Here is a 71,821-nt window from a genome sequence, read left to right on the forward strand (position 1 = left end):
ATGATAAATGTTATATATGAAACCTATTGTGGGGAAAGGGGACAATCCTATGCCATTTGCCTATCTTCTGTTTATGATAAAAGTGGTTATCTACTGTTCTTTTTAGCTGCCATTCCCTCAAATCATGATAGAGTCAGTACATGTTCATTTAGAGCTAAACATGCCTTGGCACAATCAAGGATATACTCTTTTATAAAGTTACTTTTTTTACTTCAATGCTTACCTTTTAAATAATCCAACAAAATACTCGCAGTAGCAAAACAACCAATTATTGGATGTATCCTAGCCAGACATCTGCATGGCTGGAATAAACCATGCTCTACAAAGTTTACCCCTGAGGGCAGGCTGCCCATGGTCTACAAAGGGTTGCTCACTGCTGCTCTAGGGTTCTGTGGAAGAACAGCACTAATGGTCTTCCAAAATAAATTGAAAATCATTTTTTAAGCAGGCTTAAATATGACAGTTGTTATTGATGTGTGCAATTTCTCTGTGTGTTGGGCAGTGGTCACAATTCTTCTTGAGATTTGAAACAAATGGGAACCTCTTAACATTTTTTATTTGAATGGAGTTGACCATGTTTTGATTTGTTTCCTGCAGAGCCAAACTCCAAATACCTGCATATTAGATTTGAATTCTTTCTCTGGTGTTAAGCTTGATTAGATTTCCATGGCTGCACTGCAGAGGCCTTTATGGTTGGATTTTCCCCTCTGCCCACTTCAAGTCAAAATTTGAATGCACTGAAGTCTTCCAGTCTAATAGGTAGTAAGGCAAAATGGAAGAGCCATGGTTTCCAAGGAAATGAAGCTGATAAACAATTAGTGCTTCACGACAGAAAATGTCAGTGTATTTGTGTTTTAATAATTGGATGGGGAATAAAAATCCCCAAGTGCCACAGGATCTAAATCTTGTGCTTTTTATAAAGTTAGCATCTCTTTGGCAATGACGGCTTTGAAGGTGTGTTGCTTGTTACATTTTTACTGTGTAGCATAAAAATGCACTGAGCTTAGTAGACTGTCAGTTATGTGTACCATTATTATAGTGGATTCCCCCCACATCAATTGATCTTAATTTCTCAAGGGCACTTTCTCAAAGTATCTGCCCTCCAAACATTTCTATATTTTCTTATCTCAAAGGCTGATGCTGAATTGCTTATTAATATTGATTTAATTGGTTGTATTATATTTTGTAATAATTGCAACTTGGTCTACAAGAGGTTATTGATCCTGCAATATTTGACTTGATAGAATTATATATTTCCATAATACTTTGGAAAAATCCTTGTAAATATGATCCTTAATTAAAACACTTGTTTCTGATTGCTTTCATTTTGATTGGTTTCTCTTGCTCCATTGTGGAGATTGTATGCAGGGCCTGAGATTTCCAAAGTAAAAAAACCAATGGTGATTGTCAATTTCCTGTTTGATGGGCCATTTCCCCACACTTTCCACACTGAGTCTCCTCTGTATTGCACCCTCCTGTTGTGCTCAGGTAAATTGGTCATAGTTACAGTCTTCACAGAGTCAAGGGTGAAGCAAATCTCTGTTGAAGAGATTCATTCAAGGGACACAGGAGTTCATGATAAGTGCTTGCAGAATTTCTGTTTCTATCTATTGAGGGTGTGGAGTGACCCAGCAGAGTGAAGAGAGAGGGTGCTATGAAGAGGGTGGTGCTCATGACACACTCAAAATTCCACTTGCCTAAACAGGACCAAAATGTGTGTTGACAAAGGAGTGGAGTAGATGCTCATTGTACTGTATCTGCAAATGACTCAATGCAAATTGGGCAGAGTAGCAAATGCCTTAGAAGACAGAGAGTTTGCCTTAGAGTAGCAAATGCCTTGTTCACTTTCTTCCACCATGTGAATCCAACCATAAAAATGTATTGGCTGATTGCTGCAAGCCCAAACCACGTGTTTTTAGCAAGTCATCTTCATATTTCTATACAAACAATTTAGAAACATTTACCAATTTTTGAAACTAAGTTAAACTTTGTTTTCTTGCTGTTGTATGGAAAAGCCCATGAATCTGACCTTTGAAGTTTGTAAGCAAACCATTTTTAACTTACCAAACATGTCTTTTTTAAAATGCTGTGGGAAGAAAGAAGTATGGATAGAAACTTAGAAGAGGATATTTAAAAGGTCTAAAAACCTCTTTTCCCATGCTTTTATTATATCTCTGCTGGGGATCTCTCACCAAGACAGTATTTGCCCCAAGCCTGGATTTAGGCATCTAGAGAATTCTCTTTTTACTCTTTTAAACCAATTGCAAATATTAAAAACGACATATTTCCCACTCATATTTGCCTTTTTTGTAAACTGTTCTCTAATCCTCCAGAGCAGATTTTGAGGGTGTGGCTTGGCTTCTGAAAAAAAGGGGGTCCTCAGTAATTAGCTGATTGGGAACCACTGCCCTAAGGCTTACCTAAAGTAGTACAATACTCTGGATCCTAGCCACAGAATACAATGCAAAGTCTGACAAATCACTTCCAAGAAACTGAAAGCTTTCACTTTCTGCTTAGGAGAAACGAAACTCAAAGTAGTAGCAAAGGAAAGAGGAAATGAATGCCAGACTTTTATGAGGAGTATAAATTTTGTTCAAATCCACAGAGTGTTTAGAAAATGTTCAAAAACCAAAGCAGCTACTTCCGGATTTTTGGCTTTCGAAAACTGAAACGTTCCGATTTCTGAAATGTTCAGAAACCGTGGTACCACTGTGTAAAGAATATATGCACATTTGCTTGGGAGCGGACAAGCCATCTCCTTGCTACGATGTCTGTCCTTGGTCTGGCAAAGTTTGCTGACAGGCTGTAAGTCTATACCGTTTTTAATAAAGCACCAGAACTGATCACACTGGTGTTTTTGGCCACCTTCTTTGGTATCCCTGCATCCAACAACTTCCCAAAGCCCTCCTCTGGAGCTGTGGTTCAGAACAATTCATGAATGTATTTATTTATTCATTTGAAATAAATACGCACAGCCTTTCAGGGTAAAGTTCCACTCGCCCCCAAGGGAGAATTTAGCTTTATGCACTGTGACATGCCACCCCAATCTCCACGAGACATACAAGATTCCAGGGGTTGCAGGCTCGCTGTGGGAGCAGCAGTGCTAGCCGGATGCATCTGGCCGCTGCTGCTGTGAGGTGGCAAGTGAGCTGCGGGTCGTGGGGCTGCCCCGTCCGTAAAGAAGCATGGACGGGGTGCCGGGCGGCGGGGGAGGAGCCAGGGAGTGTCACCCCCTCCCCTGGAACCCGGGGTGGAGTGCCCCTATGCCCCGCCCTTCCTACGCCACTGTCTTCACTCTCTTAATGGCTTCCTTGATGGGTCAATGTCTGGCCATCATCAGCTACCGTATTTTTCTTCCAATGGCCCCCATCCAGCTAGCTCTGCTGAGCTGGCCTGGCTCCTAAACCAAATCCAGCATTTTTTGTGTTTGGCACAGTTTAATCAAATCTAGATTTTTCTCATTTTTACTAATTCCAGGATTTAAGGGTGACTTCCACCCACAGACTCTGGCCCCCAAAACATATAGCAGTATATTTCATTCTGAATTATTTACATTACAATCTACTTGAAGTGTCTCTTAACAAGGCTCCTGAATATATTAATTTTACCCATCCACCTGTATGGCTATACCAGTCAATCCACCAAAATTGTTCCCAACCTTTAAACCCCCACCCTGGCGCCACCTCTTGCCTTGGATCCATTGCCTCAGTCTGTTTTGTAGTTACGTTGGTTCTGGTTCACCAGAAGTGGCTTAGTCATACTGGCCACATGACCCGGAACATGTATGCCGCTCCCTCAGCCAATAAAGCGATATAAGCGCCGCAACCCCAGAGTCGTCTGCGACTGGACCTAATGGTCAGGGGTCACTTTACCCTTTTGGAAATATTTTGGAATTTCAGCAGCACTTCTTTCAGGCATGGTTCTGTTTTTTGGAGCCCATAAAATCTGTAAGACAGGCACTAATCAAGTATGGTAAATCACGGGGCTGGGTGGAGTGAATTTATCCCTCTCAACTTTTATGACTAAACATTGAATGAAAGTTTAATTCTTCAAGTAATTCTGGCATTTATCATCTCTTTCCCAGACTAGTACTTTGAGTTTCGTTTCTCCTGGACAATTGTTTTTCCTACATTTCAGTTTCCTGAAAATCTGGGCAAAATTGTCCGGTGTGCATGTCCATACATACTCAGCTATGTTGTGGCTAGAACCCAAGAATTTAGGTGTACCCAGTCTTTATCACTGTTCCTACCCTTCTGTAAACAACTGACAGGAAACTGCTTTTGAACCCTGCCCATACTATGAGAATAGGATGCTGGACTAGAGCCACCTTTGTACTGATCCAGCAGTGCTCTTTTTATGTTCTTTAACAGCCAGTTTAACTTGTTCCATTAGACAGATTTGTAAAAAGGTTTCCAAAGTTGAAGATCTCCAAATGTATTTTTGCATCAATGGAAATCAGTATTTTTAAATATATAGGATTCAAAAGGAAACATTGGGTGTTCTGAAGCTGAACAAGAGTGCAATGCTAGTAATATTTATATGACCCAGTTGTGAACTACTGTAGGGTACAATGAAGAGAAAGAGAAGTCGTAGTTTAGGATTGTCATCATTCCTTTCTCCATCCATCCCTTCCACCTTTGTTTATCTCCCCTTATCTCTCCCCATTGTTGTTTAGTCGTTTAGTTGTGTCCGACCCTTCATGACCCCATGGACCAGAGCACACCAGGCACTCCTGTCTTCCACTACCTCCCACAGTTTGGTTAAACTCATTTTAGTAGCTTCGAAAACACTGTCCAACCATCTTGTCTTCTGTCGTCCCCTTCTCCTTGTGCCCTCAATCTTTCCCAACATCAAGGTCTTTTCCAGGGAGTCTTCTCTTCTCGTGAGGTGGCCAAAGTATTGCAGCCTCAGCTTCAGGATCTGTCCTTCCAGTGAGTACTCAGGGCTGATATCCTTCAAAATGGATAGGTTTGATCTTCTTGCAGTCCATGGGACTCTCAAGAGTCTCCTCTAGCACCATAATTCAAAAGCATTAATTATTCGGTGATCAGCCTTCTTTATGGTCCAGTTCTCACTTCCATACATCACTACTGAGAAAACCATAGCTTTAACCAAATGGTCTTTTGTCGGCAAGGTGATGTATCTGCTTTTTAAGATGCTTTCTAGGTTTGTCATCGCTTTTCTCCCAAGAAGCAGGTGTCTTTTAATTTCGTGACTGCTGTCACCATCTGCAGTCATCATGGAGCCCATGAAAGTAAAATCTCTCACTGTCTCTATTTCTTACCCTTTTATTTGCCATCTGAAAAGCGTGATAAGAGGAGATAATGGAGAGATGGAGAAAAAGCTGCCTATTCCAGCTTCCTCTGACTGTCTGCTGGGTAGGGTTGTCACCTCTCCTCAGGCCTGAAACCCTAATGAAATGCCTAATTTTTGGGGGTGGGGGAAGGAGAGAGGGGGGAAATTGCTGCTGGGAGGGAGCTCCAAAATAAAGTCTCTAACCATAGCTGTCAACTTTCCCCCTTTTTAAAGGGAAATTCCCTTATTCCGAATAGGATTCCTCGCAAGAAAAGGGAAAAGTTGACAGCTATGCTCCTAACATTTAGAACATTATGTAATACATACAACAGAACTTTTAGCAATACTTTTATTAGAACAGATAAGAGAGAGTGGGGCCCTAAGATATAGCTTGTTTAGCTTATATGTAAATCCGGCACTGGTTATGGGCAGGTATGGTGTGGATTATTGCGCAAATGGCAGGAGATCAAGCCAGGGATGGGGAACAAGATGCCCTCCAATGGTCTGCAGCTCTCGTCGCTTCTGGCCACTGAACATGCTGGATGGGGACCAACCACAGGTTTCCCCATCCCTGAGCTTTAAACCTCATGCTTTGCCCCCTCCCGCCTCTTCCTAAAACTCCAGCTCTGCTGAGGGGTCTGGCTTATCAGCCTCACGTCCAACCCGCCCCAACTCTCCAACTCTCTCTATGCCTCCCTCCAAAAACAACAACACCACCAGCCTAGATACAGAAGCCTCAAGCCACGCAAGCATCCCTTACTGGAGGACTGCCGTCACGTGACTCCCGGCCCTGGCGGGAGGAGGAGAGCTGTATGTTAAGGCAAGGCCGGGTGGTTGCTCAGTCTCTCATCTCTCCCGAGCAGGCTGCTGCGCGGTGTCCCTGCCTCGAAGCCGAGGGCGATGTCGAGCAGTAACGGGGAAGGAGCCTTCAAGCGGCCACGGCCCGCCAGCCCGGGCGAAGGCTTCCACACGCCGGAGAAGCGCGTCTCCGTCTGCGGCGCCCCGGATCCCTGCGGGAGCCACCCGCGGGACTGGGACATCGAGGAAGTGTGCTATTTTCTGCGAAAGAGCGGCTTCGAAGACCCGGAGCTGCTGCGCTGCTTCCGAGGTAAGCGGGACGGGGCGGGACGAACGGGACCGGAGAGCCGCTTCGCATGCGCAGCCTCGTTGCGCCGGGAATTTCAACCTCGGCGGAAATTAAAGGGGGCGCCCGGCCGAAGCGACGCTGCTGCCGCCGTTTCCTCCCTCGAGCGGTTCCCGCTTCCTGACCCCGTGAGGAGAGGAGGTTATGAAGTGGATTGCCAGAGCAGGGCATAACGGGCTCCGTCGCCTGAGGGCGGGGTCGTTCAGGAAAACCTCTGGGAATATAGGAATGATTTCTGAATCCTCGCATATATATGCCCTGGCGAGACTGGCTCTCCCGGTGCCCCAGAGGTTCGTGTTGCCGTAAGTTCCCAGAGGGGAAAGGCCATTCGTTCTGAGGAGTAAGATCCAGGATAGCTTGTTCCGAAGTCAATGGTCATAGTGTTATTGTTATCGTTATTATTATTATTATTAATTGAATTTATATACCGCCTTATACCCAGGGGTCTCAGGGCGGTTCACAGAATAAAATCAAGATTTAAAGCTACAAAATACGTAATAAAAATAAAAACGACAACCCAATAACTCCCCCCCAACCCCCAATTTAAAAGAGCTGTCTTAAGAGTCATTTGCAGCTCAGTCTACTGGGACTTACTGGGAGTAAGGTCTGTTGAGCTCAGTGGGATTCACTCCAAGATAAGTGTGTTTAGGGTTGCTGCCTTAAATCCCCTTTTCCTTTTAACTTGGGTTGTATTTATTTATTTGATTTATATGTCACCCTTCCTCCCAAAGCTTGAGAAAGAAGTGCTCCTCCTTTTGCCCAAAGGAGGAGTGCTTCTTTCTCAAACAAGCCTTTTAGTTAAAACCCTTGCAAGCCACCACAGTCTGACTACTCTGGCCTTTTGTCTTTCCAACAGGGAGGTAGACCCACCTGTTTGCCCTCTGGCACAGAGCCTCTGCTCTGCTTTGTTCCCTTAATGACCCATCTTTAGCTGCCCATTGGCAGTACAGGATCATTTGTGCATTAACCAGCATTGATATGTTCTGTCTCTACTTGTAATGTTCTCAAAGAATAAGGAAATTGTTGGAAAAACACTCTGGGGAGACTTACTCCCCAAGACTCCTGACTGGCGTGTAATCTGCGACCTTTTCCTCATGAAAAGAGCACGCAGGTCTTCTAGCATCATGTAGCAAGAAGAAAGACTCATCTGTAGTTCAAAACTACTTTATTTACAGTCTATACACAGAGACTCCATAATCACATCCAACATACAATAACAACACTTAGGCAGAAGAAGGCCGTTCCCACACTCTCTCAGACACTCATGTGATTTACACAATAGTCCTTGCTGTAGCAGCTAAGGATAGATAAAAATCCTAACAGAAATAACATTGGAGGCACATATTCTTGTAGGAAAAACATATATGCACAAAGTATGTATCAGAGGATCGCCAAAACGTGCCATCAGGACACAACATCATCAAAGCTAGAAGTCAGGTCATTCGTTTATTCAGATCTAAAAATCCCCCACATTACTTTTCATGCATGCACTTTTGGGTTGGGGCAACTGGCTTAAATGTTTTTAAATGTTTTTAACAGTTCTAATTTTGGTTCCTTTGTTTTCTTTTTGTCGGGTTGTTGTTGGTTAAATGTTTAGTTGGGGTTAGCAGTTATTTTAATTTGGGTATAACTGTAAACTGTTTATTATTGTTATTATGTTATTAGGAGGCTAATTAGGTTAGTTAGCTTATGCCCAGTGCAAAATATTTCTGGTTGCACCAAAGCATACTTGCAGATAAGAAATACGGGTGACTCTTCATGTTAAAGTATCAGTGAATACTGGCTTATTCCTGCATTGCAGGCAATTGGACTAGATGACCCTCAAGAGTTCCTTCCAACTCTACAATTATATGATTTGATGATGATGATGATTTATTTATTAGATTTATACCCTGCACCAAATGAGTACTAATTGGAACTCATGGGTGTCTTGTAAAGCAGAAATCAGAAATAAAGAAGAGTGTTATAGTTCTTAAATAAAAAACTAAAATAAATTTAGATTATATTAGTTACAGCATCAAAGCAGCCACTTTACCTACTGTTACCTAGTGGTGGTTACAGACCCCCCCCCCACCATTTGTCTAAGGAGGGAAGCATGTCCTCCAACGAGTAATACCAAATATGGCTTCTATTGATTATATGATTCTATAACATATTAGATATAACTGTAGGGTCATCTAGTCCAACCCCCTGCAAGGCAGGAATCTTAACTAAAGCACCCATGACAGATGGCCATCCAACCTCTGCTTAAAAACCTCCCATGAAGGGAGTAATTTCCTGGTATAGTGTGTTGCACAGTGGGCTGCAGCTGGATAGGGAAAACAGGAAAATTCAATGGTGCTACATTCTAAGCTGTTAAGAGTAACGAAATAAGCTAACTGTTGTCTCCTTAATTCCTCAGAAAAAAAAATTGCTGGTTCATCTTTCCTTTACCTCACTGAATCAGAACTTGAAGAAATGGGAATTGGGTAAGCAAAACTTAAATCTATTGAAGTTTGAATTTGGCTGCAATCCTATATGTACTTCCCTGGGAGTAAGTCCCATTGAATTTGGTGGGACATACTTCTGAACAGCCACACATAGGATTGGACTGCTTGTGTTTCTAATACCTAAATTGATCATTGCTATATTTAGTGCCAACCTTGAGCTTTGTACATTTGCTAAAGAAATATAGATTAGTGACCCTGATCTTTTATCAGCAGAGGAGTGAAATGGTCTCAAGTTCAACAGTGGTTCACATTAAACTGCAGTTCTGTTGTAACGAAGATTTAATGTGACATGCAAACCAAGCCAGTGTGTAAAGCATTTTCATGAAATCAGGAAAGTGAAACAGGACTTGAACTTGCCATATTGTGTTAAATAATTATTGCAACATTAATCAACATAACAATGGATGTTACTTTTCTTCTCTGCAATCTCACAGCTGGCAGATTTAGCACTAAAATATATTGCTGTTTAAAAAGTGAGATAAGTAATTATTTTTGAATGTTGGATAGAATAGAGAACTTGACAGATGTCACAAAAACTGTATTAAAAGAATACCTTTAATATTACCATAACACTTCTATTCATACACAATTTATGAAAAACACCTTTTTACACAGAGGGCTACTGGAATATTATGCAGTTTTTGGTAATCAAACATATTTGTTGTTTATGATGCAGAAATGCACCCCTTCCAGACAGATTTATGGCACTGCATAATATGCTAAGGCAAACCTTGGTTTAGTGAGATGGCACAGGCTTCCAGAGAGCTGCCTAAAGGCACTTTTCACCTCCAAAATTCTTTTTGCTGCCATGCTGTAGTAAGTCAAAATTTTTCTTAGCATGTAATCCAGACCAGGGTGCATGGTTAGCCTCTCTGCTTCCTAACTATTTCTTATTGCTGGTGGTTAGTTAGGGGAGAGGTTAACCATGAGCCCTGGTTTGGATTACATGCTAAGCCAAATCTTTGCTTAGGTCATTGTGGTACAACAGCAAAAAGGACTGGGAAGGAGTAAAGCAACTGTGAGATCCTCTGCAGGAGCCTGCATGTTTGCACAGTCTCATTAAGCAAGTTTTGCCTTTGCATGTTGTTTAAATGAGCTTTCCTAGACAAAACCGCCATCATATTAATGAAGCAAATATAAGTTGGTGACTGTGTATGCAGAAACAGATGCACAAATGATCGGGCCTGTACATGAAAATGATGTATAGTCATCTTCTTTTGTACCACATTGGCAAATATTGGGTACAGCTTACAGCTTGGAGAAAGTACATTTAAAAACTGCTACAGTTTGACATCTGAATAAATCTTCACGGAATTGGTAGAGTTTAAGAATATTAGGTTCCAGATATTTTGAAGATCTTTTACAGAAAACTTTAAAAAATGCTTGCACTGAACAGTAGCAATTAACTTAATGTTAGCGTCCACTACATTATTTAATAAAATATGGAACAGTCAACTTAACTTATACTTGATAACTTTCAGGACCGGAGTGAGACAGAACCTTCTGAATTGTCTGAGCAAACTGGGACAAAAGCATGTTGACATAATGAAGGTGAGAGAAGCATTTGCATTAATCCGAAAGCAATGTTAGTCTATTTTTGAAGGTGGTATTGAACCATCTGTTTTTTCTTGAGCCATGATGGCAGCTGAAAGACCATGAAAATTGCTAGAGTAAAGGTAGCTTAAAATAGAAGTTTGTAATATAAAAGTCAGTACATTTCAAATATAAAACTCTGAAGTTAAATTTATCTGAAATATTTGTATTCCTTGCTTTTCTTCCTCCCAAACTGGTCACTATAAGGTGTGGCAGCAAGAAAATGATAGCTAATAGAGGATTAAAAAGACACGTGGATGAACGCTTTGTGAACCATTCTTTAAAGATGGCCTTAGCTGCAGCATCTTACATTGTACAAAAAAGTATGCATGAGTTCAAATGTTTCTCAAATAAGAAATAAGTATTGGATAGATATTATAGAAAGGGTGCTGGAGATAATCCTGGAGGATGCTTTGTAAGCAAATTAGGGTATTTCTTGTTTTGTGGTCACCAGTGAAAACTGAAATTAATTTTACTAGAATATTAGAATGCTATCCAGTAAAGTAGTGCTCAGTTAAGTATTTTATTTATTCATTTCATAAAAATTTACGCACTGCTTAATTGTAAAAAAATACTTAAAAGGGGTTTACAAAAAGAAAACAATAAAAGCATTAAAATTTACAACAGTACTTTAAAACATACAAAAAATTAAATTACTGAAACAGATTAAAATTACATCAACTTTCTAAGCATCTGGGTAGGCTTGTCTAAAAAAGAATGTGCCTGCTTGATATCAGTAGGGAAGAGTTCCAAAGTGTGGGTGTTACCACACTAAACAATCAAGTGCTTAAAATGCAAAATGGGTATTATGTGGCCTATTCTGCCGATTGAAGTGATAGAGTGGGCACATTTGGGTTAAGGCGATCTCATAGTCACTAGTCACTGAGTCTACTCTAACAAGTCCATTGATTTCACTTGATCTAGTCTGTGCATGAGTTACTTAGATACAACGCTTAAAATTTAGAAGCAGTATGCAACTTACCAATGAATGGGCAGCTAAATGACAACTGAGACAAGCATATGATAATATTAGTAATATAAGTTCAACAATTCCTTGAATAATGGCAAGCTCGGCTGCCAAACAATATTTGCTGGTGATCATTCATGCCTCAGGTTTAGATCAGGCTGCAACTCAAGTCTGATGCATTTATCCAATATATATCTATAACTTCCATGTTGAATTTGAACAAAATATGCTACAAATAAAATATGTGACAAACAGCATGAATTAGAGCAGGGATGTCCAACAGGTCGATCTCGATCTACTGGTCGATCCCTGCGAGGTTTTGGTCGATTGCTGGCCCCCTTCTGGCCCTGGCCCCTCGCCCTGCCCTCCATTGTTTTTCGTTTATACCGGTAGCTTAGCTCAAAGAACAAATGTATGATTTTTTTCTGAAACAAATTATCTGAATCTGGACAAACTTCTCATCACATTTCATGTTCTCAACATCTATTTTATTTGGGTGTGCTACTTGTCAGTCAGTTAAGGAATTAAAACCTTTTGTTCTATGGCAGCCTTTTGTTCTCAAGAGACAGTGGAGGGTGCCTCCAGGGATGAAGTCAAATGGCTGTGTTAGCAGCATTGAAGTGACCTCTCCAGGATGCAAGCTTGGACAGTGTATATGGAGGTCCTTGGCTGCCCAAATGACAAGATCCCACTCTCGGCCTCACTAATGTGGTCCAAAGGAAAGCAGAGCAATATGTTTGGCACCAGCTTGGCTGCAGGAGTTGCCAGAAGGATGCATACAAGGCGCCATCCAACCGTCTTAGGGGCTCCACTCTGGATTTGAGTAGAGTTTACTCCTTAGTCTTTTCTTCTCCCAAAGATATACCTCAAGGCAGCGGAGGATTGGAATTGGTTTTCCTTCTCCTAGATCGACTACCTTCCCAGGTTGATGAGGTCCATTTGCCCCTCACTTCCCTCTACAGCATGTGCAGAATCCACCTTCTTGACTGTTGGACCTATTGGTCTTGTCTGCTAAATCTGCTGCAGCTCATCTTGGCATACAGGGGCAGCCATGTATGCTTTTCGTTATCCAGTGATTGTCCTAACTTTTGAGTATAGCGAAAGCAAGTGAAAGCTAAAGTGTTTTCTTCTGCTGTTTTTCATATATCATCTGCAATAGTTTTACATTTTGTTTTACATCTTCCAGGTATTTAATGACCCGATTCATGGTCACATTGAAATGCATCCTCTTCTTGTTCGGATCATTGACACACCTCAATTTCAGCGTCTAAGATACATCAAACAATTGGGTGGCACTTATTATGTTTTCCCAGGAGCATCGCACAACCGTTTTGAGCATTCCCTTGGGTAAGGCACAAGTTCTTTTTGCAGGTGCTCTGTTTTTCTTGAACTGGTATACACAACCACTCAGGTACTGCAGACTGGCTGTGCCTCTGAACACTGCATTTTCATTGAATTCTATAGTAACCTATCATAAAACAAAAGCACTTCTACTTGTAACAGGAAGTCATTGGAGCACCCCACAGTCGCATAACCTTTAATCTCTTTGGTTCAGGTCAGGGTCACAAGCAAGAGACTTCAAAGCAGGACATAGAAGCAAAATAGCAGCCATTAAACTTGATGTTTATTGTTGCAATAAATTACTACAAAGATGAAGCAGCCAGAAGCCCCGATTAGTGGGTTACATCAGTTTTTCAAAGGTTCTGCATCACCAAGCCATCATAGATATGTCACAGAAAAGGTGTGATCTCAGAACCTGAGATTCAGGCATGCCCTGTAACTCAAATATAGTCTTTCACACTTACTCCATCACAGTACAAAGGAAAGTATTTACAGTTTCCAGGTCCCTGAGTCAATTCAAATACACACCTTTGTCTTGACCAGGCTTCATTCCACTATGGGGTGGTTAGGCATTGTGATTGAGATGATTATCTGTCTGACACTTGGGGCAGAATATCACCTTCATGACTGCTTGGGAAGGCCCTGCAGACTCTTATGGTGGGCTCTCTCACTCTTCCCCTTATGCCTCACTTTCCTGGGTCCTAAAAGCCATTGGAACTGAAGATTGATACAAGTGATTTCTTATGAATTTCTAAAGTTTTCCCATTGAGCTAGTACATAGATACATTTATCAGTGAATTCCTACATTTGGTATTGACACTTTCCCTGTTTTCCTTTGTTGGAGACCTGTTGCTCAGCGGTGAATCACAGGCTCCTGAGCTGAGCTTCCCTTGCAGATGCAATACCTTTGCAGATACGTTGCTGTTTTCTCTTGACACTAGGGCATTTGGTTTGACAGGTGAAAGGCAGGGAAATGTGTATGAGTGAATGGTTTGTTAATGTGCAGCGGAGACTCATGGTGTGTGTGTGTGGGAGGTCTCTCACCCCCCTTCAAATTTCCCGGTAACAAAGTTAACTTCCATTAAAGGAGATTTACATCTAACATATCTTTAAAAGTTAGAAGTACCCGTCATCTCATATGCTGGTGTGTTCAATATTTGGTTTCATGAGGATGTAGGATCACCAAACCCAAACTCAACTAAGTAAGCAGATTTTCTGACACTGAGTTTTCCTACTAAAACTGTGTTCTTTCTTCCTTCCTTCCTTCCTTCCAAGAATGCACATTGTTGGTGGATAGAGAGGCCTGTTGATATGGAATGCTTCCTTCCTGTCCCAAGTGACTGTAACCTTTAAAAAAAACATTTTAAGGCAACATTGTATGAAATTCGCAGGCATAGTAAGAGAGGAAGTTTAGTTGCATTTCCTCCCCTAGTTTATTTTAAGCAATTTCAGCCAAAGAGATGTTTTTTCTCCAGTCTTAGCACTAAGCACCACAGCACTGAAGTCAGAGATACTGTAGACCACAGCCTGCCTTTTAAGTGTACAAAGCAGCTTCCCCCCCTCACTCCATTGCTGGTGGGGGTGGGGAAAGGCTGCCTTTTAACTTCTACAGATCCTTCTCTGCAGAGTATAAAAGCAGCATTTATAGTCATTCTACCCTAGTGCTGGGAATGCTGATTTTGTATGTGTGCGCATTTATACATGCATGTTTGTGTGTGAGTGCATGCTTGAGTTTTGGACTGCATGTGTGAGAGAATAAAAATGTGTGCTATGTCTTGTATGTATGTCAATTGAATGTGGGTGTTTGTGTGTAGTATGTGTGCATACATTGGGCAAAGCCATCCCTGGCATGTGGGCATTGGAGATGTGGCTGACCAGCAATGTGGTCCTTGGACCAACCTTGCTCTATAGGTTTGCAGTTCACGAGCTAAGTAAGTGTAATAGTATTTCACAATATATAATGTGGGGCAAGTTTTTATTTTATTTATAACCCTAAAATTCAAGAACTGGAGAACTGAACCTTTTGCCTTCTTGCAACAGGGTCAGCTATCTAGCAGGCCGTTTGATCCGGGCACTGCAGAAGCGACAACCAGAGTTGGAAATCAACCAAAGGGATATTTTGTGCGTCCAGATCGCTGGTCTTTGTCATGATTTGGGTAAGCCACTTCCCAAATTTATTAATGAAGTGATTGATGCACGTTAGGTAAATAAAAGTACGATTCCATTCTAAAATATTTAGATGGGAACTGGATTTGGGGCAAGTGATTTTTGCTGTAAAGTATTGGTTTAAACTTTTAAATTTCTAAACTGAGGGCAAGACTAACCTAACCAGCCCTGTCAGTGGAAGGCCTGCTCAATGTCTTCCTTTTGTGCAACAGACCTGCCCCTCCTTTCTTTCCCCACGTATCTCCCCACCACAAAAAAGCATTGGCTCTGGAGGAGTTGGAAGAACCCCCAGAACAGTGCATGAGGGAGGAGACATCATTTTGTCTGGCTAGCTGTGTGTGCACCTGTACACACACACACACACACACACACACACAAACGTTTGCCACACAGATGAACTGCATAATTCTTACTTTCAGGTCATGGACCATTTTCACACATGTATGATGGAAGATTCATCCCTCGTGTTTGTTCAGGAACTGCATGGAAGGTGGGTATGCAACCAGTTATTACTGCTTTCTTTTTTAAAGGGAATGCTGTCTTGTCTAAAAATATGTTAACCACATTTAACAATTATAGTGTTTTTATAATCAAAGTACCCAGACATTTCCTGAAGTTTTTTTTTTTAAGGTGAAATATAGTCACTAAAATTCCTACTGTTTACCACTCTCTTCTGCCTTAGTCAGACCCCACCTGGAGCACTATGTCCAGTTCTGGGGGTTGAGGAAATTGGGTATGTTTAGCCTGGAGAAGAGGAGACTGAGAGACAGTATGATAGGCATCTTCAATTAACTGAATGGCTGTCACATGGGAGATGGAGCAAGCTTGATTTCTGTTGCTTTAGCCTTAGCTGGTAGGACCTGAACCATTTGATTCAAATTACAAGAAAGAAGATTCTGACTAAACATGGAATGGACTCACTCAGAAAGTGGTGAAGTTCATTGGAGGTTTCTAAACAGGTTGGATGACCATCTGTCAGGGATTGTTTACCAGCTTTGCAAGGGGTTGGACTAGATGGCCCTTGGGATCCCTTCAACCTTACAATTCTATGAATTTTCTCAGTCCATTCTTCACACAGAGATTATGTTCCATTAACCTTTCTAGGGTCTTCTTTCAGTGGCTACTCTGCTTCATTTGCTGTTCTAAGTACCTTTCTATTTTCAGCCATCTCAGGTTATTGAACATTCCATTGCTTATCAGGAATTAGTGATTTCAGCAGCTGAGTTGGAGAATGAATGTGAAACTAGAAAACTACTCTTCTCCCACCCCTGCTGGTATTTCTTTGCTATTGCAGCAGTGGGTGATCCAGCATTATGCTTGAATGAGGGAACCTGGTTTAAAGAAACACTGGCTAGTTTAACAAGCTAGTTAAATTTGCTTTTTGTGGCACTTTAAATATTTTGTTTTAAACAGCATCCCTGGATAAAATCTGAACTGTGTTCAAGCCACCCTCCTGTGAGGGGAGCAGGAGCACACACACACAATGCTTGGCTTCAGGCTCCTGCATCTGCCATTAAACCATGGCGTAGCATTACATGCAAATTGTCTTAATGTTTTTGCATTCAGTTATGATGGCTTGTTTTGACAGCATATACTTTGATTAATAATAATTAAAACTTCCTTTTTTGTAGCATGAAGATGCTTCTGTTAAGATGTTTGAACACTTGATTACTTCCAATAAGCTAAGACCAGTCCTGGAGTATTATGGTCTCAAGCTGGATGAAGATATAGACTTTATCAAAGAGCAGATAGCAGGACCCATTAAGACTGAAAACAACAGTAGTTCAGTAAGTCTTGTTCTCTGTCTTATTTCTGCTTTGTAAATGCTGTGCAATTTAATGGAATATAATGCTTAATAGCGTTACCTTTTCTGAAGGAAAATTTACATGCATTGCATGTGGGAGGCTTTTTGTGGACCATTGGTTGTTGAGCTTTTTATAGATCTTGAAGAGGGGCCATATTTCAGCAGCAAAGCGTATGCTTTGTGTTCGGAAGGTTCCACTCTGTTCTAGCATTTCCAGTTAAAAAAATGCACGGCAGTCCAGAGCTGGTTAATGCTTCTGCATGAAGCTTTGGAGAATCGTTATGAGTTAGGGTAGATCTGGGCTAGATCAAATAATGATCAGAGCTGCTTCATACTTCATGAAATTCTATGCATGTCTATGCAGATATAAGTATTGCTGAGTAAGCTTGCAAAAGACAGATGTGCATCTAATGGTTCCCTTCCTTTCGGATACAAGTGACACAGTAATAGGTCGCCCTGCAGTTTATCCTGGAGAGCAGCAAAAGAGTTTACTTCACAAAGCGATGTACAAGTATAAAAATGGCAGCCACCGAAACAATGCAGAATATGTTAAAAACAGCCAAACTTTATAATAATCTTTAAAAGCCACCTCAAAAGCAAGCACACTATAAATGAAATACTACTACTGTTTTTTGCAGCCCAGTTCAAATTAACTGTTAAAAGTGACTGAGGGGAAAATGGGTTTCCAGGGTCAGCTTCAAACTATAAAGCTAGAGCTTGCCTAATACCACATGGAATTGAATTTCCTAAATGTGCTGCTGTGGCCAACAATGTCCTGTTCCATGTGCTTGCCAATATGATTCAAACCAGTTGTCCAGGAAGGAGTAGTACTACTTAGGCCCAAACCAGACAATTGACCGATAAGAATACCATGGTCAACAGTTCAGAAGAACCAAGAGGGCTGTGCTCCTTGCATCCATATTCCAGCGTAAGCCATTTACCTGGCTAGCCAAGGTTGTTTCCATCACAAAACTAGGCTGTGATTATTAGCTCCACCACTTTTTATCCCTAATTATTAAAATATTGGCAGTTATCAATTAATCTGTTCCAGCATGTACAAAGAGTTCTTCGAACCCTACTTCCATGCCAGTTTGGTGCTCAGAGTAGATTGCTTTATTGTAATGTATTCTTTACTTTTGGGTATTTCCACCCTTTTCTCCAGTGGCCTTACCGTGGGCGACCTGAAGAAAAAGGCTTTCTTTATGAGATAGTGGCCAACAAAACAAGTGGCATTGATGTTGATAAATGGGATTACTTTGCCAGGTATGGACTTTGCTCATTTTAAAGCATTTGAAAGATTTCTGTTATGGAGAAACAATACTGGGAACATTTTACCTATAAAGTGACAAACCAATTAATGGAAGATCTTAGTGGTCCAACTTAAATGGGATATCTATCTATTATTAAAAACTCTTTATCTTTAAATACTATATGATATCATACTATATAAACCATATGCTTATTGGTTAACCCTGTATTTTGTTATGTTGAAAACTAATACTGTAAATGTATTTGGAACAATATATCTTAGGTGAGAGAGCCATGTATACAGTATGAGCAGGATATAGACTATGAATGAGGAATCTGTGGCACTCCAGATGTTGTACTCCAACTCCCATCAACCTCAGCCAGGATGGCCAATGGTTGGGGTTGGTTCAGCAACATCTGGAGGGCCCAGGTAGCCCACCTCTCATAGAGAGAGATACCTAGCCCAGGTATTTCTCCATGTACATGTACTTCATGTACTTTCTATGATTTTATTCTATGGTCTTATGTTGTTGTAAACCGATGTGATATATATTTATGATGCAGGGCATATGAATACTTTTAATAAATAAATTCAGTATCTATATGCAGCTGCTGGGGGTGACCTCTACGAGATTTGGGGCAAGGTAGCACCATATGCTGTTTCTCTGTAACATATGAACCAAGAGAAGTCATGCATGATTTAAACCGGTGCCTGGGCTAGATGAGGGCTGGATGGAAACTGAAGTGTTTTTGATTGTTGGAAACACTTCAAACCAACCTTAGTACACCTTGGAGCCCGGCACGCTTCCTTCAGCGCACGTACCTCTCCTGTACGTTCTCCTTGCTGCCGTCTCCTGTACTATTCAGCAGAGTTATCTTCTCTTATCTTCTCTCACGCAGCGGGGTTGTGTATGCCAGCATATTACAGACAACAGAGTCCGGCTTCTTTCTAATCTAGAAGCTTTATTTTACAAGGCATAAATCTACATTCCTGGAGAGACGCAAGCCATGTTGGTGGCTTCTCCCTTCTCTCCGTTCTCCGGACACAGAAACAGAAAGTATCACATTACAAAGTACAACAGTACACAGAGCATCCGGTGACGCTCTTCCTCCTGTGGGTGGGACAACCTGGTTGAGCTTGTTAACTCTAAAAGCTCCAAACCTCTACACCCCCTCTTGTCCCGCACACAGGGGCGTTGTAAGCTTGCAGCTTACCTCACACAAACCCTCACAGAACTCCCCATGACGTTGGAAGTTCCTGGGCTTCGTGAACCCAACCCTCTGGTTCACCTGACCAGGACAGTACTTCAGCTTCTTCAAGCCGGTCTGAACGTACACGTCTCGAAAGAGAACGTCTAGGTGTTTGGGTCTGGCCTTGACTTGTCCAGACTCTGCCACCAACAAACAGAGTTGGTTGTCCTCCCAAACTATCATGGGCAGGCAACTCTGAACGCAGATCTCTTGGACCAAACACCTATAGAACTCCAGTTCCCTGCAAAGCACTGACAACGCACTGTACCTGGCTTCTGCACGAGAACGAGCAATGAGGCTCTGGCATCGGGACTTCAGCCCGCCTAGAGCTCCTCCACACTGTACAACCATTTCGGACACAGATTTCCTGTCCTCGGAATTTGCCCAACTGCCGTCGTACCAGCGCGTGAGCTGGGGCTCACCGGTAGCTGACAACTCCGGGCAAAACTCTTTAGTCTCCTGCAAACTCTGGAGCACTCTCACCATGCCATTCCAGGCATGCACGCTGGGATTTGCAGCCACCTTGCTGAACAGATCCACAGCAACTGCTATGTCAGGTTTGCTCAACCATGAAGGAAACAACAGCCTCCCAGGAGCTGACCTAAACACCTCGGGGCTCTCGAACTCAGAGCGTTCCCCGGTCTGACTGTCCTCACCTAGACACGTCTCCATGGGTGTTCTGACACTAGCACATTCAGACACTCTGAACTTCTTCAACGACTGCACTACCTTGCTAGTCTGATTGAGCAAGACACTACCGTCTTCGGCTCTGTCTACCTGCACACCTAGGTAAACACCAACAGGGCTTAGGTTCCTGAGCTGGAAAGACTGACCAAGCTCCTCTGCGAACCGTTGCACCTGTCCCCTGGTCTCCACCAGGTAAAGCATGTCCGCACTGGACTGCAGAACTAGACCCTGTTCTGGGCTTACTCCTGCCAGAAACAGGCAGCTATCAGCACAACTCTGGCTGACACTTAGCTTTCTCAAAGCTTCTTGCACGCCTGAGGACCAATCTCTGGCTGACTCCTTCAAGCCAGTGATTGCCTCGTGCAAACTCCACACTTGATTCGGCCTGTTGCCTTCGAACCCTGGCGGAGGTACCTCGTACCTCTCCCCGTCCAGGTCGGAATCCAAACAGGCATCCAAACCAAAGTGGCTTGCCTCAAAGCTGCTTTGAGTCGCGACCGCTAACAGCATGCGCGTGGTTTCGCTTCTGAGAGAGGGCGCGTCCAGTAGCTCGGAACAATGGACCCCCTCCTCCTGAGCGAAACCTCTGGCTACTGACCTAGCCTCGCACTGCAACTTGCCAGTTGCTGCCGTCTTGAGTCTGCACACCCAACGACCTTCTAACAGCGTCGTGGTTGTGCACACACCCAAAGACCTCATTGAGCTTACCTGCTCTACCATGGCATCCTGCCATTTCTGGGCCTCACCTTGAGATACCCATTGAACCTTCACAAGGCTTTCCGGTTCACACGGAACCAAACAAGCACTCACGCTAGTGGCCGTGAACCTTTCGGACAGAATCCCTTCAGTGGATCGTGCAGACTGCTGTGATACCACTTCAGATTCTCCCTCTGCTCCAGTTGCACTGGACTCCACCTGCACGTCCTTGACGTCAGGCACCTCACCTACAGACTTGCTGCGCCTGTGCATCCTAACTGAACCACCCAAAGATGACGTTGGCGCGCCTTTGGGCTCCTGCTCCACTGCCAAAGAACCCCCCTCTTGCACCAGGACGAGACCTGCGCCAGGCTCTCCTGGAGAAGAGTTGCCACACAAAGAGTCACCAAGCGTGGCCTGCCTCCTAGTCCGTGACATAGGAGATGCGGGTGCACTCCCAGGCTGCTGCCTTGGAGTTGCCCCTAGCTGCGCTGCACCCTGGTGATGGCCGGGAACTCGGCCCGAGCCACCAGCAGGTGCTAAAGCCACAGCAATACCCCCTCTTGGGGCTGATCCACCTGGACCATCACCGCCACCAGCAGGTGGCGTATCTGCCTGTCCATCACTGACAGGACCATCCAGAACATCAGGGCTTCTAGGGATGTGTTCCAATCCATTCTGCTCAAAGAATTCAGCACTCCTGCTGACTAGAACCTGGGTCTGGTCACTATCTGGGCTAACTAACCTCCAGCTATGCAAGCTGGGTTCGTACCCACAGAAAAACACTTTCGGAACCTTGGTACCACCCAGTTCCACCCAGAACCCTTGTGGAAGCTCTGCATCCAAGAGCATGTCTTCAGTGGCAGCATGCAGCATCCTTTGCTGCCTCTCTGCAAGACCACATACCTGTGAAGAAAACAGGTTAGTCACACTGTGCTTACTCCCCCTCTCACTGAGGACCTGGGAACAGCCTACTCCAGTAGAAACCTGCTGTTCCACTGCAACCAGTGGTGCTGCCTCAGTTGCCTCCTTGAGCAACGCAGACCACATGTGGTGAGAGAAAGCATCAGCCAAACACTCAGAACAACACGCTCCCCCCAGGTTAGCTTCTGGCATCCCTTCAGAAACAGCCACATGAACCAGGGAAAAGGGACGCGTGGTTTCCCTTTCAGACGCGGGGTAGCAGGATGTCGACTCCTCGACCTTGCAAACCCTGCAATCAAGAAAGCTGTTACATGCCCTTAACTTGCACCCTTCAGAGAACTCAGGCTGCTTCAGCACACTGTCCCAGTGGCGACTTGCCAGCCTTTGGTACCACTGACACAAACATAAGTGGTGCACGGGCACACTGGTGCACTGAGCAAGCATTCCATCAGTGCCACCTCCCCCTGTTCTGGATTGAGACTTCTTAACAGCAAACAGCCCGTCCTGGCTGCCTTTCATGCGTAGAAGCATCTTCTGACCCCTGCAATCAGAACAGGTGATAAGCACAAAACAAACAGCAAAAACATTGGACAGAAGGTTTGACATAAACAAATACACAGTTATGTCAACAGCCACAGAAAACGCCAGTTCTGTCCCTTTAAATCCTGCAGAGACTGTCTCAAGCACGACAAACTGTCTCTTGCTTCCAACAGTCACAAACTGCCTCTCGACTGCAGCAGTCAGTACGTTGAACTGCTCTGTAGAAGGAGACTCGCAGTTCCTCACAAGTCCACCAGGAGGAACGATGACGACGACGACGGCAACCATCACATGCAGCCCACCAGGGTTGGCCTTCGTTGCCACGGCAACTGCACGACAACAGTAGGCATCCTCTTCCGCCTGGGCTGTGGTAGAGCTGTTGCGATTCTCATGGCCAGTACCACACGTCATGTCCTTGGTCTTATCTTCAGCCATGCACGTCAACAAAAGACCAGGTGCAGGCTACGTGCCAAAACACAGATCCACAGTCAAGGCCTTTACGCTGGCTTCAGACTTGGAAACAGCCCCTCCCTTTCTGGGAGCAAAGCCCACGGCGATCTGGCCCCCCTCCTGCTTTCCATGGCACTGTTGCTGCACAACAGCCATAAGCCGAGCTGGGGGCAAGCCTTCCAAAGCCACTTCAGCCAGTCCCTCAGCCCCAGGAAACTGGGCTAGGGTCTTCTTCCAGGCTTCACAAGCACTGGCCAGACCTTCCTCCTCACAGGCGTTGGCCAAAACATCAACGCTCTCAGGGAACAGCCCTCTGCATTGAAGCTGTGAGGCTGGAGGTGCTTGCAAACAAAAGCTTCCCTCCTCCTTGCTGGGAATGCTATGGCTCCCTCCATCTTGCCCAGGGGTAGCGTACTTACGAATCTGTAGCTTCTCACCCGGCTCCACAGATGGGGGTTTCACCAGAGAGGGTACACTGCTTGGGCACACCTCAATCTGGGCTTTCCTGCTGCCCTCCAACCTCTGGCAGCAGGTTTTAGGCTCCTGAGCCATTCAGCAGACTGCTGAATGCTCCTGCTGGCAAAGCAAACTTCCCTGGATGCTCCATCACAGTCCAAACCAGGGAGGCACTTCTCAGCTTGGCACACACGTTCTGGATCCTTGGAACTGCTCCAGAATCAGTCGAGAATCGGTAAAAGCTTGGATCCATAACCTGAAGTGTTTTTGATTGTTGGAAACACTTCAAACCAACCTTAGTACACCTTGGAGCCCGGCACGCTTCCTTCAGCGCACGTACCTCTCCTGTACGTTCTCCTTGCTGCCGTCTCCTGTACTATTCAGCAGAGTTATCTTCTCTTATCTTCTCTCACGCAGCGGGGTTGTGTATGCCAGCATATTACAGACAACAGAGTCCGGCTTCTTTCTAATCTAGAAGCTTTATTTTACAAGGCATAAATCTACATTCCTGGAGAGACGCAAGCCATGTTGGTGGCTTCTCCCTTCTCTCCGTTCTCCGGACACAGAAACAGAAAGTATCACATTACAAAGTACAACAGTACACAGAGCATCCGGTGACGCTCTTCCTCCTGTGGGTGGGACAACCTGGTTGAGCTTGTTAACTCTAAAAGCTCCAAACCTCTACAGAAACCTATGGATGGGCTGTTCACCAGTTCTGATGGGTTTGCATTCCCTCTCAAGGTTGTAGTTTGGAGATGCTCCTAGATCCATTGCTGTCACTAGAGGCTCAAGTGACCTCAATGGCTCGTAGTGCCCACTACCAACTTCGGTAGGTGTACAAACTACAACTCTTTCTGGAGGGGATAGCTTCTTCCGAGGAGAGGCAATTGCAACATGGAATCAATCCTTGTTGGAGATAGCCACCACTCTGCAATACTCTGCTTTGGGTAATTCATGAAGTGGAGATGATAATGGCCCTTGAACAGCTTTTCAAAACATATTGCCTAAGTTTTCCTGGACTCTGGCTCTTAGTTTTTAATTTTTTTGCTTTGTAAACTTGCTCAGTTTTTTGTGTGAAATACAGTTGTGTTGTGTTTTTATCACATGTTTGTATTTTTGTTGTTTTTATGAAAACCACTCGGAAATTTTCAGTACTGTATATTAAGCAGTTTAAATAACATTTAGCAATATTTTTTCAAATTAAACAGTGTCCAGTTTCATACATCACATTAAACCAAACCATGGCCGAGTGTTCAGGTTCCAAGGAGGAGATGGCAGCCACTTCGCTCTTCTCTAGTTCTGCTGCTGTGCTGAGCTAAGCCATGGCTTGTCTTAGTGTGGCATGCAGGCATGTGATTTAGCTCTCTCCAGTGAGCTGTGACTTTGTTCTCTGGTTTAAGGCTCTTGGTTTTTCTAGGAGAGTTCTAAGCCAAACTATGGCTTAGTGCAGCAAAACAGCAGAACAGCCAGGGAGGAGCAAAGCAGCCACAGGTTCATGCTAAACCATAATTTGTCTGAAGAAAATTGCAGTTGCTATTATGGAAGCATGTCTGGAGATTATATATCTATATTTTGGGAATGTGAAAAAAATAGAATCCTTTGGCAATTGATTTTTAAATTATTATTACATTGAGCAAATTGCTGGATATAGAGTCTCAAAAAATCCCCTGAGAGTCCTTTTACATTATTTAAAGGTAAGGTCCCCAGTGGAAGCATCTTCCTGATCCCTCCCCGTAATTTTAAAATGTGCCCCCCCCCATTTTCCTTGGGCAGTGCAACCACCAAATTTTTAATTGAATGACCTTACCTCCTGTCTGTTTCTGGAATATATTTAGGGATTGTCACCATCTTGGAATCCAGAACAACTTTGATTACGTACGCTTCATTAAATTTGCTCGTGTCTGCGTATTTGAGGAAAAGAAGCATATTTGTACCCGTGACAAGGTAAGCTTTCTTGAGGAAAGTAGAGAATGCCAACTAAAATAGTGTTGGCAGCTTGAAAAATTCACCGTCAATTTTTTGTCTATTTCGTTCTTCTATCCCCCCCCTTTTTTCAGGGAGCTCAGGGAAACACTGTCTCACTTTGGTGTCACTCCGTGTTGAGAGGCAAATTAACCTGAAAGCCAATGTTTACACAAAGCCACCCAGTGAGCTTTAAGACTGTGGATCTTATGAGTCCAGATGGAGATAAACTTGCAGTCTGCTAGTGCTGTATAAATTGAGAAGTAAATCTCCAAGTGAATAGGAGGCAATGCAGTATAAGTTTTCTCTGTTATTTGAGAACAGAATGTTTGAGAGAAAACTGAATTTTGGGAGCACGAGGTATTGGGCAAGCCATTACCTTTCATCTCAACCAGCCTCACTACATGTAGGAAGTATACTGTATAGCCTTATACTGTATAGCCTTATTATAGCATATGGGTGACCATGTGGTGATGGTTTGGAGCCGGTGTTTAAGGGCCATAAATAAGAACACAAAAAGAACCCTGCTGGATCAGACTAAAAGTATGTTTAATTCAACCTTACGTTCTTGCCATAGCCAGCCAGATGCCTGTGGGAAGCCCACAAGGAGGACATCAGCAGAACAGCATTCTCCTGCTTGTCATACCCAGAGACTGGTTTTTAGAGGCATACTGCCTCTGATACTGGAGTTAATATAGCCATCATGACTATAAGTTTAGAGACAGTGGGTAGGGAAGGTATGGGTTATCATGGAAGGCAGGTACAAATCTTCTATCTTTGGTAATTCTTCTGTCTTCCAGTTCTTTGCTATCAAAACTCCAGCTGCTTTTGTGGCATACAAAAACAAATTTCTATCATTCTTAACCATGTCCTGGCCTAGGATGCCCAGTAAAAAGGCCTCTGGTTTCTTCTTAAATGTGTTTTTCAACACTCTTTTAATTTCATTATATATCTCATCCCAGAAGTCTTTCACCTTAGGGCACAACCACCACATATGGAAGAAGGTTCCTTCTGCTTGTTTGCATTTCCAGCATTTGTTACTTTGACCATGGTATATTTTGGCCAGTTTCACAGGGGTTAAATACCACCTGTACATCATTTTCATAATATTTTCTCTTAATGAACTGCATGCTGAAAAATTTATGTTTGTATTCCATAGCTTTTCCCAATCTTCCAACATGATGTTGTGTCCCACATCCTTTACCCATTCTGAATGTTTCATAAGTCTTGGAACTGTGGTTTTAATATAAAAGATTAATAAAATACTGTTTTTATCTTGGACTTTAGGAGGTTGGAAATTTGTATGACATGTTCCACACACGGAATTGTCTGCACCGCAGAGCCTACCAACATAAAATTAGCAACATCATTGAAACTATGTAAGTAAGTGCATGTTGATATGCCCTAGACAGGGCAGTAACTAAAGAAATCCTAGCCAATCTTACGTTAGTTGATTGATTACATTTGTATGAGCTTGCATATTAATTCATTTTAATAATATATGACTGAAAGAGGAATGCTTCTTCTACAATGGTGCTTGCCAGCTACAAATATTTTTAAAGAAGTGTTGCCTGATTTATTTGGGGGTGTGTTTTAATTCAACCAATTTGAATTTAATTAATTTTTAAAAATTAATTAATATTAACCAATTGATCAATTAAATTTTGTAGCCCTAGTTCTGGAGTGTTTCATTGAGAAACTGTTCAATGTCCCTGCCCTTCTCCTTAATCGTTTTTCATAGTGGATTTTGATGACTAGAAAACCAGTTACGGTATATGGTTTGATTTTTACCACCTTTGGTGTTTTTGTATTGCTCTTTTCTAGCAGTCTTAATTTGGAAAATTATTTCCAAATATCCAAAGCCATTGCGAAATCCTTGATCTGGAGTTAATATTGAAGTTATGGATTTTTCCTCATTTGTGTTGCATGTTTCATATCAGGATTACAGATGCCTTTTTGAAAGCTAACCAATATATCAGCATAAAGGGCTCTGGAGGGAAAACGTACAATATCGCTACAGCACGAGAAGACATGGAAGCCTACACTAAGCTAACAGGTATGGGCTTATTAAACTGACACCTAAATTCTAATTGCATCAATTTAGGAAGTATTTCTGTCAGAGTACCATTTTGTTATGGCACTTAAATGAAACATTGTGCATTGCATTATGTAAAGGAGTTATATATTCTGCTGTATGCATATGAAGGAAGTGAAGTGTTTCTATCACTAGGTTTGAAGAAGTACAGTGGTACCCGGCAAGATGAATGCCTCGCACAACGAAAAACTCGCAAAACGAAAGGGTTTTGCGAGTTTTTAGTTGACTCGCGAGACGAATTCGTCTATGGCTGTTTTTCGCAAGACGAATTCGTCTGGTGAGGTACCAGACATGCGCAGTCGATCCAAGATGGCGGACGCGATCTGACGACACCCCTCCCGACCGGAGCCAAAAGGTAAGCCTTTACAGCTATGGCGCAGAGCCGCGTTTTAAAGCTGCAGCGGGCGAACAGCAGCGCTGCTGTTCGCTCACTGCAGCCTTAAAACGTGGCGGCGCGGCTCCGGTGCCGGTCGGGAGGGGGGCTGTGGGATCGCGCCCGCCAGCTTGGGTGGGTGGGCGTGATCCGACGGCCCCCCTCCCGACCGGCACTGGAGCCGCGTGCCGCCACGTTTTAAGGCTGCAGCGAGCAAACAGCAGCGCTGCTGTTCGCTCACTGCAGCCTTAAAACGTGGCGCGGCTCCGGTGCCGGTCGGAAGGGGCCCCCGGACTTTTCCCCCTATAGGAACGCATTAATGAAATTTAAATGCGTTCCTATGGGAAACGGTGCCTCGCAAGACGAAATTTCCGCAAGACGAAAAGTCTTGCGGAACGAATTAATTTCGTCTTGCGAGGCACCACTGTAATTATTTATCTATAGTATAAGAAACAGATTTGTTCCCCTTCTTAACATATCTCCAGAAAACTAGGATCCTGTATTGCAAACTTGCAGCATTTCTCTACCTATTTATAAACTGCACATCCTATTTATAAACTGCAGATAGTACAGGCCTCTGATGCATGCAAAAAAACCCTCTATGTATGTTTATAAGATTACAGTCCTGCCCCCATGTCTCTCCCCAAAACTGATGGGGATCAAGGACTGAGCTTGTGCACAAGAGAAAGCAGCACATAGAAGTGAGCCCTTACTTTCCAGAGTTGGGAATTATGCTGAAGGAAAGTATGTGGCAGAACTATCAAGGGTGAGACCTATGGCCACACATTTTCCAAACTTCCCCATCTCCCAGTTTTATGAAAGAGAAAAATAAAAATTGCCTCCTCTTTTTCCCTGCCTCTCTTTTTACCCCTCTGAAAGCCCTTAAGGAGCTTATCAGCTCCGTTTAATTTGAATAGGTTTGATATATAACCACTTGTGCAAATTCTCTTTTTGATCTATTGCTCCTGTAAAAATCTTGGTAGGATGGGTGTGTATTGGATGGTGTTGATTCAAAACTGAAACCAAAATGGCTTGTTCAGTACTCCTGTTGTCTCGAGCTAGAGGGTCCAGAGCTTAGCCAGGAGCAGTGAGAATCTTGGAACCAATGTGACTGAGTAGAAGAGAAAGATTTGTTACACAAATTGGCAGAGGAGGAGGAGGAGGAGGAAGGCAGGACAAAACAGAAAGTAATGGGGGAAGGGAAAGGAAGCTATGAGGGATGTATAGATTTCTGGTTACTAGTGCTGAGCCCAGGTTTTTGGTGGTTCTTGGACAAGATGCCCTCAATGTACCCCTCTCTCTCAGTGGGTATGCTCCTTCACTGCCATTGATGACAGCTGCTCCTCTGCCTCATCATTGCTAGATGCCTGCTTGCTGGCCAGAGGAACCCAATGAGCAAGCAGGCCATGGCAGTTACTACTACTCTTTCTCCCCACTGTTGTTGTTGTTGTTGTTGTTGTTGTTGTTGTTGTTGTTGTTGTTAAACCCAGCCCATCTGTCTGGGTTTCCCCAGCCACTCTGGGCGGCTACCAACAGAGGACTAAAAACAGAATAAAACGTCAAACATTAAAAACTTCCCTAAACAGGGCTGCCTTCAGAAGTTATATAGTTGTTTATTTCCTTGACATCTGATGGGAGGGCATTCCACAGGGTGGGCACCACTACTGAAAAGGCCCTCTGCCTGGTTCCCTGTAACCTCACTTCTCGCAAGGAGGGAACCTCCAGAAGGCCCTTGGCACTGGACCTCAGTGTCTGGGCTGAACGATGGGGATGGAGATACTCCTTGTTCATCTCCTCCATTTTGGAGCAAGAGGCAGATGAACAAGCAGGAGATTATTGTCAGTGGACGTGTGTGTGTCCTTGAGAGGTGCCCAATCTTGCCACCCCTTACAATGGACCTGCCAGTTTTCACAGAGCCTTAAGAAATGCTTTTTTGAAAGTCAAGCCTTTGCCCTTGACCCCTTCTCACCATCCTAATCCCAGTTGTGTGGTAATTGAAGTGTTATTTACTAGTAGAGTCAGGTGCTTCTAGTTGTGCTCTTATTTACTGCTGTGTATAGGCATTGTATTAGAAGGTCTTCAGCTCAAAAAACAGACTCTTCTTGTTATGACTATGTTAGGGCTGCTTTCCTTTCTCTGTGCTCTTTTGGTTTATGAGTGGATGTTTTTGATGTGTTTTTTTAAATGATGTTTCCTGATTTGGTTTCATTTTATGCACATTTTACCATAAGCTACTTTGAGGTTGTTAAGCTTTGATTTGTTTGAGGATATAATTATTTTTCAAAAATGTTACCTTCTGGTGCCTTTTGTTTACTGCCAAAGCAGTTAAAGAAGAAACCCACAGAACTGTATCTTAACCCTGTTGAGACACAGCAGAATCTTGTTTTTTTCCATCTGACTGTTGAATTGAATATGGTCTTGTGAGTTTCGTTTTGCAGATACGCAAAAGATAATTTCCAGCTGACTACGATTATAATAGCATAAAAAACATTTCTTAAATTCTGACACATAATACATGTTTCAATTATGCAAAAGAAAAGCTGACTTTAATGACTTGATCTGTTTAATACTGGCAGATGAGATCTTCTTAAGGATTCTTCATTCTGATCAGCCAGAGCTGAAAGAAGCACGGGAAATTTTATGTAAAATAGAGCGGCGTGACCTGTATAAGTACCTGGGACAGACTCAGCCCCCAGAGGGCATGGAAATTACGAAGGTGGGCACAGTTTTTCAAGTTACATTGGTTAGTTCACTCTGCTAACTTGTTAAGTGTGAACAAAATAAAATAAAAAATTCTTTCCAGTAGCACCTTAGAGACCAACTAAGTTTGTTCTTGGTATAAGTGTGTTAAGTGTGATCATAGAGTAATGTAATGGTTGGTTTTTTTCAGTACCAATTTGCTTACCTCTGGCTTCTATCTCTCTCTTTACATAAAAAATTGTCCAGTAGCACCTTAGAGACCAACTAAGTTTGTTCTGGGTATAAACCATAGCTGTCAACCTTTCCCTTTTTTTGCGGGAAATTCCCTTATTATAGCATTGGGAAACAGCAGGGAGGGTTGACAGCTATGGATAAACTTCTTCAGATACACTGAAACAGAAGTCACCAGACCCGTATATATAGTGGGAGGGTGGGGTGGGATTTTTCTCAGAATGGTAGTAGATGATGAGATGGGTATGGTAAACCTGTTAACTACAGGAAAAAGCAAGGGATAGTATGCAGATGACAAGAAATAGCTTTAGCATATGTAATGAGACAAGAATCCAATATCTCTATTCAGACCAGGTCTCTCCATAGTGTCTATTTACATTCTCTCTCTCTCTATCCCTCACAGATCACTAATATTTCCCCTGTTCTCTATCTTGCCACAAATGCCTTGCAAAAGCCTGCCTGAGCAGGTGCATGGTGCATGAAGTGACTGGGAAGGCCATCTCTGTCACTTCTCTCTCCAACCACGCCACAATGCAGAAACAACTACCACCACTTTCTGGGCTGAAAAGAACCTTTGGAAAAGCCTGCAGCTTCTTTGCCAGCACAAGCTGACTAGTCATGATGCAACTGAGGGTAACATCCTTGTTGCATTTCTCTCCTGCCCCCATGTCCAAGCTGCTGAAAATGTCCACTGGAGCTGGGAAAAGCCTGTCCTTGCCTGTACTTCTCTATCACATGGGCATCCTGCATGAAGTGAGTGAGGAAGGCATCCCCATTGCTCCTTCCCCTCCCCTGAATCCTGAAACAAATTGCCTTTCTGGGCAATAAAAGGAGTGGTAGCCACCCCTCTTCCTCTCCTCTCCAGGCCACCTTTGTCTCAAAATGCACAGGCTAGCAACTTTTTATCTTCCTCCATATATCCTCAACATTCCCTCCAAAGAGTAGACATAGGATTGTATTTGCAGAGTAGAAACAGGCATGCTCTTTTAACTTCAGAAACAGCACTGCACAGCAGAGGAACCAATATAAAGGCCACAGATAGGCCCCTTCTTCAGTAAAGCTCATATAGGTGTGTTGAGGTGTCTTCATGGGTGCTAGGTTGGTAACGCCTGGATTAAGCATTAAGTACAAGAGCTTCAGTAGAGTTACTAGGATTTTACAATAGTTTGCATCAACTTGTTGGATAATACTTACCTGTACCCCACTCATCTGACTCTGTTGCCCCAGCTACTTTGGCTTTCAACATAATAAAAGCACAGCAAAACATGGAACATTTCTCAACAATAATAAAATGTTACAACCTTCTTTCCTTTCTCTCTAATGGATAACTAATTTTGTCTTAGTCTGCTTGAAGAGAAGCTGTGACAGCATTAAAAGTCATCACTACTGATTGTCATGGTATGGTGATATCAAATACCTTATTTGTCACATTGTAACAGTGCATGAGAGAGAAAATTATTTTGAAAATTAATCATGGGTCTGGTTCATCAGTTTCTGAGAGTATGATTCAAATACAGTGATTCAAATACACAAAAAGTAAAAGGTTTTATACCCTGCAGGAACGGTGTAGTAAGATGGCTCAAGAAATTGCCAAGTCCAAGCCCAATACATTATCTTACAAAGCTGGATTAAAGCCTGAAGACTTTATTGTTGATGTAAGAATGATCTCTTTAAATGTTCATTTTAAATGTTTTTGATTTCTTAACATATGTGCCTACAATGCACTTTAGTACATTTTTATTTTTGACTTGCCTCTGTGAAGGTTATCAACATGGATTATGGAATGAAAAAGAAGAACCCTGTCAATAACGTGCGTTTCTACTGCAAGTCTGACCTCAATAAGGCATTCAAAATTTCTAAAGAACAAGTAAGGAAAGTTGGGGGGGGGGGAGTTTCTGCCTGTTTTATTACGATAGCTTTTTAAAGAGTATCTGAATACATGTGAAAAAGACAACAAAATTGCATGGAAATAGTAGCAACACACTTTTCTAATATCACCTGCTATGTAAGTGCTCACTGAATACAAGTGGTTTTAAGGTAAAATTCCCCTGTGCAAACATTCTTGTAACTGAATGGTGCTGCTGAGAAATTTGTAGAAGCTTTTTCTGACAAGGTGATAAAATTAAGTGTATGTGAATTCTTTTCCCTTCTATCTTAAGGTTTCAAAGCTTCTACCAGAAAAATTTGAAGAGCAGCAAATCAGGGTTTATTGTAAGACAGCAGATGAAGATACTATCTGTGATGCTAGAAAATATTTCGTTCAGTGGTGTATAGACAACAATTTCACTAAACCACAGGTAAGAAAGGTTTAAGAAGGTGCATCTCAAATAGAATCGTAGAGTTGTAAGGGACCCTGAAGACCAACTAGTCCAGTGCAGTAATATGCAGCTATTCCATAGGGGGTTTGAACCTGCAACTTTGGCGTTTTCAGCACCACACTCTAACCAACTGAGCTATGAGATTCAGATCTACCTCATTCTTAGTATTCCTTTTGTTCATCACCACCTGTCCATTATTCCATAGTTTCCTCTATCACCAACCTATTATTATTTCTGCACATTATGAACACAAGGGACTTGAGAATTCTAAAAATCTCAGAAATCTCATTGGAGGACAACCTAGCCTTTATGGTTACGTTCTAAAACAACTGTAATACTACCACTAACTAGAAGTTTTGTATCTGTTACGTTTATTAACTTCCTTGCAAATGATGAGTACAAAAATTTTGTTGACTACCACAAATAAATGGGGTACAGCATGAGTCACCCATTACTCTTTCCTGACAGTGGGAAAGAAGGGCAGTGCAAGAATGTTTTTTCTTGTAATATGATGTGCAAAAAGGCTTCAATGAGTGTCTTGCTCCACTTGCCAAGAAGATGAGAGAATGTATTGACAGTTAACATCCAGTGCACAACTGAACTTCTTTTCTTCATTTTGATACTTTGATAGGATGGTGATATTGTTGCCCCTGAACTTACACCAATGAAACCAGACTGGAATGTAGTCAAAGATGAAGAAAAGCATGATTCAAAGAAAAACAGTTCTCCAAAGCCCAAAAAGTCACTTTTTAAAGACTAGGAAAACTTTAATTTCTGTTGATTGATTCCGGGTTGTACAACAAGGTTGTGTTATAAAAACATGGAAATGTGGAAAGAAAAGCAGTAGTGGAAAATGTCAGTCTTAGCTCAGACGAGTTAAAATTCCATTTGTTGTAGATTTCACATGGACATTTTGATGACCTGCAATGCTCTTATTTTGTTAATTTAAATGTGTGCAGGTGAAGAAAGGTTTCCTTTCAAAAGCAGGTTGTATCCAAAGTTAGTCCTACTCAGAATAGAACTGCTGAAATTAATGGACATGGCTAACATAGCTCCATTAATTTCAGTGTGTTTGCTCTGAGTACAGCTTAGTTGGCTAAAGCTTAAAGGTTTTTGGGGAAAACCACAAAACCGCCTTTCTATTTCAAAACTTACGTCATTTTCTTAAGATCAGCACAATAGTATAATTTCTCTACTATGAAAAATTTTATATATGAAACCTATTGTGGGGAAAGGGAACAATCCTATGCCATTTGCCTATCTTCTGTTTATGATAGAAGTGGTTATTCTACTGTTCTTTTTAGCTGCCATTCCCTCAAATCATGATAGAGTCAGTATATGTTCATTTAGAGCTAAACATGCCTTGGCACAATCAAGAATATACTCTTTTATAAAGTTACTTTTTTAACTTCAATGCTTACATTTTTAATAATCCAACAAAATACTTGCAGTAGCAAAACTACCAATTATTGAATGTATTCTAGCCATTGAGCACTAGATAGAGAGGAAATGAGCTGGCTTGTATAGAGAGGCAAGCAGCTGTTAAGAATCAGAAGCAAATTTCAGACTAGGGAATTTTGCTTATGTTTCAAACCGACTTGAATGTATTTTTTATCTCTCATATTTTCACAGATAGGTTGTCTTTGTATGGAATAGTATATATTGTTCCTTAAAACATTTTTTTTGGGAAGCACAGTTCTATGATGTGGCACATTATGCTGACAGAAAATGGGTTTGTGTGTGAGAAGTGTGCTGTTAAATGTGAGAACAGAGAGTTTCTGAAGTTTCACTTAACAAACCTAAGGCTCAGAAGAAATGTATACACCATTTAAGAACTATGGATTGGGATAGAGAGATGTCCTTCTGCAAAGAGAATGGCTCCTCATTGCAGAAGGGACTGCAGCAAAGGTACCTACTGTAGGAAGCTGGATCGCCACTTTCACCATCAACACTTTCACTTTCTGTACTGAGCAGATTTACAGGGCCATTGCAGGAGGGAGTTGAAACCCACTCCCTTCACCAGCAGGATAGTTCTGCTCAAAGGAACGTTGGATCCATGCCAGTGTTTAAAATGAAGCTGTGTTGTGGAGTGCTCTTAAAACTTAGGGTTGAAAAATATTTAGAGCATTATCAGGTGCTCTGTTGAAGTTACTCCCAGCACACGGCACCTGAATCTAGAATTATTTCACCAGAACACTTTCAAACCTCACATGAGTAGAGAGCTGTTCAGAAATATTCCACATTTCTAGTGCTGCAGTTAGAGTACGGGTGGCTAACCTATGGCTTTCCGGATATTGGTGAACTGAAACTGCTATAATCCCTGACTGTTTGCAGTGTCTGACGCTGATGTGAATTGGGAGTCCCAAATACATCTAGACTAGATTATGCAGTAAGAGATCTCGAACTCAGTGGATCAGTTGTTTGAGCTCTGTAAGATTGGATTAAAAGGGAGCTGCTTGCATCCTGAGCCTTCGTTTTGACATTAAATTACTTCATAAAAACGGGTTAAGGTAACATACATAGAGCTATTTTCTCCAAAGCTATATTGAATTGTCAGGCTGGTTAGGATTATAATTATATATTTTGTGTGCCTGTATATTAATCTTTTTTCCTGTGCCTACAACTGCGTAATAAGAAAAAATACCTAATATGTTCAGAACTTGACTAGACTTTTCAATGTGTTACAAAGAGCCAATTTCAGTAAAGTAAAATTCAAACTTGAGCAAATCTGGAACTCTGTAGTTACAATGCCGACGGGCAATTTATCCCAGTTCATTTATTGGGACTGGCAGTAGGCACAGTTGGTTTCCTTTGCTTGCCACAGTGATGTCCTAGGAATCTGCCCCTCATAGCCCTGCTTCCTGTATTTCAGATTTTGTGCTATATTTTGAATTTTGTTCTGCCAAATAATGCACTTGGAAGGGTTGTGACTTTTTGATGTTAGGAGAGGGGAGTGAGCTTCAAAAACAATTGGATAGCTTCTGCTGAAGAGCCAGGAAATTGAGCCAGAGGCTTCACAGAGATTAAGAGTACATCTGTACCAGAAGTTTAAGCTGCTTTAAAACAAGTTTGTTGTGACTTTTACAGAACTACAGTTTCCAGTGTTCTTTAGTGAAAGAGTAAGATGTATCTAGTTCTCTTTGGATCACGGCTTTCAGTATTTCTTGGCTGAGAGCTAGGAGAGGTACATGTTCAGAATGTCTTTTAAGCACATAATGAAGACATAAGCCTAATATAAGGCCTCGTCTACTTCACCCCTGTCCCTACATACCTAATGCTTCTAAAATATTTCACACCACGTTTCTCACACCCCCGACATTCCCATCTGTTAAAAGTTTTTATTTATGCTACTAGACCTCAGTATAGCACTTTAGCACAAAATAATTTGGACAGATTGTAGTCCTTGACTAGAAAAAGAAACATGACCTCTGAAGTGTACAATGCCCAGTCTCTAATAAGGAAAACTAAGGATTGGTTTGTTTGTTTTATAATTAATTATACATTCAACACTATCAAAAAATCGATCGTTCATATATTGTCTAAAAATCATTAGGCAGATATTTCAAATGCATTATTAAAAGAATTGCTGCATCATATATCTAACCAGAGGAGTATCTAAGGGCATCTGTAGATGACAATACAAATAGATTATTCAAAGTGTGTTACTGATGCTGGATCTGAACAATTTAAATATCCTGTCCCTGTGAAATGGATAAGTAGCATCACTTTAGGGAGGCAGCCATATTTGCTCCCCGCTTCCCCCCACAGCAGGAGATAAGACATTCAACCCTGGAAAGGGAAAAGCACAGTCTCTAGAACCAAGAGGAGAAGCTCTTAAATGATAAAAGTAAAGTGAGCAGATTTATACATGCATGAACATTGCATTGAATTATTCCTAGATAAAATGAGTACAGATTGCATAGGAAAGCAGTACGCCCAAACCGATTAAGCTCCATCTGAGGTGAATTATCTATGGCTGTTTAATACATGCAAGTTGTTGATTGATTCCTCACAGCATGCATGTGTGAATACATCTGGAATAAAGTAGTTGTGTATGGCTTTGCACCAGTGTTTTTAACTGATTAATTGTTAAAAGTTCTGCATGCTTCCATATTGGAATATATGAGTTGGCCTCTTTTTTAAAAAGTTAAGGAAAAAATCTATTTACAAAATGAGGTCAGGGATGTCACATAAAGTGACCAATAGGTGACTAAGCTAGGATGTGAAGTTTATGCCATTTTCCAAAAACAAAATATTGTGTATAAAGTGCTATGAAAACACTGCTTCCCCACCCACCCCCAAACAAGGAAAGACTTAAATCCCCCATGGCCACAATCACTTAGCTAAATTGTGGGTAAGAAGGGAAAAGTAGACTGGTTACTGCTCAACAAACTTGTTTGTATATGAAATACACTATTATGAAGGGAAAATCTCTCATTTGGGGAAACTTATTTTAACCCTGCAAAGTGCCCATTCAGGAGTTGAATGTCATTGGTAGAACGCTACTCAGGAGGCCAAGACTAGCCTTGTGGAAAGCTTTCTATTACCAAATTAGTGGGTGGTTTGAGGAAAATGTACTAACTCCAGAGGATGACAATGTGGGCTGTACCTGTGTGGCTAACTAGGCCATTCAGTGTTCAGCTTCAGTACCTGTGTGGTACTTTGCTGAGCATCAAAGAGATGGGCCTTCTCACAACCACATGATAAAGGTGCACTTGAAAGCACCTCCAGAGTTCTTACATTCTAATGCTTATAACAAAGTAATTCTATCACTAGCAAGAGCTGTGAGAAAGGAGCTTACTGCCTCGTCTGCCATTTTGCAAGTACAGGTTGAGGCTGTGTGGTGTCTCTTGGGGCATCCTTCCATGGCAAGCAGCCACCAATATTCGCATAGCTTACCAGTTCTGAAGATGACTGTTAGCGAGAGCTTCACCTGCCCTGAAGTACAATAATACAAAAGGCAAGCTTAACTGAAAATCCTTAGCTCATCTTTCTACAAGCAGCATGGTGGGGAGCAAAATTGCTAATGTTGGGTGAGAGAGATATGAGGAAATTGCTAGGTTAATCCAGCATCTTTTCCATCCCAATCTACGGAGACAGAGGGAGTCTCTACAGCAAGTTTATGTTCATCGAAGGGGATTTGAAAAGCTGCCACCACAGGACGACTGGCCAAGCCCTGTTCCCATGGCACCTGCAGTGTCGATGCAGAAGGGGGCTTGTCATCCCCCCAGCACACTGGGTTAGGAAAGTGCCCAAACTTCCAGGTCTCGGATGAGGAATTCCTCTTTGGGAGATAACGTCTCATTGTTGAATGTCTCACAGGGCTGACTTCCTCCATGGTTCAGGTCTCCATCTAGCCACAATCCAAATTTGCCACTGCAAATAAGGGGAAAGGCAAAACATGGGATGAACTTTCTGCAGAATGAGGAACACAAACTTCTGAGCCATAATAAATACAATGTGGTTTGGCTCATTTGAGTCAACAGCTCTGTAGGTATCTCACATGCACCTGCTTTCTGCTGCCTGGGCTGATTGAAGAAGGGGTGGTCAATGGTTCTACCTTGTAGTGGGAGCCAGATTAGAGGGCTCGTTGCTTCCTTTCTACTCAAAATTCTTTCCCCTGCTCTGAAGGGGTTTACAATGAGCTCACCATTTTGCCACAGTTTCTATTTATATATTTAGATGCTTTGGAACTATATACAGCCAAACTGGTTTTCCACTGCAATGATTAACCATATTTTTCTTACATGTATACAAAAGAGTCCACAGTAACTTGAAAGATTAGAAGTCCTGACGCAGGGCAAGATGATAATGTGTACTAAATAAAGCTAGACAGCTATGTCCACTCAAAGGACACACACAAAAATACTATTGGGCTTTTTGTAGCCGATATCTCAAATCATAATGACTGAAGAGGTACAGGAGAGAGGAATCTTCAGTTTGATGTCATGAAACCTAGAAATAAGTAAGGGGTGGATAGTGGTAAATTTAAAGGAGATAAAAGTAAAGATACTTTTCACCATGGCTCACATTCTGAGGAATAACTTGTTCTAGATGAACTGTGATGGCATTTGTTTTACTTGTATCACTGATTCAGTAGTGGAGGGACCCTGGCTCCAAAAAGAGCTGACGAGACCATCCTCAAAAGTTAGTAATCTGATTGGGACTGCATTGCAGCACCCCTTCCCTTCACAACAAATCCATTTTTCCACACTACCATCTTTCAGTAACATACCTGCCTCCACCAATTGCTAGGGAGTCTGCATCTCCTTTCATGAAGAAGGTGTTTTTACCTGTCCACTTAAATACCTGGAGAGTAAGGAGAAAAAAACATGGTTGAGAGAAGCATCTTGGGAATAAAAGACACAGCTGTACAACTAGAGAAAACAATCATCATTTTGTTTTCCAATGCTTACTTGAAACCTTTATATTCTGGTTCATTTGGCAGCTTTTTGAACATTGTGCCAGCACCCCACCCCTTAAACTATTGCAAATTTCTTGTGACTCGGAAGTAAAATGAGAAGCCAGAGTTGCAATGTAATACACAAGCTCCCTAACAGGGCAGTTGTCTGCATATTGACTGGTGTACTGTAAGTCTCATTGAGTTCAGTAGAATTTACTGCCAAATATTTATTGGTAGGGGTTGCTTACCACTTCCTACCATGTGTTTTAATAGTGGCTTCTTCCATGCTCACCCTTGATTCTGGAACAGCCACTTTTTCATACACTCATATATATGAGAATCCACATGGTATTGTCAAATGGTTGCTTGCAGTCCAGCATCTTTTGTGTTGACCTTCCATGTTTTATTATAAATGAATTTGTGTGTGTGTGTAAAACAACTGAAGCTGCACCCTGACAGTTGATGCCCCATTTCAGGTCTCAGGTAACTTTAAACAAGCATTTCCCCTTTGCAAGTGAAACCATTTATAGTAAGAATAGGGTTGGTCCTATAAATGTATCTCAGGTATCAAAGGCCAGGATAAAAAGAAGGATGGGGGAAGGCTGATTTATTAGACCAGGCATGTCCAACTCCCAAGAGACTCTGATCTACTCCCAGTATAAAAAAAAACTGGCAGTGATTTTATTGTCATTATTTTATTGTCAGTGACCCATTGTCATTGGAGGGAGGAGGAGCATGTGTGGGGTGGATGGATTGCCCAGGGTTGTTGAGCTTTTTTTTGGGGGGGGGGGGAGGATTGCACAGCGTTATTTAGCTTTCTCCCTGTAACTTTTTGTACACGATAAAGATCCCACGATCTACCAGGATCAGACGGGGATCTACTGGTAGATCACAATCTACTGGTTGGACACCCTTGTACTAGATCAATTGCCAAATGGTGCATACTGGAAACTTTGTAGGTATACCACTTTAAGCCTGTGGCAAGTCAGTGGCAGGCAACATTTGTCTAATTGGTAATAACTCCAGATACTGTTAACACACACCGATAACCTTCATACTTTGGGGATGATATCCCTTCAATCACCTTAAGTTGTGGGGTGAAGGAAAAGAGAAATGTTTCTCCATTGCCATAGAAGCAGCTGCTGACATGGATGGCTGTAGAAGAAAAGGCTCCAAATATCTGAAAAGGATGCAAGAGAGATTTTTTGTAACTAAGTAGCAGGAAAGCCATTTAGAGTAGGCAGTGAACTGAACCCAACCAGTCAGCCCCGCTCTGCTAGATTTGATAAGTCTGGCCTGTTTCAAAGCTAGTTATGCTTACCTGGCCTTCAGTGTCTCTGATAATCAACAACACTGGAGAGGCTAAGTCGCTCATGCTTCGGTACATAGTCTTCAGGCTAAATCCATCCCTTGCTGTACAGTAGGTGAGGTTCCATGGGTGTCCAGTCACTCGTAGAGGGAGGTGTGGTGCAAGCTAAAAGGTATCACATACACAAGATCACTTCTTTCCTTACCTCCATCTACCCTGAGGCCTTTCATGTGTTATGCAATATGCACTGCATGTCTAATCATCCCTTCCCATTGGCCATACTGGCTGGGGTGAATGGGAGTCTGTCAACCTCTGGACATCCACAGAGTTCACATCCTTGCCTTAAACCTATCCAACATAGGAATGTATCTTAAGTTAGGAACCTTTGGCCCTCTAAATGTTGCTGCACTACAACTCCCATCAGACCCACCAAGCAGGGCCAATGGTCAAGGATCATGAGAGTTGTAGTTTAGCAGCATCTGGAGGGCTAAAGGTTTACCACACCCGCACTAGCTCATCAGTATATTTTTTGCTTAGTAGTTCAGGTCACAGGTCATACACCCTAAGTCAGTGGTTTCCAACTGGTGGTCTGCGAATCCCAGGGGGTCCACGTAACCCACCAAGCAGGGCCATGGCACATACCCATCAACTGTCCAGGACATTCCATTTTGGTGGCCCATGCTCTCGCGTGGGTCATGTAACTCACACAGAAGTGCTGCCCAGAAGACGCACATCCCAGTTTTGCACTGGGACATGTTGAAGCATATGGTGGCACCAATCACATAAAGAACATTTTCAAAAGTAGGGGGTCCATGGCTTGGCTTTTGAAAAACGGGCCCCACAGTCCTTGACTAATTGGGACCCACTGGCCTAAATTATTGGCCCCATCTACAATCCAGTACTTTGGCCACCTCATGAGAAGAGAAGACTCCCTGGAAAAGACCCTGATGTTGGGAAAGATGGACTGCACAAGGAGAAGGGGACGACAGAGGATGAGATGGTTGGACAGTGTTCTCGAATCGACTGGCATGAGTTTGGCCAAACTGCGGGAGGCAGTGGAAGATAGGGGTGCCTGGCGTGCTCTGGTCCATGGGTTCACGAAGAGTCGGACACGACTGAACAACTGAACAACAACAATAATCTTTGCATTCACAAAAGTGAATATTAAGCCTGCAAGATGAGCGCCGCAACCCCAGAGTCAGACATGACTGGACCTGATGGTCAGGGGTACCTTTATCTTTAATAACTGGAGAATTTCACTTCTTTGCACTTGTTCCTTGTAAATGGGCCCAAGGGTCTTGTGGCCCTTGTAGAGACATGGCTTCAGCAGACCTTCCTGCTTCCTTCCTGCTAAAAGCTTGCTTTCCTGGTTAACAGAGGTCAGCAATACTCCATAACATGTGCCTTAGCTAAGGACAATGTATGGAAGTGATGTATAAGGGCAAAGGGCTCACCCAGGGGAGTCACTGTGATAGCAGCACTCATTAAAGAAAACTGCTGAGTCACAGTATGAAGGGTGCTCACCTTCTGGATTTCTTCCAAGTGCAGGATGTTGCTTTGCCCATTTAGCACAGGCTCATGAAATTCTGTGCTTGTCCAGACTGGGTTCTCTTGTTCAGTAGACTCCTCAGGTTCTGAAGACAGGGCTTCTTCCAGCAGGTTGGGCTGATAAAAGGACACACACTGTTAAAATGGGAAATGAATACAGCAACAACCAAGTTGCAGAATCTTCCCCAGTATGTAGTCTGTTACGTCACTAGAACGATACTCCTCAGAGAGAACTGAGGATAAAAAGATAAAGCACAGTGAATTGCAGAAGGCAATCAGTCTACCCTTCCCTCTGGTCTCATGGGACTGCTAAAAGTGTAGTCTTATAATTAATAGCACAGCAGTATGTAGGCCACAATAAAGCAATATTTTAATCTTAGGAACATCAGTTTAATGAACCAGCTTGAGCCCACTCCTCCTCTTCATCCTTTGTTCCAGTGGGTGTCTTCAGAGGGTGAGAATAGAAAAAGGTTAGATTGATTGCCTTCTGTGATTCATTTAAAGTCTTAGCTGTCCAGATGTTGTTGGACTCCAGCTCCTTTCAGACAGCATGGCCAGAGATAATGAGAATTACAGTCCAACAACATCTGGAGGGCTGCAAGTTCTCCATTCTTGATTCAAAGCTCTATTAGTGCATCTCTAGGGCAGGTCAGAAAGCAACTCAGAAATGTCTTAGAGCTATCATGCAATTGTCAACTATGTAAATGTGGAGCCTTGACTCTATTAATGAAAATACACCATAGTAAAATGATGGTTTGCTCTTTGCTGTGCAATTCCCTCCCACCTCCGCCATTCAATACTACAATTGCAAGAGGAGATACTAGATTCAGTACACATTTGAAGCTGAAACTATGAAATTTGTACTTTCCAAAACAATATACAGCCTGAAACAAAATCATCCGTTGGAATTTTGCAATGCAGTATGTCAACCAAACAATGTTTACAAAAATGCATATATTAAAGGAAAGTGTGCAAAAACAAATGAAGATAATAGTTAAAATGGCATGTAACAATGCATTTTATTAAGGAAAGTTGCTTACAGAAATGTGTACATTAGTGAAAACTGCATTTAATAAATTGATTATTAGCAGAAATTCACACTAAAATGCTGCTGAATTTCTGTGAGGATAAAAAAACCCAAAAACAACAACAACACCTCAAACTGCTTAAAAATTCAGAGAAATGAATTTAAGATTGGAAAATGAGAGTCAAAATTGACAGATCTTTCTATCCCTGTTCAGGAGGACTGGGCCTTCTTCCCAGCTTTAGTACCAAGTGGTTCGCCTGAGGGCTGCCGCACATTATCAAGGTCCTACATAGACAATACTAATGTCCAGGAAATGAATTATGTGTGTAGATCATAAAAGTATAACAATCCTGCATGACATCTGGGTGCTCAGCTACTGTCCTAGAAACACATGTAGAGAGGCCTCAAAATCCTATTAGCATGTGTATATCATCTGCACAGAAGCAAAAACTCTATGCTTTTGAAATCAATCTGAAGATTATCGGGTAAGTTATCCCTGTTTCCTTCTATTGCCCTCACTCAGACTGAAGATGAAGGTGTAGGAATATGATGGTGGGATATGCTTGTAGATACCCTTTCTGGACCAAATAACAACAACACACCCATCTCAGTATGAAAATGCAATGCCTTGGGCAAAAACCACAAAGCCCTGCTCTTTGTCCTCAGCTTCACTTTTATCAATATAACTTTCCCTTGTGCTTCCTCAATTACACATACCCTGTACTTTCCCTTATCTGCAGCACCAACCTGGTTGCGGAAATATACCACCCACTTCCGTAGAAATCCTACATTCTTGCTACGTTCCTTTCTTTTGGCCTTACCACCCAACTGAACATATATTTGCTTAAGTCACTTCAAGGATATGAATATTAAAAACTGTCTACCAAATAGCCTGAGGAGCTGAGCTTAAAACCAAAACTTGAGGTTGAAGGCAAAATCAAGGTGATGGTAACCTTCACCAAACATGATGCTTTTTTCATCAAATTAATATCCTAATCAATTAAATCCCCTTTGCACAAACGGTATGGAATGATTCTGCCTGGGATTGCCTGATAGCACTATCTTGACCACATAAACAATGGCACTCTCAGCCCAGACATCTGAAATAGAAGAATGATGCTCTGCACCAAAAGAAAGGGAAGGAATTTAAATTCCTCAAAAAACATTGTCTACTAAAACAAACATATTTCTGGGCTGCCTGGTTTTGAGGTTGACAGACCAGTGTTTCCGTTTTCCATTATGATATATGTATACCTTTTTGGACCCAGGAACCCAGTAGCACTAAACTCTAACAGGCTCCCATGATGCCAGGTGGTTTCAGAAAGACAAATGCAGGGAGGGGGACATGGTGCAGTTCTAGTGGGAGTTCTAGACCTGGAAGAGCTCTTGGAGGTCATCTCTTCTAACCTCTTGTTCAATCTGTCTTGCTTCCCTACAATATGACCATCCAGCCTCCATGGTAGGAGACCACCCCCTGAGGCAGTCTGCTCAACTGTTAGCTCTTACCACTAGGAAGCTTCTGCTAACGTTTAGTTGAAATGGACTTTATGCCGTGCAGTTTGCACCCATTCGTTCTTGCCCTGCCCCTTGGGGCAACTCCCTCCTCTGCCCTTCCCTATCCTGACCCAAGAAGCAAGGATTGCAGTACATACCAGACGAGTGTAGCGACAGCGTGGAGTTTTCATGTTTTCTGTGATCATCCAAAGCAGGACCACGGCAGCCGTGCCGTTTCCTGGCAGCGAGTTGGGGAGTGGAGAGCAGGTGTCTGCCAATTGCCTGTGGAGAACACACCCTCATAAATAGCATGTACTTTATTCTCTCTCAGTAAGCAGGTTCATCTATTGCTATACAGCTATTGTCACCTGAGCTCTCACTATGAAACCCTGTGGCACACAGCCTTTTCCAGTTATCTAGTGTTCTGTAGCACTGGCGAGGGAACTTGTGGCCCTCCAGATAATTGCTCTTATTAGTTTATTAATTTATGTCTCAGCATTCATATAAAATTAAAGGAAATTTATAATTATACAATAGAAACAACCAAAATAGGTTTGAAAACAATACCCAAAAAAATCTGAAGATTGGTTTTAAAATGATACATATAAAAGATGCAAGGCCAGACACCTAATCTTTTTCATCCCATCCAGTTGGAAAAACTTTTCAAAAGAAAATTGTTTCCAGAAACTACAAACAGTGTGTGCCTGTCATCTCATTCTCAACAGGGATGGCGTTCCACAAAATAAGGGTAGCCGCATTGAGAATGCTGCTCTGATAAGCTGTGGAACAGGCTTATGATAATGTAGGGGCTTCAAGCAGAAACTCTCCTGCAGAACAACAACAAGCACAACCACAATTATATGCTTGGCCCCGAGGTGTATAGGACTTTATATATTAGTAAGAAATCCTTGAACTTAACCCAATAACAGATTGGCAGATCTTGGAGTAAACTCTCATCATTCCTGACCACTACTCATGCTGGCTGGAGCTGAAGGGAGCTGTAACCCAAAAACACCTGGAGAACTAGATACAAGTCCTAGAATTGCGGAAGAGAGAAATTGGCTCTTCATAAACTAGAGCTCTGAGAAGAACTCGAGTTGGTTAATGACAGGTGTATGTTGAGTGTATCCTGTCCCTTTAAGAAACAGGCCTGGTCTGTAATAGAACTGCCTTTGGGTGTGGTTCCTTCCATAGTTCAGTGAGAACTAGTCAGAACCTTAGTAATGTATGTAGCAAGTCCTAGCTCCTATGCTGAATTATTGACCTGTTGCTCACAAATAAATAGTTATTGACGTTTTCCTGATTTCCTGACATTTTCCTATACATTTTCCTGTACCTTTCTGTAACCTCCAGGCAAACAAGAAGTATTATCACAGGAAGGCAGGACACATTTGAGTCAAGAAAAACCACTCAAGGAAGGTGATGTGTTGGGGTAGCAGGAAAACAAATCAGGAGGGAGCAGGCCGTTCAAACACAACTGTCCTTTATTGCTATATTACAAGTATGGGAAATGAAATTGCACACTGGAGCTCTGCAGCATGCAAATTATGGGGCTCAAGTGGTCCAAAAAGCATTACACTGAATCAGTGTAGTGGCCCAGGGAGAGTCCCAAAGGCCCTGGAGGACTGTGTTTGGCCTCCTGGCATGAAGTTCCCCATGCTTTTTCTATAGTTTACAAGGATACTGAATCTTCTTGGCACTTGTTTTTCATTAGCCACTGTGGTTCTTTGTGAAGAAGTCGAGCAAGGATGCTGTTCAGGAGCATCTGAGAATATGGGAAGATAGGAGAAGTCTTGGACCCTTCAACTTAAGACAGAGTTGCTCTCTAAAGAAAAATGTGTCCCACACAAGCATTTAATCCAGGAATATCTGGCAAGGTGCCATGGGTGTCACTATGGCAGGATTTCTGAGTAGATGTCCAGAGCTCCCACTCAGCAGAATGAACATAAGGTTCTCAAACTCAGCAGGGGCAGTTTATCACATTGAAAGGAAGTGCAGGAAACCACATCACCATCTAAAGGCTGGGGTGGCGGCGGAGTAAGAGTCTAAAATTACCTAACTGCCCCACTGCAGGCTACACTCGGGAATGGTCCTGCTCCCCCAACATCAGGAGATGCGGCTTGACTACTGGAATATTAGCTACTGTAGAAGTGACATGCAAAAGAAACCACGGTAACATGCAAATTAACAGGCTTTATGAGTCATGGGAATCACTGCCTTGTGGGATCAAAGCATGGGAGAGAGTTTGAAAGCCACATCCCCTAAAATTCACTTATCTACACACAGTATCATTCTAAAGTGTGCTACCATTTTACACAGGAGATCATAATAAGAACATCAAATGAGCCCTGCTAGACTCATCAGATCCATCAGCCCCCTCCTTCCAACAGCAGCTAGCCAATTGCTTCCAGTTAGACCACAAGCAGAGCTTGAAGGCAGTAGACTTCCCTCACTATGCCAAACCATGCATCATTCATGCTGCCTGTTCTACAACCACCAAAGAAACTCAGGCTACTAGCCTCTTACGAGGCCAGCATTTATTATTATTGTTTTGCAAGCTAGTAACTTTTGTGGGTTTATCTGCACAACTGATTTTTTGCCAACCTGAGATGCCCCAAGCTAATGTAGGAGCGTGTTTCCTTTTTTTCACAAGATAGCTACTGTTCCCAGCACACCCTCCTTCCTCCTGTATAAACTTTTCTTCCAAATATCTGATTTTTCTTTTCCACCTTACCTACCTGTATACCCCCACCCCACAGATAACACAGCTACACAGCTACATCTTATTGTAAGAAGGTTGGTAAAACTCAAATGCACTCAGCTGAAATGACTTATTTACAAGATACTCACATTTACCTGAAGAGGGCTTTGTGGGGAGACGTCTAGCAAAGCACAGCTGGGTAGGTCCCATATAAAGCAGCTGTTCTGTTGTTGCCTTACTTAAAGCAGAGGTGTTGAGGAATCCCCTACAAATCTCAGGGAAGCATCACTAACAATACAGCTCTGGAAATACAGCTCTGAATAGTCACAAAGTTCATATGGACTGTGAACACATACCTAGTTCTATCCAGTCCACCTTCCTTGTCAACTCTCTCAATCTGTGCCAGCAGACCGGTTGCTCACTTGCCACTCACGGGGTACAAGTTCAACACATCCATCTCGAGCCAATGGGTCCCATTATTTTGGGATCAACAGTCAGGTTGCTGCAAGTGTTGCTATTTGTAACAATGATGTTGCAATGCATGTGTTGCCTGTAAACTTTCTGACAGCTACTTTCCCTCCTCCTAACCCACCTCTAGTGGCTGAAGTAAGCTATCACTCATCTGTAGATCATAACACAGATGTTCATTGAGTAAATCAGGCAGCAAATTGTTAAGCTTGTTGATGTGATGGAGTTAATGCCCACGGCCAGTCTCATTCATGACCAGGAATATACACAAAGAAAAAAACAATAAACCCCTCCTTTCTAAGAAATAAATAAATCAGGCAAGTTTGTCGGTGACACACACACACACACTCTTCCTCTCATTGTTTAAGTTCCCAGGCAGAGATGGTGCCTATATGCCTTTAAATGCTTTGAAACATTAAGCAAAGTTATGGCAGCTGTGCTTCCTGCCCTGTCCACTTTTGCATTCGGTAGCTAGCAGGAATCTTACTTTCTCCATGGAGACAAGTGGAGTGGATGGTAGGAAAAAGTGATGGAAATACAGGGTGCAGGGTGCCTAGGATAGCAAGAAAACACATTTGACAGATGAGCAGAAGATGCAGTTTCTACAGGTGTAGCTTGTGCAAACTATATCTCCCTTGCAAATTACACAACCGTTAAAGGTGCAGGATAACATTAGACAAACCCACTAGACCAGGCCAGGCCCAACCATTCCAACATCTTGTTCTCACAGCGGCCAACCAGATGCCTTGTGGGAAACCAGCAAGCTGAACCTGAGCACAGGAGTGCTCTCCCCATCCTGTGGTTTCTAGCAACAGGCATTCAGAAGCACTATAGGCTCCAGCCACAGTTGCAGAGCATATCCGTCCTGGCTAGTAGCCATCTGATAGGCTTAACTTCAATGAATTTGTCTAATCGTCTTTCAAAGAAATCTAAGTTGGGGGCCATCACTGCCTCCTGTGGGAACGAGTTCCATAGCATAACTATGTGCTGTTTGAAGAAATAATTCCTGTGATCTGTCCTGAATCTTCCAACACCTGCTTTGGAGTGTGTTCCTTCTGTGGTCCTCTTTTGCATCTGCCCACCCAAAGAGTCGCTATAGCTTTGCTGGGTACCCTAAAATGCATGCTTTGATGCTGCTAGAAGGTAAGGATTCAAGGACATAGCTATTAGTTACAACATCTTAGCAGTGACTTCCAATTTGCTAGAAAAAGAACAGGTTCATAATGCATTTTAATTTACAAAATACTGTGCACATCTAGACATAGCAGCAACACATGGAACAACTAATTCATAGAAACTGTAATATAAGAAGCAAAAATGTACACAAACAAAGGATTTTCCACACGGGGTGTGTCTGACAGATACGAAGGATAACACGAGTTTTTACTTGCCTTTTTTTTGGCGTGTGTTTGTTGTGTGTGCTTTTACAGTTTATTATTCTATTTTGGTTTTAAACATGTTGTAATTTTTTGTCAGCCTGTGGAAAGAGATGAGCTAAGAATGTATATATACTTAGGATCTACCTGTTGTGGAGATGAAGATAAGGATGATAAAGCACGTGACAGATCGTAGTTATGACTATGGTCATTTACCATCCCATTTTATAATACACGGTAAGAGATGCACGTGTACCTTTCTGGGGAACTGTCCAAGGCCTTTTTATTGCTTCAAACCTATAAGGCACAAGGCACATAATGGGTGGTTAGATAGAAAAGCTGATAAAGGTCTTTGTCCAGGACTTTGGAGAACAACAGGTTCCCCACCATTGCTTTACTGCATGGGTAGGCAAACTAAGGTCTGGGGGCCAAATCTGGCCCAATCGCCTTCTAGATCCGGCCCGTGGACGGTCCGGGAATCAGTGTGTTTTTACATGAGTAGAATGTGTCCTTTTATTTAAAATGCATCTCTGGGTTATTTGTGAGGCATAGGAAGTCATTCATTCCCCCCCCCAAAAAAATATATAGTCAGGCCCCCCACAAGGTCTGAGGGACAGTGGACTGGCCCCCTGCTGAAAAAGTTTGCTGACCCCTGCTTTACTGGGTCTGACTCTTAGCTTGTTCTCTGGTTCTGCCTCCCAACATTGATCCTTGGTTTGACAGTCTGGCTCCTGCTTGATGGTTGTTTACAGCTGAGCGATGATCCTTTACTTTTGCCCTTATTCAACCTTCTGCTGCTAGTCTCCAAGAAAATGCAGTAACCAGAGCACCAGCTAAACTTTCAGGCTGTAGGGAGTCTGGGCTGTGCACAATTGCCAGGAGGGTCCTTTTGATGTTTCTATTCCAGGGCACAGAGTCTGGGATTCTCTGTGATCCAGCTGCATCCTCTGTTCCTGCTGACTCACTTCCAGGGGCAGGTGTGCAGAGAGCTCACCTGGGAGATTCTCAGTCTACAGAGACAGCAGTTGTTTGCCTGGACAAAAAATTTTTTGTATGCCTTTGGTAGTGGAGTACTTCAAGGTCACTTTCAAAATATACAGTCATCCGGCTTGGATACAAATTCACATACAGTATATGCTTATGCTAAGGGCAGCAAATAACTTGCGCTAAGGTAATCCAAATTTGAAGCCAATAATTTGCATTTGTTTCTTTATCTTATTTGATTAAGGATGCCTACACACCATATATTTAAAGCACTTGATTGATTGATTGATTGATTATCCACCTTTCATCCTAAGGTCCTGGGGTGGGTTACAGCATTAAAAACAACTTAAAATGCTTTAACTTTAATCTTTTTAAAGCACACGGCTTCCCCCCAAAGAATCTTGGGAACTGTAGTTTGTGAAGGGTGCTGGGAATTGTAGCTCCGTGAAGGGTAGCCTACAGTTCTCTGGATAGCAGGGGAAGGCATGTGATTCACATTTATGAGGAGAGATTCAATACAGTATAACACTAAGGATTCAATATAACATTTTGGCTAGCCAGATGTAATGATCCCTCCTCCCCCACTGAGTGCTGTTCTGGGGATTCTTCCAACCCCCAGCAGAGCCAATTTCAGGAGAGAAGATGGAGAGGAGCCATTGTTCAAGTAGAAGGGCAGGGCTTCCACTGATGGGATTCCTTAGTTGAATCTTGTACACTGTATGTGCACAGTCTGTGCACAGCTAACAGTGGCAGGCGCACATGTGGCTACAACCCTCCCCATGTGATATGACAGTGTTCTTCAACCTTGGGTCTCCAGTTGTTGTTGGACTACAACTCCCATCATCCCCAGCTCAAGCAAACATAGCTACATAGGTAGCTGCCTTACACTGAGTTTGTCCATCTGATTCAGTATTGTCTACACTGACTGGCAGTGGCCCTTCAGCATTTCAGACAGGGCTCTCTCCTAGCCCTACCTGGAGATGCCAGAGATTGAATCTGGATCCTTCTGCATGCAAAGTGAATGCTCTACCACTGAGCTAAAGGCCTACAGGTAGGCAATTCTTTATTAGGACCTGCCCTGAAGGGCCAAAGTCACAAAAATGTGCTTAGCTCTTCAGCTCTCCAGAACTCTTCATCAGGTAAGTTGTTACACAAGGCAATGGATGGTGCGATGAGGAAAAATGAGTAGAGAAAATAAGCTAACTGTTGTAGCCGCAAGGCCAGTTTGGAGGAAGCAGACATTGGTTTGCAGCCTGGTATCTCTAGCACCTAAGAAGGGCTTGTGATCTCTTTCTTGGAACTGAGTCCACAAGCTCAGATAATTTAGAATGCTTTTAAATTAAATGGGTATTTAGAAGCTGCAATGTAGGTCCTTGTAATTTATTATGTATTGCTTTAGTGGTTGTTTTGTCCATCATTCTAATTCAAATTGCTTTTGTTCTTTCATTCACATTGCACCATCTTGATTATTATTGTTCTTTTATTCATACTGCGCTGCTTTGTTTATTACACTGCCCTGCCTTGATGGATTTTCTTTTATGTAATCGTTGAAGTTCATGCTATCATTTCTGTAGTTACCACTGTGAATCAATAAAACATTTTGGCTGCATTCTCTACTCATTTATCTAGGAGTAAGCCTCTTTGAACTCAATGGGTCTTACTTCTGAGTAGACATGTGTAGGCTTGTGCTGTCAATTCATTTCAGATACCTGCTTGAATCTGTGTGGACCTCATCACTTGTTAAATTTTACCCACTGGAGTGTAAATTTGTACTGAAATTCAATTATTGGTGACCACAGTGGCAACAGCAAGCTGCCTAAATTATATGTGCTGTGTGTTTTATGAATTGCTATGAAGTCTGTGTTTGTATAATCCAACCTTTCTGGATAGCTGATGCAGTGTGAGATAAAATAATGCTGTGAGTTTTGTGAATTAAAATGCTTATAATTCTTAGCAACACTCCAGAAAAATCATCAACACATAAGTGTATTCCACATTTTAATCAAGATTAATTTTGTTAACAGCATCACCTAAATGTATTATGCATGCAAATTAAATACACAGGGTGATATCCACTGTTAGACATACTCAGAGTAGTAGACCTGTTGAAATTCATGGACTTGGAAGGTTACTTAAGTCAATCAGTTTCTAGGGGTTTGTTGTGCTCTTGAGTAGGACTTAGCTGGATATTACCCATAGGAAATTTATTTATTTATTTATTTGATTGATTGATTGATTTATATACTGCCCTTCATCAAAAGATCTCAGGGCAGTTCACAAGATAAAATCCACAGTGTGTGTTTGTACACGCATGCATATGAATAGACACACTTGCCAGGATTCACGCTATCAAGAATCAAAGGCAAATTTTAATAACATCTCGCACAAGGTTTTAGGGGCAACATCATGTCAGTTTTGTACAGTATGGTATGGCAAAGCCTGATGGGCAGTAACTCTACAATTAGCAAGCTGCCACAGCTAATCCAGATTTCCTGATGAGTGCCTATATGATAAACATATTTGCATTCACACGTCTGTTGCGCCAGCACTCTGCATTTGGGTTGAACACTTGCAGTTTAAAAAATAGCATGTGAAGTAGCAACCCTCAGGCAACAGTAAACTTAGGCCTGATCTATCCCAAAGATTGGCTTTTGCTACATAATCTGACTTGACCTGATTTAACACTTGCAGCAGAATAAGATGGTAGAATCCTGAGGTGGTAGAGTAGGCTATAGCTCAGCTTGAGAGTCAGTGTGGTGTAGTGGTTAGAGTCCTGAACTCTGACTTGGGAGATCAGGGTTCAAATCTCCACTCAACCTTGAAGCCCAGTGGGTGACTTTGGGTCAGTCACTATCTCTCTGGCTAACCTACCTCACAGGGTTGTTGTAGAGGTGTGAACACCACTGTGAACTCCTTTGAGAAAAAGTGGAATCTAAATAATGTTGTAGTAGTAATACTACCCACACCCCCTGCAACCAACTTATTCTCTATCATCTTGAAACTTTACTGCCCCAGCAAGATTTGAATCTTATTTATCTTAATGTGTAGGGCAAGTCTTTATTTCAACCAGTCACTAGATGGCAGCATAAGAAACAATTTAGTTAGGCTGCTGCAGCGAAACAAGAAGTTCCCAGCACCTTAAAGACCAGCACACTTACTATGTCATAATTTTTCATGGACTAGAGTCTTGCATCCAATGAAATGGATTCTAATAAGTGTTAGTGTATAAGGGGCCACAAGACTCTTCATTGTTTTTATAGGAATTTTGTACAGTTTGCATCTGAGTACTTGCTTTGCTTAAAGCCAATGTTTATATTGGCTGTGTTGCTCATTTGCATTACAAATGATTATCTTTGGCTTTCTCTTCTTCACATAAAGAGCATGGAAGAGACTCAATGGCGCACAGCTGAAAATCCTCTGAATCTAGGTGAACTAGGCTTAACCTTGATAGTCACATTCTAGCCTGTAATTGATATCATTGAATGTACTGCTGATTATTTTTGAAGTTCAGGAGCTCATCATGACTACAGTCCCCAGGGCCAAGGCTGATTTCAAAGGATGAGTGTTGTTCCAGTTAGCACATAGTTTTGAAAAGTGCAGATTATGTAAAGGTGAAGGGGACCCCTGACCATTAGGTCCAGTTGCAGATCACTCTGGGGTTGCGGCGCTCATCTTGCTCTATAGGCTGAGGGAGCCGGTGTACAGCTTCCGGGTCACGTGGCCAGCATGACTAAGCTGCTTCTGGCGAACCAGAGCAGCGCATGGAAACACCATTTACCTTCCTGCTGGAGCGATACCTATTTATCTACTTGCACTTTGACGTGCTTTTGAACTGCTAGATTGGCAGGAGCAGGGACCGAACAACGGGAGCTCACCCCGTCACGGGGATTCAAACCGCCGACCTTCTGATCGGCAAACTCACAGCGCCACCCACGTCCCTGCAGATTATGTAGTTCCACGTTTAAATGTGATCTGAATCAAATGTCTCCCCCAGCCCTACCCAGAAGGAAATAGTGAGATGTGCCATACCCAGGCTGATTTTCACTTTATTTGTGTTGTCATTTGGATAGAAACAGTGCAACGATCTGGCGGTCCTTGGTTCTCTGGCTGGTGGCAGAGGCTGATGGGCTTTCCCACTTGCTTCTGCAGTTCCATGGAAACTGGCAGTCGGAGCTGATTTTTTTTTTCTGGCATAGGGGAAGCAAACTCCCTGCAGCTGTTTCTTCTCTGGCCAACAGTAAAGCAATTATTTTTTCATCAAGCTATGTAGTGAACCATTTATTCCAACGTTCTGCATTATGGGTTTGATTCGGGGAAAAGTTAAGTTGAAGTACCACCTGGTTTCAATAGAAGAGAGTTAAAAACATGCTCTCTTTCTGTCTGTCTCTTCTAATGAATTCAGTACAACTTCAAAGTGTTTTAACTGGGGCTGGTGTGTCGCATGGCCAAGTTGTGGAGTGTAGGTACTGCACATATGGCATAACCTCGGTTATGAATGATGGTGCATGGCATTTTCATTTGGATTTTTTTTGTTGTTCTGGAAAAGCATACAGTGCTATAGATACACACTTCCTTAACGAACAACTCATAAGTTAATATAATGGCATATCGTGTATATTCATATATTAAGTCGTCCAGAAGATCAGGGACCAAGAACCAACTTAGGGGGCAATGCTTTTTTCTGGGGACGGGACGGGACACAGGGGTATGCCTACTCCTAAATATGTCGTGAATCTAAGTTTGAGTAGGAAAATGAGAGTACCCCAAAACATTTTTTTAAAGATAAAAAGCACTGGTATGGGGATATGTCCAAGGCTGCCAAATGAAGAGCCACATGGGGTTTAGAGCCCTAGATTTTCCTTGCTCTGTTGTAACTCCAAATAATCGCCTTGCAAAATTGGAGTGAGCCGAGAAGCGTGTCAGCGGGAGAGCTTATTTATGCAGTTTTGTCCCAAGAAAGGTCATTTTGCTGCTATTGCAGAATCTTTGGAAAATTGGGGTTCCTGCAGAGAGAGCACTCACATGCTCCTACCCCACAGTGATGTGCTATTAAAGTACTATTGTAGGATGTGCAATGGGTGTTGTGGCAATGCTACTGTGCTGGGAGGAGAAAAGAACTAGAGCAGCATTTAGGAATTGTGGCTTATTTCAGGGAAGTAGTCCACTGTATTTAAACAACTCCAGTTAAAACAGGGACCAATTTAAAAATGGCTCTTTCTCTAACGGCAAAATGATGGAAACATGAGATTTAAAGCCAAAGAACTGGAAACAATATAAATTAGGCATTGGTCCAGGAATACTTGTATGGGGCCTCCATGATAGATAACCATGTTAACCAGGACCAGCTGCTCACACTAGAACAGGCAGGGAGGATGGTGGCACGTTGCAGTCTAAGCAGTGACTGTCTTGACAAAGGTGAAGCAAAGGTGGGGGCACATTAAATAACGGTTCTGCATTAAAAAAAATCTAACAGAGAATAAGGTTAGATTTAATAAGTTAGAGCTGTTGTAGATGGGGGGGAGATATGGTCAGTGTTTCGTGTGCATGACATGTGGGGTGTGAAGACTGAACCACCATCAATCATTGGCTCTACAGTGCTGTTCTTTAACCAATGGTCCCCAAATGTTGCTGGACTACAACGCCAATCATCCCCAGGCAGTTTAGTTAATGGTCAGGAATGATGAGAGTTACAGTCAAATAGCGTCTGAGAACCCAACACCAGGGGCGGAGCTACCTTCCCCGGCTCCCGGAGCGGGGAGGAGGTAGGGCTAGTCACCTGCCTGGCAAGTTCCCTAGCTGCCTGCTGCCTGTACGGCAAGCCGCCTGCAGCAGCATCGTCCCTAGTGGCCCGCGGCCTATGCAGCAAGTGTCCGGGGGCGCCACCCACATGGCAAGCATCCGGGGGCACATTCACGGCTGACACCCGGTACGCACTGCACACCGCACTCCCCACCCCCGCCTTCCTCCGCCAGTGCCCAACACTTCTATATATATATAAAAGGATGTCATATAGAGGAGGGAGAAAGGTTGTTTTCTGCTGCTCCAGAGAAGCGGACATGGAGCAATGGATTCAAACTACAAGAAAGAAGATTCCACCTAAACATTAGGAAGAACTTCCTGACAGTAAGAGCTGTTCGACAGTGGAATTTGCTGCCAAGGAGTGTGGTGGAGTCTCCTTCTTTGGAGGTCTTTAAGCGGAGGCTTGACAGCCATCTGTCAGGAATGCTTTGATGGTATTTCCTGCTTGGCAGGGGGTTGGACTGGATGGCCCTTGTGGTTTCTTCCAACTCTATGATTCTATGATTCTATGATCCTAAGTCCTGTAGCTTGCATCATACCCTCCTTTCCCTTCTTATCACACTGTTGTAAGAAAAAAAAATTGCTCCCTTTCCCTTATGGGGTATTCCAGAGCCTGTATAGAATCCTTAAGTGTAGGAGTATATCCTATCGGTAGGAGAAAGTAACAGAGGCCAACCAGAGTATATTGAGAAGCAAAGTGGCTAGTAAGCTTGATCTTTATTAAAGGAACTGTTGCAACAGGGTCCCCACTCAACACATACAGGAGAGGGAAGAGAACCCTGAACAATGGTGCGCAAGCCCTCTTATAGACTTTGGAAATTGCCCACCCTGTAGCCCAAGACCCCCCCCCCAAACCCCCATCATACATACATCACAGAAGGAGGCGGTCTACAGCAGTAATCCTGTCTGCCAGGATACCTGATAATGGTCACTGATTGCATTACCTGGGCAGTCTGGCCATTCTTTTGTGATGGTTAATACTGTACTTTAGTTCCTGAGTGCAGGTCACAGGCTCACCCTATTCGTACACAAATACGCCCTTAAGACAGGATTTGCAAGCAAAAAGACAATAAGAAGGCTTTCCCCATTTGCCTCCCTTACTGCAGAGGAATATTTTAGGTCACTGGGAGACTCAAAATGGCTTCAGATTTTGTGTGCATTTATGAATAGTTATTCTATATTTGAGACCTTAAAGTTCTTATAACAACACAATGAGAAATCAAGGGCCTCACCCCCAAGTTATGGAGAATTTTCATAGGTTCTTAAAAATATATGTAGGAAAAACACATCATTGATTAAATATTGTTCAGCATAGGGTCTCCATAAACTTTAATTATGCTTTGGATACAGACATGCCATCACAGACAGATATGAACAGGAAAAGAAACAGGATGTCACAGCCCTTCTGGGCCTGTCCAGCCATTTAAAGAGTGTGCTAGTTCCACTTTACTTTTGGGGAAGCAGAAGGTTTCCTAGCAAAACACTGATTAGCATCTCTGGCCTGGCTTGTCCGAGCAAGTAGCCGGGCTCCAGGCCAGGGGAAGAATGTGTGTGCTGCCCTGTGTAATTTACTGGGAGTGTCCAGCCTGTCCAGACTGCTTGTTATTTGGAGTGTTAGAAGCACAAATGTCCTTAGGGGGGATATTGAAACGAGGGAGACCCTTTGATTGCTATTGCTATGCATGAGCATTAATTCAGCCTCCATTGTTGGAATTGTGACCCAATACAAACTTTAACCCCAGAAACATATGAATAGCAGCATATGTTGCACCCCCAAGCTCTCTGTTATCTTGCTGTCCTGTCGCACATTGCACATACTTGCCCAAGGCTGCAATTTTATGCACACTGACTTGGGGACAAAACCTTCAGTGAACTCAGTGGAACTTACTTCTGGGTAAGGATTTATAGGAATTGCACTTAGTGAGTGCACTGATGTAATTTTCAGTATAAGAAAGTGGGGAGAGTGACATAACCAGTAAACTATTGTGAGATTTCGTAATACCAGTTTTCTAAAGCTGAAACATGTTTCTGCCTCTATCTATGAACTAATGCAGGAGTTGCCAACTTGGTGCCTATGGGTGCCAGTGTGCCTATCAGTACCTCCTGTTGTTGTTGTTCAGTCGTTCAGTCGTGTCCGACTCTTCGTGACCCCATGGACCAGAGCACGCCAGGCACACCTATCCTTCACTGCCTCTCGCAGTTTGGCCAAACTCATGCCAGTCGCTTCGAGAACACTGTCCAACCATCTCATCCTCTGTCGTCCCCTTCTCCTTGTGCCCTCCATCTTTCCCAACATCAGGGTCTTTTCTAAGGTGTCTTCTCTTCTCATGAGGTGGCCAAATTACTGGAGCCTCAGCTTCAGGATCTGTCCTTCTAGTGAGCACTCAGGGCTGATTTCTTTGAGAATGGATAGGTTTGATCTTCTTGCAGTCCATGGGACTCTCAAGAGTCTCCTCCAGCACCATAATTCAAAAGCATCAATTCTTCAGCGATCAGCCTTCTTGATGGTCCAGCTCTCACTTCCGTACATTACTACTGGGAAAACCATAGCTTTAACTATACGGACCTTTGTCGGCAAGGTGATGTCTTTGCTTTTTAAGATGCTGTCAGTACCTCCTATGGCACCCCAAAAAAGTTCTCAGTAAATAATATACCCTGACAAATCCACAATATACAAGAGACAGTTTGCTCTTCTGGCTCAGTGGCCTCTTCCACACTGAATACATCCCCTTAAATGTACCTATACTTCATTGGATGTTAGGATTGGACACCTGCCGCCCTTCTGCACAGAGGAGTGCTGTAAAGAGGTTTTTTCTGTGAGCAAGTGTGGTGGTGACTGATGTACTGTAGGTGGCTTTTTCCTCACTGAAGGGGGTCATGACTTCACAATTTTCTCTTTGTCTCCTTTTTTGCTCTTGTGGCAGCCATTATGTGCTGTGCTGTGCCATGCCACAGCCACACAGTTGCCACTTTGTGTTATGCCACAAACCCTCAAAGAAGCCATTTTGTGACTGGTGCCCACGACACTTTCTCAAAATTCCAAATGTCCCCACTGGTTGGCATCTGCTTAACTAATGTAAGCAAGATAGGTGTTGCTATCTTAATATAAATAGAGGGAGAAGTTGATTTGTGTTTAAAAACAGATATGCCAGGCCTCAAGCTTTCTCAGGAGACTTGTATTCTGCCCAGAAGTCCTCTTTCCTTAAAATATATGATGGTATTATTCAAAATAAGTGTAAAATTTAATAAAAGAACAGCTACTGTATATTGCTAGGGAAGTCTGTGCTGAAAATGTCTTTATTTTGAATGTTCAAGTTCATTCACCACACCCAAAGACACTTAAAGCAGCACAGAGTCTAAAAACCAAAACCATTATGTATAGTTTTCTCATAGTCTAAAGAGCAGGCAAAAGGGTAACTGATTTCAGTTTGGACTATGGAGACCCCCCCTCTCCCTCTATGCCATGTTCCATGCCAATCTGGCTCAGCCCCTTCCCCCTTTATTTACTTACTAAAATCAAGCACCCCGGGGATAACAAAGTAATCATGTCTATTGTGGCCCTACAATTGATTTCATTGGCTTAAAAACACTTGACTCAAGAGATGATTAGCAATACTTGAGTGTGGTTTCCTTGAATACATTAGGAGTAGCATTGTTGGGTATCTGCCAAGGCCCACACACACCTGCAGGAGACTCTCTGCCAACCTCCAGAATCTCCTGACCCTGTAGTTGCTCCTTTTTGTTGTTTCTGCCTGTTCACCTTTCTGAAAATGCAAGCAATGACAAAAATGGGGAAATAGAACAGGTTCCTTCACTTGCCATGCCCTCCCCATCTGGATGATTGTACATACTAGACCCACAGGGAAAGTACAAATGAGGCCCCATATGTTTAAAATAAATACGACTTTAAACAATCATGGCTTTCATCCAAGAATCACAGAATTACTGAATTGTAAGTAACCCCAAGAGTCATTTAGTCCAACCCCTGCAACAAATCCTGGGAATTCTAGTTTGTAAAGGGTCTGTGAGGAGGAATAGGGGGTATTATAACAACCCTTAACAAACTATAGTTACCAGGAATCTTTGGATGAAACCTTGGCTTAAAGTGGTATGATAATGTTTTAAGTGTATATTGCAGATAGTCTAAAACTGGTGTTGACACTACTTAGAGAGGACAACAAGGTCCGTGGTCTGCCTCATGCTTCTGGAGAACAGAAAGATAAGTCATGTTAGAGACAAACACAGGGAGACACTGTGGTGTTCATACATTCACAGTCTGTTTAGCTATGTACACAAGTACTGTATATTCTGGCGTATAAGACTACTTTTTAATCCAGGAAAATCTTCTCAAAAGTCGGGGGTCATCTTATACGCCGGGTGGAGAATCTGTGGTTGAGTATATCTCAAACTCTACATTTTAACTCAAAAAGTTGGGGGTTGTCTTATACGCCCAGAGTTGTACACTCATTGAACATAATGCATGAGTGTACAGTCTGTGCATCTGTGTACACAACTGTTAAGTCATACTAATCAACAGGTGTACACTCTTTCACACAAAACAGTTCCACAGGTTTAGATATATAGCTGTGTTAAGTATAATGTGTGATAATTTTGAGTGGATTGCTGAATAGGAGCCCAAAGGAAAGTAGAAACATGGTAGAGCTATCCTGGGGTTTTTAGCACATGGGAAAATAGAGACTGTACATAACCACATAGTTAATTCAGTTTTTTAATAATAATAATAATAATAATAATAATAATAATAATAATAATAATAATAATAATTAATAATAATAAAAAATTTATTATTTATACCCCACCCATCTGGCTAGGACCTTGCCTCTGTCTTCTTAGCTGTACCATATGGTTGGGTCGAAAGCATATAAACCAGCTGATGTCTCTTTAAGAAGGATGTTGCTTTCATCCTCTCTCAGCTGCTGAAACTATTCACTCAGGGGGGAGGGCCTTGGGAAGGAAATCTTTGACTTACCTAGCAAGTCTGCTGCCTGGGAATGGGCTAAAGAACCCAATGACCTCAAGTTGACAGGTCACTTAAAATAATATACCAAAAAAGAGAAAGTTGTCTTGCTTACAAACATTTCATTGCCAGCTCTCTGCCCTGGAGCAGTACCAAAAATCAACTTCTCTGGGTTTCCTGCCCCGTTCTTCCACTAGTCCAGGCATGGCCAAGCTTGGCCTTCTGGCTGTTTTGGGACTACAACTCCCATCATCCCTCGCTAACAGGACCAGTGGTCAGGGATGATGGGAATTGTAGTCCAAAACAGCTGGAGGGCCAAGTTTGGCCACACCTGCACTAGTTCCTTTTTGCCATCCCCAGGTATGGTTGGGAATGTCCCCGTCCAAAACCCTGGAAAGCAGCTGTCAGCTGCCTTCACCATCTTGGTGTGTCCAAATGTTTTGGACTACAACTTCCCATAAGTCCCAGCCAGCACATGTAGCAAGGGGGAGGTAGCAACAAGTCAGCTGACCCCTGTTTGTGTGTGGACCTGTGTGAGAAGCAAGTTTGCTCAACTAGATCATTCTCTAGATCTATGACAAAAGGCATTTAAAACAAATTTGGAAATGAACGACAGCATTACAGTTCCTTATGTAACCTTATCTTTGCTGCCTTTTGTACTGTACAGACATGGTGATAACATCTCTAATTACATGTTCTTATTCCCCATAGGACTGGAGGCATAAAAATTCCAATATTCCCTTAAAATGGGGGCATTCTAAGCCTCATTATATTTGTTTGCATCCAGCAAGTGGGAAAGGCAGTGTAAAATCAGAGGGTCTTCAGAGAATTTGGGAAGAGGGAGAGAGGTGTACACTCAGTGGTGAGCACCTGCTTTGAAAGCACAATGACTCTGTTCTTCTACCTTTGTGGAAGCAGCGTGCCTCTGAATACCAGTTGCTGGGAATCACAAGTGAAGGGAGCACTGTTGCTTTCAGGTCCTTCTTGCAGGCACCCCATAGGCATCTGGTTGGATACTGTGAGAACACGATGCTGATCTAGATGAGCCTTTGGGCTGATCCAACAGGACTCTTCTTATATCATATTCTTATGTTAATTCTCATCCAGATACTGATCAGATCTAGACCAGCTTCAATTCTGCATCAGGATGAGATGGTTGGACAGTGTTCTCGAAGCGACTGGCATGAGTTTGGCCAAACTGCGGGAGGCAGTGGAGGATAGGGGTGCCTGGCGTGCTCTGGTCCATGGGGTCACGAAGAGTCAGACACGACTGAACGACTGAACAACAACTGCATCAGGTACTTTCAGGCTATGCCCTAGTATTATATCAAGCAAGATGCCTTGCATCTTATGCGCTATCTGTTTCAGATATAGTAGTGGAACTGGAACAGGCTGATAATAAATAAGTGAGGAAACTACGTGGGCTGAACTATAGAGGTCACCTCTAAAGCTTAGCATTCCAAAGAACAAGATTGGCTCCAAAATAGCCTGCCATTCACCAGCATTCGCAGAGAATGCGTAGCCTTGTTGCTAGGCACAGATGTTGCCATGATGGAGTGAAGTGTGTGCAGAATCAGTAGTAGTAACACATGCAGCCTTGTTGCTAGGCATAAATGTTGCTAGGGTAAGAGAAAGGGAAGCATATTCTAACTGTAGTAACCTAGTATTCGTATACGCTTGCAGAGTGACCCAAATGTTCTAAAACATTTTTAAAATGTAGGTTACGGCTGTCTGATGAGGCATGTTGCATCTACATCTCTCTACCTATCCCATCAAGCATTGCAAAATTAGACTCTTATGTAGACAGAGATTTCTCCTTCAGAAATCCATGGCTCACTGACTTCTTTTCTTTTTTTAAAAAAAGATGCACTGCTATCTAGGTCACAGCAGGTTTGAAAGACTGAAGGTATATGTTCTTTTTCCCCAGTTAGAAAAAAAGCGTATATTAAGGAAGATAAGATATAATTTTATTAAGTAAAAAATGTCAAATATTTACAGGGACAAACATAATGTTAAAACTTTGCACCCATCAAAAGGCAGACACCCCATTTTTGAACAAGGTGCTTTCAGTTCAGAATAACTCATCGTCTGATTCCTCAAGGTACTGGACAACTTTCCTGGCCCAACTCAACCATTCACATGCGACAGTTTGAAAAGGCGAGTCCTTACCTGAGCTTATTTCAATGGAAAATGACTCATCATCCTTCTTGGATTTCTTATTTTTAAGAGCTGGGTATGTTCTGAGTTCCAGAGCTACTGCTGTTACTATGCCAACTGAAAATTGGCATAATAACATCTGTTGATCCTAATGTATCTTTACCTTTACTAGACCTATAAGAAATATTCTAGCTCAGAGAGCTTTCCAAACCCTGTGGATCCTCAAAAGTTTATTGGAGGGGACACCTGAGTTTTCTGACAAAATCAGTTGTGATTTTTTTTTATGGCTATGTAAGTGAGATACTGACAGGCACAGGAGCCCAAAGGGAGGGAAAAGTTGGCAACTCAAATAGGAGGGAACCAACACAGAGTTCCCTTCATTGTCTCCAGCTGGCCCTCCCTCAATTTCCCCTGAACCACCAAGGCTCTTCACTCCCTCCAGCCTGCCACAAATGACTGCCTCTTTTTCCTCAGCCACCATGTCCTTTTGTGACATCCGAGGCAGCCGCAGCCAATGGCAACAGCTGGAGAAGCATCAGCACAACCTCCCCTGGCCTGACCATTGTGGGGCAACTCACTACTGATTTATTATTTCTCTTTTTTGACAAATATTTTTTTATTAGTTTTCCATTTTTTTAAACAAATCAGTACCAAATTACATCAAATTTAATACAATTTCCTCATTAAGTTGACTTCTTGCTCTCCATCGTCAGTGTGTTCCTGTTTATTATTTCTCACCCAGCCCATCTTTCATGTGTACTTGCTCACATAAACTGCCTTGGAAGAAAAAGATAGAATGAACACTACAGCTAGATATATTTAGAAAGACATTTGTTTAGAAATATAAGCGAGCTTGCTTAAGTGCTACAGTTCTCTTCATTGCTTTCACAGTTGGTCTGAAGAAACTTCAGACATCCTGGGGTGGGTGGGGGTGGGAGAGAGACAATGAGGGGGATAGTTACCATTCAACAGCATCACCCAGGCATTGTCCAACACCGATTTGTAGACCACATCCTAAGAACAGTTTCAAAATAATTGAACTGGCAATGTATTGTGAAGAACAACCTTCAAAACTCCAGGGGTGGTATAATTGCGAGCTCTCTGATGGCTGCCTTTGCTTTCAGCTCCCTTTCCACTCCGATAGCAGAACTGTCCCACTCCTAGCCTTGGTGCCTCCCCATAACCGCATTGTCTCTCTCTACCCGATGCAGGAATTGCAGCTGGGCTGCTTCTTCCTTCTCCCTCTCTCTGTTTAGGGAGGAGTAGAAAAAGTTCACCCTCTAAACATGAGGGTTTGCCTGCCTCAGAGAGGAGGAATCTGCAGTGCACATAGCATGTACCTATTAATCTCCATGACTGCTCCTTCGCCGGTCTCCAAAGACCGCTCCTTTGCCCGATCTTCACCCTGCCACCCTACATAGTTCCATGTTTCAGACATTGTGATGTATAACTAAATCGTAATGTTTAGCTGGTGATAGACCTACCTGGCACCTCCACTGGCTTCAGCCCGGAGACTTCATCATCTAACTTCAGCTTGCCAACTTACAGAGCTTTCAGCTGTTCATGAATATCTACCAGTTTCTGTTTACACATCACATTCATGTAGCTGCTGACACCATTTGCCTTGTCCACAGTTAAAACCTCCCATACACATAGGCATGCATGCTAGCCAACATCCATGATAAACACCAACGGACACGTTCACTCATCATTCACTCTTCATTCATGCACATTTGTTCCCTGGCTTCAATCCGCAGATATTCACTGGCTTCCAAATTTCATTTGGGAGGGTTGAATTTTGATTATTGAGCTCTTCACAATTCAGAAATCCATGGCTCACTGACTTTTTTCCTTTTTAAAAAAAGATGCACTGCTATCTAGGTCACAGCAGGTTTGAAAGACTGAAGGTATATGTTCTTTTTTCCCCAGTTAGATTTTTTTTTTTTATTAAGGAAGATAAAAACATTTGCCAGCTTCCATTAAGCCCATCACCAGATGTCAGCCAGCTTCTGACCATGGGTATCAGCTGCCTTCAAGCCACATCCCTCTCAGCAAGTGAACTTGCCTTATTAATGCTCCATGGCATCCCACAGCCAGATGATCACCTCTGTCCATCTGCCAATTCTCCTTCTCCAGGTGGGAGAAGACTGGGCAATTCTGAATGTCACAGCTGTTGCCCTCTGTCTTCTGTTGGAGAAGAGGAAAGGGCCCACCTTTATATCCATTCAGCTGTCAAGTGTTTTTGTGACATCACAGGTCTGTAGCCAACAGTAACAGGCTGGGGAAGCATCATCATTATCTGTGGACAATTGGAGGTGCACTTCAGCAGTGATTTATGTGTGTGCTTGTTATATAATAATAATAATAATTAATAATAATAATAATAATAATAAATAATTTATACCTGGCCCATCATGAGGAAGAATTGAAGAACCTTTTAATGAGGGTGAAAGAAGAGAGCGCAAAATATGGTCTGAAGCTCAACATCAAAAAAACTAAGATCATGGCCACTGGTCCCATCACCTCCTGGCAAATAGAAGGGGAAGAAATGGAGGCAGTGAGAGATTTCACTTTCTTGGGTTCCATGATCACTGCAGATGGTGACAGCAGTCACGAAATCAGAAGACGCCTGCTTCTTGGGAGAAAAGCAATGACAAACCTAGACAGCATCTTAAAAAGCAAAGACATCACCTTGCCGACAAAAGTCCGTATAGTTAAAGCTATGGTTTTCCCAGTAGTAATGTACGGAAGTGAGAGCTGGACCATAAAGAAGGCTGATCGCCGTAGAATTGATGCTTTTGAATTATGGTGCTGGAGGAGACTCTTGAGAGTCCCGTGGACTGCAAGAAGATCAAACCTATCCATTCTCAAAGAAATCAGCCCTGAGTACTCACTAGAAGGACAGATCCTGAAGTTGAGGCTCCAGTACTTTGGCCACCTCATGAGAAGAGAAGACTCCCTAGAAAAGACCCTGATGTTGGGAAAGATGGAGGGCACAAGGAGAAAGGGACGACAGAGGATGAGATGGTTGGACAGTGTTCTTGAAGCTACTAACATGAGTTTGGCCAAACTGCGAGAGGCAGTGAAGGATAGGCGTGCCTGGCGTACTCTGGTCCATGGGGTCACGAAGAGTCGGACACGACTGAACGACTGAACAACAACAACAACCTGGCCCATCTGGCTGAGTTTCCCTAGCCACTCTGGATGGCTCCCAATTGAATGTTAAAAACAATACAGCATTAAATATTAAAAACTTCCCTAAACAGGAATGTCTTCAGATGTCTTTTAAAAATAGGATAGCTGCTTATTTCCTTGACATCTGATGGGAGGGCGTTCCACAGGGCGAGCACCACTACTGAGAAGGCCCTCTGTCTGGTTCTCTGTATCCTCACTTCTCGCAATGAGGGAACCACCAGAAGGCCCTCGGCGCTGGATCTCAGTGTCTGGTCTGAATGATGGGGGGTGGAGACGCTCCTTCAGGTATACAGGACCGGGGCCGTTTAGGGCTTTAAAGGTCAGCACCAACACCTTGAATTGTGCTCGGAAATGTACTGGAAGCCAATGCAGATCTCTCGGGACCGGTGTTATATGGTCCCGGCAGCCACTCCCAGTCACCAGTCTAGGTAGCCCCACATAGAGCACATTGCAGTAGTCCAAGCAGAAGATAACTAGAGCATGCACCACTCTGGTGAGACAGTCCGCGGGCAGGGAGGGTCTCAGCCTGTGTACCAGATGGAGCTGGTAGGCAGCCACCCTGGACACAGAATTAACCTGCGCCTCCATGGACAGCTGTGATTCCAAAATAACTCCCAGGCTACGCACCTGGTCCCTCAGGGTCACAGTTGTTGATTATTAAAGAGATGTGTAGCTCACCCTTCATCCATATTAATACCAAGCAGGGACACACTGTAAAATTGTTGCAGGGGACCCTTTTCAGCACAAGGGCTGTATTTCCTTCTGGGGAACCTTCCAAGGATCACATGCCAGTGTCGGGCAGAGTCAGAGGCACATGGAAGCAGAGCAAAAGCCAGAACCCTGGCTTTGTCAGATCCCTCTATGGCTTTTGCCACAATTAATGGAAGTGTCCTTTTGCGGATGGGGGATACAACAACTCAGGAAGTAGGGATGGGTTAAAGTAGAACTCGGGGAAAGTAGCACTACAACTTTGGAGCTATGAGGATCTTCAGCAGTCTCTTCTGTCTCCCAAGTTATTTAACAGTTACATGAAATGGTTGTAGGTTTATTTAGTTTTAAAACAAAATTTATATCCTGTAAAGCCTATAAGTGGTTTCCCAAAAAGGCTTTTGTTGTCATCTGGGCATTTGGAGCAAAGTGTAATTTGGCCAGCAACAATTTGACCAATTGGCTTTCACTTAAGGCAGAGTTCCATTGGCATGCAGCCACTGAAACAAGGGTTTTCCATTGCTCCCTTTAGATCTTGTCACTATTTGACAGTTGTTGTTTTATAAGATTCCATTTGAACTCACAGGATCTCCAGTGACTCATTAGTAATATGCATTTTTTTTGTCTGAGCAGAAAGGCATCATAATATAACTTAAGGCACCCTTGCTTAACTTAAGATAAGGCACTTCTATTCCTCCTTTGTCCCTTGGGCGATACAAATTTTGGAGGGTTGTTCTACTCCACATACTATCTAAAATAAAACTTTAACTAGCACCAGCCATTTCTGTAATTGGGATTGAAGAATTGGTATAGAGAGTCTTGAAATAAAAATAAGAACTTGGGAAGAGTACTCATTTTAACGGCTGCAATGCAGCCCACTAAGCTCCATTTTAAAAAATTACTTGCCCTCAATTAATTTGTTAATTTTTTGAATAGCCAGCCAGCTGTAATTTTTTTAGTTGATTAATTTGATAGTAACAAAATTTAACTTTAACTCTCCTCTAATTCCTATCTCTATATTATTATTATTATTATTATTATTATTATTATTATTATTATTATCATCATCATCATCATCATTATGACATGTTTCTGTTTCAGTGGTCTTGAAACAAAATCCCTCTATACCAACAAATGAAGCACTCAGCAGCTGGAAACTTGAAAAGGCAGTGGCTGGAGCATTTCCCCTCTCTTTCCTTTCAGGCTAAAATATAAAAAAATTATGCATGCCCTCCGCCCAAGCAGGTGATCCAAGCGGGCTCCCCCCCCCACAAAAAATCCCTTTCCAAGAGACCAGTCCTTGTTATTCCGTGTTTGTCACCTTTTGCCTTTGTTCTGCGTGTGTGTGGAAGCCTCCTTAATTGGGCTCCCATCTGCAAGTTTCCTTTTACAAGCGAGGCCATGGCGGCAGCTGGATGGGGCTCCTGGCCACCTTCTCCTCCTGCTGGGTCACTCGGTGCCTAAGGCATGTTCAGCGCTCCAGGCTGATGAGAATTAAAGTCCAATGACATCTGGAGGGCCACAGATTACCCATCCCTGCACTAATTTATTGTGGAGTGTCTTAATCTGGATCTTGACCAGGCATAGGTAAACTCAGCCCTCCAGATGTTTTGGGACTACAATTCCCATCATCCCTGACCACTAGCACTGGCGGAGGAAGAGGGTGGTGGTGAGAGCCCCCCGTCTGCTCTCCACCCCCAGTGCCGGCGGATGAAGCTCCGCCACTGACCACTGGCCCTGTTAGCTAGGGATCATGGGAGTTGTAGTCCCAAAACATCTGGAGGGCCAAGTTTGCCTATGCCTGATCTTGATCATAACACCAAACACAGACTTTACCACATTGTTCAGATGCATCATTCATGAACAGCCTTGCCTCTGTATCTGTACTACTACCTGCCCTCAGCAGAGCTTGGTAGCATCCATTCTTCAGGTAGCTAAAGAGCTGGGTTTAGGTAGGAGAAGGGCCATAGCTTAGTAGTAGAGCATCTGTTTTGCATGCAGAAGGTCTCAGGTTCAATTCCCAGCATCTTCACTTAGGGCTGGGAATGTCCCATTTGAAATCTGGGAGGGCTACTGTTGGCAATTGCAGACAACAATAAACTGGATGGCCCAAAGGTGTGACCTCAGTATAAGGCAGTTTCTTTATTTTATGTCCTATAGGTTGGTGTTTTATTTAGTAGAAATGTTTGGGAACACTTGACTTAATGTCAGATACTCTTGATGGTGCTGTATCTTTTTAGGAGAGTTGTGGGGAGAGAGGGGGTCCTGGACTTTATCAAGCATCATTCACCAGTATGAAATTTGCATAAGGATTTGTACTCCCAGCTTTATGCAACTCTAAGCAACTACAGAACCCTCTAGCTCTCTGAACACATCAATGAACCATGCTTAATCTAATCAAAATCCTGACCTAATGCTTCTTGACAGGACCCTGGCAGCCAATTGGGAGGCGGCATGCTTATGAGCAGGGGTAGGCAACCTAAGGTCTGTGGGCCGGATGTGGCCCAATCGCCTTCTTAATCTGGCCCACGGACAGTCCGGGAATCAGCAGGTTTTTACAGGAGTAGAATGTGTCCTTTTATTTAAAATGCATCTCTGGATTATTTGTGGGGCATAGGAATTCGTTCACCCCCCCCCCTTTCATCTGATCTAGCTGGGCTCTTCTTGTGTTCTTATGACATCTGAAGATTTTTTAGCTAAGCTAGTCATAAACTGAGGCTTACTAAACCCTTTCCCATATTAACGCAGCAATATGGCAAGTGTTTTGGTAAACTATTGGACCTTTTCTCTATTGACTGATAAATTGCTATGGTCTGTGAAGTTTGGCTTGCCTCCAATCCTAACTCTATCCTGATTGTTTTTGTGTAGTTTTTTCTCATTTCATGCTTCCCCTATAGGAGGAGCTGGATATAGTTCTTCAGCAACAGGAGTTCTATGTTATAGGGCTGCCAATGGATGGACAAAACGGATTATTATCTTAGATCTGCGCCTTCTACTTCCTTGGTCTAATGATCCTCTTTTGAAACTGCTTTTTCTTAGAACGGCTGTCAGGATTTTGTTATACCCGTTTGCGTGCAATGTTTTGTTTGGCTCTGAGTCAGACTTCATTCTGTCTGGGAATCACAATGGACACTTTGTTCAGTCAGTTATGTACAAGGGAGGAGGATTAATGGCATCTTCCCCCTTGTAATAGGGCGATGAGAGGCAAAGGAGGGCAGGGCTTCTGCACCAGTAACAGCTGTATAGAAAAGTGAATTTTAACTGGTGTCACTTTACTCATTCCTGCATCATTGTTATCCCACCATTCACCCAATGATCTCAGGACAGTTCATAGTCTGACCCCATTTTACTTGCATTACAACCTTGCAAGAAGGGCTAGGCTAAGAAAGAGTAACAGGCCAGGATTATGCAATCAACTTCTTGGATGTGCAGGGATTTTGACCTGGATCTCCCTGATTCTAACTTCCAGATCCTAACCCTGGCCTATCGTAAGGAATTATGGGAACTATAGTCCAATAACAACTAGAAGGCCACAAATTACTTGAGATTCTGCCTCTGTGCCAGTATAGGGCACACTGACTCTAATGATAAGCTGCATCTGCCAAAATTCCCTCGTCTGTTGTCAGCTTGTGAGTGGGGGTGGGCGTGGGGGTGGGGTCCCATACCAGTGGACTTGGGTTTAGCAGGCAACTATTTAAGGTTTGCAAGTCTTTGTTAACAGAGGGCTTTTTCTCCCTTCAGCTATACCTGGAGAGAGACACCCATGGCAGCTCCAGTGGCCTTCCTGGACACTAAAGCTCCCAGGGCATACTTAAACTTCTAACTGAGAGCAATATACTGCATGCACTGAACTACTGCCTGACCCTGTTTCATCCTCCCACAGTTAGTTTACTTGGCTACTTGTAATCTTGGCTCCTATTTGCCTTTTGTGCTGATAAATCAGACGGTCTTCTTGGCATTGAACCTTGGCTCTAATTCCCCTTTGTGTTCGTTGCCTCCATTGGGTTGAATTCAAGGTTATGAGTCTTTATTAATTTTCATGCTTTGTTGAATGTTTAGCTTATTGCTGGTGCCATTCACTGCCTTATGTGCTGAAAACATCAAAATATAAATAGTTTGTGGTACTACAGTGCCCTGTTGATTATGCATTAGTCATCTTTTGTTCCTTTTGCAGAAGTCTAAACCAAGCTTTGGTTGCGTGTCGAGGTCCCCAAACCACCCCTCAAATGAAACACACTTCACACAGAAATTTAAGTTTAAGGTTTTTGGCATAATTTTGGCCACAACTTTATTAAAATACAAAATATGTGAGTGGTTGCTTAGGCATTGGTTCAGACTATCTGTCCCACTGGGGACAAAACTGACATCTACCCGCCTGTGGAAGTCAGTAAAGAGAAAACACTTTGGGGAGAGAATGGGAGCCGGGGGTCTGACCCTCGCCTCTCCCCTAATGCTCCCAGGGGTTCTTGCGTGGGCCCTGGCCCCCGACTGGGGGATATGGACAAGCATGGCGAGCCCCTGGATTCCTTTAACGGAATTCCCCACGCAGCAGCAGCATTGAAGGGGCAGCCACAGCCACCCCCTGCCCCTCCACCAACCAATTAATAACCAATGCCTAACCGCCAACCTTGCATGTTGTGACTAATTGCTACGCAGTAGGCGAAAACCGAATGGCACCAGCCAAATGGAAAAATTCCTACCAGGCCCCTGCCCCCAAAGCAGACAACCCCACGACAGGCATAGGAAGGTCACACGCAGAGGCCTAATAATAGGGAGGGGGGAGGGGGATCCGATGCACGCAGCAAAGAGGTATATCACGCTGCGAGCCAAGCAATATATAGTCTCTGGGCTGTCCATCAACAATTGCAACATATAAATCTCCCCAACACCCAGAGCCCAATCACAGCAGTGGTCATCTATATGATCCCGCCCAGCAACAGAGGG

At 42.9% G+C, this 71,821-nt stretch overlaps 2 protein-coding genes across 6 annotated transcripts; one reads left to right on the top strand and one right to left on the bottom strand.

Moving 5' to 3' along the window:
- The first annotated feature begins 6,101 nt into the window (after positions 1 to 6,101).
- On the top strand, positions 6,102 to 34,935 carry LOC117048857 (deoxynucleoside triphosphate triphosphohydrolase SAMHD1-like). 3 transcript variants are annotated; one of them, XM_033153240.1, is made up of 16 exons: positions 6,102 to 6,403; positions 8,841 to 8,907; positions 10,410 to 10,479; positions 12,675 to 12,835; positions 14,870 to 14,985; positions 15,415 to 15,485; positions 16,627 to 16,782; positions 17,962 to 18,062; positions 24,887 to 24,995; positions 26,301 to 26,392; positions 26,954 to 27,069; positions 30,058 to 30,197; positions 31,972 to 32,067; positions 32,175 to 32,279; positions 32,572 to 32,709; positions 33,362 to 34,935. In XM_033153240.1, exons 1-16 carry the CDS (start codon positions 6,196 to 6,198, stop codon positions 33,488 to 33,490), a joined length of 1,875 nt encoding a protein of 624 aa, XP_033009131.1. In that variant the 5' UTR covers positions 6,102 to 6,195; the 3' UTR covers positions 33,491 to 34,935. The 3 variants fall into 3 exon arrangements, with proteins under 3 accessions (XP_033009131.1, XP_033009132.1, XP_033009133.1); XM_033153241.1 differs by lacking the exon at positions 6,102 to 6,403 and adding an exon at positions 6,678 to 6,741; XM_033153242.1 differs by lacking the exon at positions 6,102 to 6,403 and adding an exon at positions 6,678 to 6,729.
- Positions 34,936 to 37,959: 3,024 nt separating this feature from the next.
- Positions 37,960 to 47,932, bottom strand: TLDC2 (TBC/LysM-associated domain containing 2). 3 transcript variants are annotated; one of them, XM_033153245.1, is made up of 7 exons: positions 47,635 to 47,928; positions 44,670 to 44,793; positions 41,967 to 42,107; positions 40,455 to 40,607; positions 40,218 to 40,313; positions 38,966 to 39,039; positions 37,960 to 38,106 (listed from the first exon to the last, which is right to left on the bottom strand). In XM_033153245.1, exons 1-7 carry the CDS (start codon positions 47,667 to 47,669, stop codon positions 37,971 to 37,973), a joined length of 759 nt encoding a protein of 252 aa, XP_033009136.1. In that variant the 5' UTR covers positions 47,670 to 47,928; the 3' UTR covers positions 37,960 to 37,970. The 3 variants fall into 3 exon arrangements, with proteins under 3 accessions (XP_033009136.1, XP_033009137.1, XP_033009138.1); XM_033153246.1 differs by having other exon boundaries at positions 47,569 to 47,811; XM_033153247.1 differs by having other exon boundaries at positions 37,978 to 38,106; positions 40,177 to 40,313; positions 47,635 to 47,932.
- Between the last annotated feature and the right edge of the window lie 23,889 nt (positions 47,933 to 71,821).

This window comes from Lacerta agilis, chromosome 6 (assembly GCF_009819535.1).
Source record: "Lacerta agilis isolate rLacAgi1 chromosome 6, rLacAgi1.pri, whole genome shotgun sequence".
In the NCBI taxonomy this organism is placed as follows: Eukaryota; Metazoa; Chordata; class Lepidosauria; order Squamata; family Lacertidae; genus Lacerta; species Lacerta agilis.

Coding starts and splice junctions, on each gene's coding strand:
- LOC117048857 (XM_033153240.1), top strand. CDS start 6,196: ATGTCGAGCAGTAACGGGGAAGGAGCCTTCAAGCGGCCACGGCCCGCC. Junction 10,480..12,674: donor AGCATGTTGACATAATGAAG/GTGAGAGAAGCA, acceptor TACATCTTCCAG/GTATTTAATGACCCGATTCA. Junction 18,063..24,886: donor AAATGGGATTACTTTGCCAG/GTATGGACTTTG, acceptor GAATATATTTAG/GGATTGTCACCATCTTGGAA.
- TLDC2 (XM_033153245.1), bottom strand. CDS start 47,669: ATGGATGTGTTGAACTTGTACCCCGTGAGTGGCAA. Junction 42,108..44,669: donor GCTGTCGCTACACTCGTCTG/GTATGTACTGCA, acceptor TCCTTTTATCAG/CCCAACCTGCTGGAAGAAGC. Junction 40,314..40,454: donor TCAGAGACACTGAAGGCCAG/GTAAGCATAACT, acceptor CATCCTTTTCAG/ATATTTGGAGCCTTTTCTTC.